Source organism: Mustelus asterias, chromosome 1 (assembly GCF_964213995.1).
Source record: "Mustelus asterias chromosome 1, sMusAst1.hap1.1, whole genome shotgun sequence".
NCBI lineage: Eukaryota > Metazoa > Chordata > Chondrichthyes > Carcharhiniformes > Triakidae > Mustelus > Mustelus asterias.
In genome coordinates this window covers 63,274,718-63,346,806 of record NC_135801.1, presented here as the reverse complement: position 1 = coordinate 63,346,806, position 72,089 = coordinate 63,274,718, and the positions used below count along the sequence as shown (strand labels likewise).

The following is a 72,089-nucleotide window of genomic DNA, read 5'->3' as shown; positions in this document are numbered from 1 at the left end:
GTTGAAGCAACCATAGAAGCATAAACCTCAGCAATTTTTAGCAAGACCAGGATTTCCTGGGGCTGACAAATGTTTTGATAAATGTCCTGCCCAAATGGGAGCTTGGTGCTGGGAAGGCTATTGCATGCGCCAGCAGCTCAAAGCTGTTGGAAAAATTAAATAGACACAATCATAAAGACACAAGTTTCAATATCCAGAATAGTACAGTAATACAATGAAATAGCTACTATTATTGCAAAACTTATTTACACAACACTGTTTTATCTTCACTATAATATGAGGCAGGAAATATAGATCATACCTGATGATTGGTAGATTCCCCATCATATTGATCATGGATATTTCAGAAAATATCCTGATTGAGAAAGAATAGAAGCTTCATACCATATAACACAAAGTGTATTTGTTACAATTTGGGCTTTACCAACAGACTTATACCAACAACAAGGCATGTCCATAGACCTGCCATGAAAATTAATTACCATAAAACAAAGTTAGTTAGCAACCTGCAAGTTCAAAATGACCATTTTCTTATGTTACACTCAGGAAAGATGTATAACATGGCAACTTTAGTTTTGTATTCATTTTGATGTGGCGGTGGGGGGGAATTATGTTGATTGGTTAAATGACAGACATTTATTGTAGGGTATACATTTTTACAGAAATTAAATAACAGGCAATTACCATCACTATACTTAAATTTTACTGATATATGAAACCATTTTCTGTGTCCAAAATGACAATGGACCTTGGAATTCTCAGAATCCGTTTTCAAAGCCCTTTAAGATCGTAAAAGTCCAGATGTCAAGTTTTATCTCACCCCCACAATGTGAAACTGAATGGTTGAAACTAGCCAAGTAGATTTAAAAAATGAGTTAATTGTACAAGATTCAGGCTGTTTCTTAAGATTTTACTAGATACTGCACATTACCAAAAATTGGTAGTGTTTTGCAGTGTGGAGTAATAATAAAACTGCAGCATTTATTGCCCATTCCTAATTCCCCTGAGAGTTTCAAAAGTCAATCCCATAGCTCAAGCCTGAGTCAGACTGGATATTGGTGTAAGATTCCCTTTCCTGAAAGTCAGATAGTGATGAACCAGTTTGATTTTACACAACCACAGCTTCCATGGTTAGCTTATTTATTTATTAGTCATAAGAAGGCTTACATTAACACTGCAATGAAGTTACTGTGAAAATCCCCTAGTCGCCACACTCTGCCGCCAGTTTGTATACACTGAGCATGGCCAATGCACCTAACCAGCACGTCTTTGGACTGTGGGAGGAAACTGGAGCACCCGAAGGAAACTCACGCAGACACAGGGAGAACGTGTAAACTCCACACAAATAGCGACCCAAGCGGGAATTGAACCTGTGTCCCTGGCGCTGTGGGGCAGCAGTGCTAACCACTGTGCCACCGTGCCACCCTTTCTTATGTTAACCCCTAAATTATAGGATTATTGAATTAGATTTGCAATTTACTATGGTGGAATTTAAACTCAAGCTCTGAGATCTCAAATGGTCACCATAATATCTATACTATCTTCTCTATCTTTCTATTGCAATCTGTTCCAGTCTCTGGGCTGAATTTTGTCATCATAGCAGCAGTCATACCCCAGGGTCAAAATGGAGCCAATCCTACACCAATGGCCCAATCAAAGGGCTGAAATCTCAGCAACCTTGACCGCACCACTGCTACCAGAATGGTAGGAGGCCAACTAAATGGGCCAAGGTATATTTTCATCGAGTAAATCCTATGTGTCATGCAGGTAAGAGATTTGTAATTTTATTTAAAGTATATATTTCTTTTTTGCATTGCCTACATAACAGACCAAACACAAAACATAACAAAAAAGCAGAGATATCTATGACTTAATTAAACGCTTTTACATTTTAAAAAAATTATTCCACGTGAGTTAAGCATCAGAACTTAGAGGGTAGCCTGCTCCCAGACTTGCTATTGTCACTCTCTATTCAATAAATGATTCAACGGTGATCTTTCTTTCTTCCTTTTGGGAGAAAATACCAAATATTTTTGGGGTTTAGAACCCAAATAGTGCCTGAAAGAATGAGGTTACTTGGAGGGAAGGCAAACTCTAATGCTTCCTCCCATCCCTCCCCAGATTTGCACCTCAACATTGCAGCTGAACTTTTTCTGATTTTTCAGAAAGTTGTGCCTGACTGTGTCCGATGAGGCAACAATGTAAATTTCATATGATTAAACATCAAAAATCTGTGCACTCAGATTTCCTGCTCCAATGTTGAGTCCAGTTCAAGCCAGTCAGCTTCAAAAGAAATCTGGCACTATAGCAATGCTACAGCTATACAAACCTATTCACAAGGGACAGAGCTTTCATATGAACATGTGTCTGTGTGATTCAACAAATAGTTCCAGGTCAAATCACAGCCACCGGCACATACACAAATCACATTAGAAATATACCGTGAGCCATTCATAAGTGTTCAGATAAAAATTCTAGCCCACTACCTTGACAAAAATATTTTAAGAATCTTCTGGCTCTCCTATAGGCTTTAATTGTTCATGCTTCTTTAATGGAGCTGCTGCCATTAGGGTCTGAATTAATTTTGATCCCTGTGCTCAATGATGTACCTTCAGCCGTGCCCAAGGTTTGCTGTCATCGTTTTAATGAGAGCCCAAAGGAAATCCAGGTGTACAGTGCACCTCCAATGCAATATGCTCACTGTGTCCATGGCAACTGGCGAGGAAAATTAGTTCTAATAGTCTAACTGTGACCTTACCAATGATTTGTATAGGTTTAACAATATACCTTTGTTCTCCATACCCTTATACATAAATCCTAGTAGCCCAAAAAACTTATTTTGTATCTTTATCAAGTTGACCTACTTTTAAAGAAATATTAATTTGATCCCTTGAGATATATGTATATCCTTCAATGGGTCCTGCAAAGTCAATATGTTTCTTCTGCCAAAGTTGTTTTCGACAATCCCACGGGTGAAGTGGTGGTAGAGGTGGAGTATTCCATATTCTAGTGGATCACTAGCATTGCCCCACTTTTTCTTCCATTGAGTCAAGTCCTAGGCAAATAAAAAGGAGCTCTTTCATCCGCACTCTCCTGAGTGACCTTCGTGGTTTGATCCTGGATTCAGCTTCATAAGCATGGAGAGTTGACCACCTTTATCTCCCACAGAAATACTCAATTTTGAGCAGTTAATTCAAGTTCCCTCATATAAGGTGTGAATTCAGAATTCTTCTTTTGTTTGTCCTCTTAAAACCATGTCCATGACCCTACTCATTACTGGGTCATTATTCCTCGTGTGTCTTTGTACCTGAGACGATATTTTTGGGACATTTTCTACCTGGGAGAAGGATAATATGATGATATAGCTGTACTGTGATTTGGTTTTGTCCTGAAGTGGCAGTCACGATAAGGCATCTGCGTTGACATGCTGTTCTGATCTCTCTGATCCTTGATTTCATAATTAAGTGCTGATAATATCAACAACCATCTTTGTCGATGACTTGTGGCTAATGATAAAATTCCTTGGTAAGGACCAAAAATGGTTGTCAACAACCTGTGGTCAGTCAGTAAAGTAAATTGTCTGCTACATCGGGGCAGCACAGTGGCACAGTGGTTAGCACTGCTGACTCACAGCACTAGAAACCCAGGTTCAATTTCAGCCTTGGGTGACTGGGTGCAGTTTGCACGTTCTCCCTGTGTCTGTGTGGGTTTCCTCCATGTACTCCGGTTTCCACCCACAGTCCACAGATGTGCAGGTTAGATGGATTGGCCATGCTCAATTGCCCTTTAGTGTCCCAAGATGTGTAGGTTAGGTGTTGTAGGGATAGGAAGGGGGAAAGGGCCTGGGTAAGATAACCTGTCAGAGAGTCGGTGAAGACTCTGATGGGTTGGATGGCCTCTTCTGCACTGTAGGAATTCTATGGTTAAATGATTAAATTGTTTAATGTCAAAAATTATGCTGAGCCAGGTCTGTTCCTGCTGTAGATCTTCCCTTGGGGTTCTTTGTCTTCTCTGAAGATTTTCCTCCAGAGCACACTCGCAATGATGAGTCACGAGTTGTCGCTGGAGACAAAGATTCATACATATCTCTTTATCCCCAAACTTTCCCAACCTTCCAGAAAGTTCTCTGGCACTCAGCCAACAATATTACCGGAAACCGATCACAATGTGTAATTATGACCAATGGAGTTACTTGTAATCAACGCCATAATGTTCATCCCAAACTACACGTAGGTCACATAGCCTCAACCATATATGGAGATGGCAGGAAACTCCGGTGCCAATAAGTCTCGCCTAACCCAAATAACTACCTTTATTTGGTCAACACAGGAAGTGTCAGGTCACAGCTCGCAGGACAGTGGAGGGTTTTCCCCTGATTCCCATTGACTCCAGTTTTGTTAGGACTCCGGGATACCATACTTGGTCAAATGTTGCCTTGATGTCAAGGGCAGTCACTCTCGCCTCACCTCTGATATTCAGCTCCTTTGTTCATGTTTGAACCAAAGCTGTAATGAGGTCAGGAGCTTAGTGGCCTTGGCAGAACCCAAACAGAGTGTCCATGAGCAGGTTATTGCTGAGTAAGTGCTGTTTGATAGCACTGTCGATGACCCCTTCCATCACATTACTGATGATCGAGAATAGGTTGATGGGGTGGTAATTGGCCGGGTTGGATTTGTCCTGTTTCTTGTATACAGGACAAAGCTGGGCAATTTTTCTGGCAGGGTAGATGCCAGTGTTGTAGCTGTACTGGAACAGCTTGGCTAGGGGCACGGCAAGTTCTGGAGCACAAGTCTTCAATACTATTGCTGGAATATTGTCAGGGCCCTTAGTCTTTGCAGTATCCTGTGGAGTGAATTGAATTAGCTGAAGATTGACATCTGTGATGCTGAAGACCTCTGGAGAAGGCCAAAATAGATCATCCACTCTGCACTTACAGCTGAAGATTATCGTGAATGCTTCAGCCTTGTCTTTTGCACAGATATGCTGGGCTCCTCCATCATTGAGCATGGGGATATTTGTGGATCCTCCTCCTCCAGTGAGCTGTTAAATTGTTCACCACCATTCATGGCTGGATGTGGCAGGACTACAGAGCTTGGACCTGATTTGTTGCTTGTGGGATGGCTTAGCGCTGTCTATTATTTGCTGCTTATCCTGTTTGACACCCAAGTAGTCCTGTTTTGTGGTTTCACCAGTTGACACCTCATTTTTAGGTATGCCTGGTGTTACGAGTTTGGAAGTCTAGGAGTCCATATATCATTTTAGTGGTTTGGTTGCTCTTCAGCGGCACGGTAGCACAGTGGTTAGTACTGTGGCTTCACAGCTCCAGGGACCACCTGGGTTCGATTCCCGGCTTGGGTCACTGTCTGTGTGGAGTTTGCACATTCTCCCCTTGTCTGCGTGGGTTTCCTCCGGGTGCTCCGGTTTCCTCCCACAGTCCAAAGATGTGTGGGTTAGGTTGATTGGCCATGCTAAAATTGCCCCTTAGTGTCCTGAGATGCGTAGGTTAGAGGAATTAGCGGGTAAATGTGTAGGGATATGGGGGTAGGGCCTGGGTGGGATTGTGGTTGGTGCAGACTCGATGGGCCAAATGGCACTGTAGGGTTTCTATGATTCCAGATCTTGTTACGGTGTAATCTTCTGGAGATGTGGTTTTCGCTTTTGGCTGTTCTTGATTCACAGTCATGTTGTCGGTTTGTTTGTTGTTGTTCTGATATTCCATCCCACTATCGTCATTCTTTCATGTTGGTCGTGCACAATTGGTATGTTGTGCATTTCCCTTAGCTGGCTTTTGTTCCTCCTCAATGTCGCTCCGCTGGGTGTTGTGACTTCATAAGTCCTGGGCTCAATGCACATTTTCAATATGTCTGCGAATAACCATGTTCCCATTGTGGGATATGCAACCCTGAATGCTGGTCGTGCATCATCTTCAACCTCTTTTGTTATTTGAGAAGTGCGTACTGCATCTCAGAGAATTTGAATATGTTATGGCTTGGCTATGTTGTTCTCACTTGTCTTCCAAACATGATCTCTGCTGGTGATCATAAGCCCATAGCTAGTGGTGTAGCTCAGAGGTGTAACATACTGACACGAAAATCTGGTTTTGTTCTGTCCTACTCTTCAGAATAATTGATTTGATCATCTGCTCGACAAGGCCATTAGCTCAGGGGTGGTGCAGTGAGAATGTCACATGGTACACACCCAATTTGGCATACATGTCCCTGAAAAGTCTGCCCGAGTACTGTGGCCCATTGTCCAAAATGATTTCATCAGGTGCATTGAACAGACTGAATATTGCATGCAATGTGTCTGCCACGGATGTTCTTGATGTGTCCCTTGCTTGCCTGACAATTGGAAATTTGGAGAAGTAATTGGTGACTAGGATAAAGTTGTCTCCATTTATAGTAAACAGATCAATGGTGTTTTTGGACCAAGTAACTGAAGGAACCTTGTGAGGGTGTAGATGTTCTTTATATTGCTGTGGCTGGTGGCTCTAGCATCCCTTGAATATCAGCACTAATTTCTTAATGTCACCGTTAATTCCTGGTCAATAGACCGTATCATGTGTCAGTCGTATTGTCTGCTCTATGCTCCTATGTCCTTGGTGTAGTTATGACAATATGTCCTGTCAGAGAGCTTCAGGCACAAGTACTTATTTACCTTTGAAAATTATGCTTCTGGAGTTACCGAGTTCATCCCTGCACGGCTAGAAATATCTGAAGTGGACTGGGATCTCTTTTATCATATCAGGTCATCATTCTGTGATAGCTTTCTACAGTGCCTTTAAGTTGCGAGTCATTAACTGTTTCTGATTGAAGATGGTTGCATTTGTGTAGAGAAAAATGCTCAGGTTGATTTTGAGCTCATCTTCCAGTTTGATGTCCGTGCTGTCTACTTGTAGATCCAGTATCCTTGTTCAGATTTGGCAATCTGCTCAGTGTATCTGAGGTGACCATTTTGGTACCAGATTTGTAGCAGACATCAAAGTCGTACCCTTGTACATTTACAAGGAGTCATTGAAGTCAGGTTGGTGCACATGTCAATGGTTTACGCCAGATCATCTCCTTGTGATTGGTTTCTACAGTGAACTGTTTACTGAGCAGAATCTTCTGATCCCAAATACCAGAAGGAGTGTTTCACACTTCATGTTGAGTAATTGGATTGTGCTTTTGGATTTGAATGCAATCGGTTTTCCCTCCTCATCTTTTCTGCGATGCATTGACTTCCAAGATTGTCTTCTTCCATGGATCTTGGTACTGTAGAGTGCAGATATCTGCTGAGTGATTGTTTGAGAAACTCGAACATATACTGGTGGTCCTCCTGCCATGTATGGTACATTTTTCTTCAGCAATTCCCTCAGTGATGATGCTTTGTCGGACAGGTTCAGAATGTATGGTGTCAAGAAGTTGTAAGGACCATGACATCTCTGTAGGTCTTTGTCCTGTAGGGTAGGTATGCGTTTGCCTGAATCAAGATGGATTCCGCAACCTGAATGGATGGAGCCAAAGGAATTGATCCAACTCACATTGACTAGCACTTCCTGTTGAAGGCGAACCTCTCAAGGAGATCTACTGCCATCAGTGAGTGAAAATATTGATGATGCTCTTCTTTAGTTTTTTCCATCACCACAATATCATTGGCAATTTATATGCACAGACACACTTTCTGTGATTCTGTCCATATGCTGCTGGAACAGACTTGATTGACAAATAATCCAAAAGGTAGTCTCTGGAAGCATTATCATCCAAATAGTGTTCTGAAGATGGTGATTTCCTGAGATTCCTTAGCTAAAAGGACTAACCAGTACCCATGTTGTTGGCATCCAGCCTGGAGAAGAATGTGGCTCCTGTGAACCTAGGATTCAATTCCTCCAATGTGGTAATCTCATGTGGGCATCTCTTTAGGGTGAGGTTTGGAAGCCTTAGGTCTAGACATACTCTGATTGCAGTGTCCTTCTATAGAACACATGGAATTGCACTACACCAGTCTGTATGGTGATGCACACGGTGGATGATATGATTGTATTCCATGTCATCCAGCTCACACTTAAGCTTTTCTTGCATATGAATGCTGTACCTACTGGGAGGGGCAATTGATAGAACCATGTCTTCTTGGAGGTGCAATATAACATCACCTTTGAAATCTCTATGGCACTGAACTTGTCCAAGTACTATTGTCATAGTTCCTGGACAAAATCAGTGCGTGTCATCTTGGTTTCATCTGCTGCCATTGGTACCTTGGTGATCGAATGGATAGTCACAATGTTCAGATGTGTACATGGTGGTAGTCCTGCCACTGCTACTGTGCTTGTGTCTACCAGTAAAATATTTGTGGTTCCCATGCCAATATGTTGTAGCTGCATTTCATTGTTAGTGCGCTAATGCAAGGGATTGGTGACCCATTGTATGAAGTAACAAGTGTTGGTTGTATCTTTGATTTCCAAAAGTCCAAGTACCAGTTCTTCAGGATTCAGACTGGTAGGCTATTTGTGCATTACTCCTAGCATTAAAGTAGAGGCCATCCAGCCTTGCCTTACCCCCTTGGAACTCAACATGGCTGAACTCCCTCTGTATTAGTTCCTTTACTATAGTATGCTGTGTCCCTATTGCTGTGTCCCTATTGTACAGACGTTCTGTGCCCTCCCCCGTTCTGTGCCCCCCCCCACTGCTGTACTAGTTTAAACTCCTCCCAAAAGCACTAGCAAACCTACCCACAAAGATGCTGGTCCTATTCTAGTTGAGGAGCAGATCTTCCCCAGAAATAGTCCCAACGATCCAGGAATCTAAAACCATACCTCCTGCACCAAATCTTGAGCCTTGCATTCATCTGCCCTAATTTCTCATTTCTGTACTCGCTAGCACGTTCCACTCGGAATAATCCACAGATTACAATCTTTGAGGTCCTGCTTTTTAATCTTCTGCTGAGCTCCCTAAATGCTTGATGCAAGACCTCATCCTTCATTCTACCTATACCAATGTGTACCACAACCTCTGACTCACCACCCTCCCCCTTTAGGATGCTCTGAAGCCATTTAATTACATCCCTGACCCTGGCCCCAGGAAGGGAATGCACTGTCCTGGAATCTGCAAGACCTCAAGGGACTTCTGCACTACCTGCCTGTTCCTCTTGGACGGCCTGGTAATCATCCTTCTTTCCTCCAGTTCCTTGAGCTGTGGTGTGACCACCTCTCTAAGCATGCTATCCATGTAACTCACAGCCTTGCGGATTTGCCACAGTGTCTCCAGCCATCGCTGGAGCTCCAGTTTCTGCAGTTGGGAGCACTTCCTGCACATGTGGTCATTTAGAATGGCAGTATGACTTCCCACATATGACAGGTTACACATTCCACTCAGCCAACCTCACCTGCCACACCTTAAATCTAAACATACTTTGTCTTATTTGCTAACATCTCCACTTACTTAGTCCGAAAAGATAGTCCTCTTACCTTAACTTAGTCTCCTTGTCTAATTCTACTTCGGCCTACTTAGCCTAGTATTGCTTATCATAGTTACTTATCACTTTATTATGCTAATTCTGACCTTTACTTATCCCTGGTGCTTCTCAATTAATTCCTTAATACTACATTTTTCTAATTTACCGCTATTTAGGTTCAGTCCCTAATGGTAATTCCTTACCAGCCAAGTCCAAGTCACCCAACCTTACTCACCTAGTCAGCTGCTTTCTCTTGCTCCACATCACTTTCTGAATCCCGAAGTCACCTCAGGGGTTCTGCCTCGGGGTTCAGTGAAGCTTCTCCGCGCTGTTCTTTTTGAAGTGTCCCCGCTGCCCTGATCAACTGCTCCCCACCAGGTTTGCTCTCTCTCTCTGTGGCCTGCAGTGCTCTCTGCATCTGACCTTTGCTGTGTTGCTCTTTTTAATGTCCCCATCGCACCGATCAACTGCTCTCCACCAGTTTCGCTCTCTTTCCAGCCGTCGATGCTCAGTTGAGGGAGGGTGCTAGATGTTAATCGGCAGATTTACTTGTCCATGTTTGACCTGACGTCATTTGACTTTATGTGGTCCAGAATCAATTTTGAGGATTCCCAGGTCATTCCCTCATGACTGTATACCATTGCACCACAACCTTTGGTGGATCTGTTCTGCCAGTGGGACAGACTATACTCAGGAATGATGAAGGAGGAGTCTGAGAAGGTGGCTTGCAGGCATGATTCTGTGAGTGTGACTGTCAGGCTGTTGCTTGGTCAGCCTGGGGACAAGTCCCCAAATATTTAAGAGCAAGATTTTGCAGTGTTGACTGGGTTTGATGTGTCTTTGACTGAATCCAATGCCTAGGTTGATGCTGGGGGGGGTCTGTTGGTTTTATTCTTTTTTATACCAGTTTCATATAACTGTGTGTCTTGACAGGTCATTTCAGAGTCAACCATATTTCTGTGCCTGGATTCAAATAAAGACTGGACCAGGTAAGGAGGACAAGTTTTATTTCCTTAAGGACACTAATGAACAAGTTGAGCTTTTACAACAGTAAATTGTTTCATGGTCACCATTACTGATGCCAGTTTTTCTATTCCAGATTTCATTAACTCAAATCCAATTCCCCAGGATGGTGGGATATGAACTCACATCTCCAGATCATTAATCCAATATAACCATTGTACTGGTAGGCTATTAGTCATCATCACACTACTTCACATTATTCTCCAAAGGAATAATAAAGGTATAAAAACAAAGTTCCACAGAAGAAGTAACATGTGGGAGTGGACTTATTATTCAATTGTGGGCAAGCGAAACTTACTCATTTTGGTATGTTTCAATCTTAAGAATAAACGTAACTCCAGTAGCAATCTCGCTCTTAACCTGGGAGCGTAGGAGAAAAGCTTGCAAATTTATTTCATCGCTATCTCAGTTGTGCAGGAGAGGGATTTTCGAAGTAGCACTTGTTCATCACCATTTAGCACATATAGAAAGGAAATGGCACAGATCACAATGTCTACAAGGTTGTGTCTGTTCAAAAACATGGATAAGAGAAAGGAAAGACCCTATGATGAGACTGAAAGGGAGGAAATTAGGCAAAGAATCGGGGAATTTTGCAGAATTAACATCATAAGTTGCATCATCTACTGCTGACTCTTCCTCCTGTGTGTCTGTATTTATCAGTAACTGTGTATCTGTACATGTATCTTCTCTTTCTCTCTGTTTTTGTGTATCACTTTCTCACTCTTTAGCTATATCTCCCTGTTGCTTCTTGGTCTTTGTCATTAATTTATCTCCATCTGTCAGTCTCTTTTGCTGTGTATCTTTCTATCTATGTCTCTCTCTCTCTCTTGGTCTGCCCATTTCTCTCTCTGTCATTATGTTTATCGCACTCTGTTGCTCTCTATATATTTCCTTTCGAAGTATTTCAGGATCATCCTACAATGCAAATATAACCTCTGGCTTCTCTTCTCCAGATGAGATGAGTTTCATCAACCGGATGAAAACAGTCCCGTCCAGCTGGATGAAGGAGAAAAGGCATTGGAGAAGGATGGTGTGGTCAACCATGTTAAAGCTGCAGACAGTTCAAGAAGGATAAGGTGAGATAGTTTACTGTGCTCACAGACATGGACAATGTACTTTTGATGCCATGACAAGACAGAAACCTGATAGCCGGGGTGCAAATATGGAATTGGACCTCTACCTTGCCCTTTGGCCCTGACCTCCAACAGCAAGTATAAGGAACTCACAAACCTCTTTGTCACTAAAATTCAGAACATTGTTCAGTTACCACTACTGCTTCCCTCCTTTTCCCAAGCCCACCAAACCAAATGTTGTGTCTGTCCTAGTAACTCAACTAGTAACTTTCTCCAGTTTCTCTGTCTCACTTCATTCCTCTCTGAACTCATCTTAACCTGTTCCCTTCACCCAATTGCCGCCTTTCCTGGTCCACCTGCTAGAAAACATTGCTAAAAGTTCCAACTACTCAGGTGCTGTCCCCATCCCTTTCATATCTGCCATCATAACTCCTCCCCGTGCAAGAAAAATACCCCTGACTAATCTCTCTTTGCGAACTACTGCCCCATGGCCAATCCCCATTTCCTCTGCAAAGTCCTTGAACATGTTGATGCCTCCCAAACCTGTACCTATCCTTCCAAAAATTCCATATTTTGACCCTGGCTATCAGACTTCTCATCATGGATCAAAAGTATGTTGTCCATGACAGTGAGCACAGTAAACTATCTCACCTTATCCTTCTTGAACTGTCTGCAGCTTTGACATGGTTGACCACACCATCTTCCTCCAATGCCTTTCCTCCTTCATCCAGCTGGATGAGATTGGTTTCATCTGGTTGACCTGGCTCCATCCTTATTTATCAAATCATGGCCAGAGAAACATCTGCACTGACTTATCTTCTTGCTTCTGTACTGTTACCTCTGGAGTCCCCAGGATGTGGCCTTGGCCCCTTCCTATATTTAATCTGCACACTTGACCTTGGCAACATCATGCCAGGTTCCACATGTAGAGTGAAAATACCCAGCTTTAACTTACCACCACCTCCCTCGACCCACAAAAAGAAACTAGCAGAAAACATAAACACAGATACCAGAGGCTTCTGTAAGTATATAAAGAGGAATAGCTAAAGTAAATATTGGCCCTTTAGAGGACGATACTGGTGAGGTAATAATGGGGAACACAGAAATGGCAGAGGCACTAACCCAATATTTTGCCTCTGTCTTCACAACAGAGAATAATGATAATTTTCCAAAAACTGTAGTTAATGCAGAGGAACTTGGTGCATTAACCATCACTAGAGAGAAGGTATTGAATAAACCTTCAATAAAGGCAGATAAATCTCCGAGACCTGATGGCCTGCACCCTAGGGTATTAAAGGAGGTGGCAGCAGAGATAGTGGATGCATTGGTTGTGATATTTCAAAATTCCTTGGATTTTGGTAAGGTCCCAGTGGATTGGAAACAAGCTAATATGGCGTCCCGAGTCAAAAAGGGAGAGAGGCAAAATGTAGGAAACTATAGGCCGGTTAGCTTGACCTCTGTGGTGGGGAAGTTTCTGGAAACAATCATTAAGGAGGTGATGACTGAGCATTTGGAAAGACAAAGCTTAATCCACCAGTGTCAGCATGGTTTTATGAAGGGTAAATCATGCTTGACAAACTTGCTTGAGTTGTTTGAGGTGAACCAGCAAGGTGAATAATGGGGAACCTGTGGATGTGGTATATCTAGACTTCCAGAAGGCATTTGACAAGGTGCTGCAAAACACTGATGCAGAAGGTGAAGTCACAGGGGATTGGGGTAGAATACTAGATTGGATTAAGGATTGGCTGACTGACACAAAGCAGAGGGTCGGGATAAATGGGTCATTCACTGGCTAGCGAAATGTAACTAGCGGGGTGCTACATGGATCAGTCCTCGTATCTCAACTGTTTACAATCTATATAAATGATTTGCAAGCAGGGACAGAGTGTAACATAGCAAAATTTGCGGATGATATTAAAATAGGTGGGAAAAGAAGCAGTGAAAAGGATATAAAGATTTTACAGATGGATATGAATATAGATAGGCGAGGAGAATGGGCCAAGATTTGGCAGATGGAGTTTAATGTGGATAAGCGTGAGGTTATGCATTTTGGCAGAGAAAATAGAAAGGCAAATTATTATCTAAATGGAAAGCAGATTCAAAATGCATTCAGGCAGAGGGATCTTTGTTCATGAATCGCAGAAAGTCGGTATGCAGGTGCAGCATGTAATAAAGACAAATGTGATGTTGGCATTTATTGCAAAAGTAGAGAAGTGTTGCTGCAATTGTATAGGGTGTTGGTGAGACCACATCCAGAGTTTTGTGTCCAGTTTTGGTCTCCTTATTTGAGGAAGGATAGAATCATAGAATCCTACAGTGCAGAAGGAGGCCATTCGACCCATCGAGTCTGCACCAACCACAATCCCACCCAGGCCATATCCCCATAACCCCATGCATTTACCCCAGCTAGTCCCCCTGACACTAAGGGGCAATTTAGCATGGCCAACCCACCTAACCCACACATCTTTGGAATGTGGGAGGAAACCGGAGCACCCGGAGGAAACCCACGCAGACACGGGGAAAACATGCAAACTCCACAAAGACAGTGACCCAAGCCGGGAATTGAACCGGGTCCCTGGCGCTGTGAGGCGCTGTGAGGCAGCAGTGCTAACCACTGTGCCATTATGCCGCCCCATGTAGTAGCATTGGAGGCAGTTCAGAGGAGCTTCACCAGGGGATGAAAGGGTTGACTTATGAGGAGAGATTAAACAGTTTGGGTTTATACTCACTGGAGTTTAGAAGGATGAGAGGGGATCTGATCAAGGTATATAAAATTTTAAAAGGGATTGATAAAGTAAATATAGACCAAATGTTTCCTCTTATAGGGCAATCTGGAACAAGAGGTCACAGGTTGAAAGGCGGTACATTTAAAACCGAGATGAGGAAGAACTACTTCTCGCAGAGGGTGATGAATTTGTGGAACTCGCTGCCCCATAGCACGGTGGAGTTTGAATTGTTGAATGGTTTCAAGAATGAGATAGATATATTTCTAATAAAAAACAGGATAAAGGGATATGGGGAACAGATGGGGAGGTGGATTTGAGACCAGGGAGAGATCAGCCATGGTCTGATTGAATGGCAGAGCAGGCTCAAAGGGCTGAATTTGCCTACTTCTGTTTCTATGACCCTTCCACAATTTCTGATTTGTCAGACTACTTGTTTGATCTACTTTTCTGGATGGGCAGAAATTTCCTCCAACTAAATATTGGAAAGACTAAAGTATCCATCACAGATTCGGATCCCTAGCCACTGACTCCAACCCTCAACCCTGTCACTGTCAAAGACTGAGTTGGACTGTTTGTTACTTTGGCATCCTATTTGATCCTGAGATAAGCTTCCAACCACATATCCATTCCATCAGCAACGTTGTCTACTTCCATTTTCGTAACATCACCTGTCTCTGCCCTGTCTCAGCTCATCTGCTGCAGAAACCTGCACTTATACCCTTATGACACCTTGCACTTGATTATTCTAATGCTTTCAAGAATGGCCTCCTATTTTCCACCTTCCATAAACTTGAGGTCATCCAACACTCTGCTACCCATATCCTAACTTACACCAAGCCCCATTCAACCATCAGCCCTGTGCTGGCTGACCTACATTGGTTTCTGATCCCACAATGTCACAATTTAAAAATGTTCATTCTTGTTTTCAATCCTTCCAAGGCCTTTCCCTTCCTATCTCTAAAGCTTCTTGCAACCCTCTTGAGGTCTCTGCACTCATTCAAATTCTGCCTCGCAGTTTCCTGATCTTATGTGCCCCACTGTAAGCAGCCGTGCCTTTCTGATGTCTAGGACCTTAACTCTGGAAATCCCTTCCTAAATCTCTCCAGCTCCCAACTTCTCTTTTAAAACTCCACTTAAATCATATCTTTTTATCCAAATCTTTGGTCACCCGTCCTAATAGCTTTTTACATAGCTCGACATCAAATTCTGTTTGATACTCATTCATGCAAAAGGTCTGGGAATATTTTTCTATATTTAAAGCATTATACAAATAAAAGTTGTTGTTATCACTCTCTATATAACTTGTTCTTTCTCTATCTTGGGCCCTGGTGTTATCTAGGAAATGGTTTTGGAGAAGTTGAGTCCAATACCCTGTGGGAAACTTGATAATCTCTGAAGCACATTTGTTAGTAGCTTTTTAATGCAGACACTGTTGGAACATACAAGGTGAATAAGCCAACTACTTAAGGTGGTTCTTTCACATTAAACAGATGGGTTGTTAAAAGGTTAGTAAAATCATGGAAATAAGCAGTGGGGATGTTAGCAAAAGATGGTTGCTTAGCCACAGGCAAAAACATGAGATACAGCAGAGCTAACTGTGTATGCTGAATTGAGGTCCAATCATAGCTATGTTGGAGGAGTTTTTTGTAAAGGTAGGATGATGGATGCCACACAAGGACCATTAATCATGAAGGACATCATATGTCTCTAGTGTAAAAATGTGCCTCACTATGTTACTGCAACAGTGCCTGATAACTGCCTGAGAGATCAAAACGAATGATGTAAGAGGTCAAAGATTGAAACCTGCACAAGCAGGGACATTGTGGAGGTGATATCTTTGGAATTGTGCAGTAGTTTTGGGCGAAAGACAGTGATTGATTTAGTAAGGCTCAATGATTTTTGAGTTGTAGTAAGGGTATAAAAAAGGGGAGCTTGTGAATTTGAGAACTACAATCGCATATTTGTCTACACCTATGCATGCTATGTAAGGTTCTATATGATGATGAACAATAGATACTCCATTTGAAAATGATGAACCTTCAACTACTCTTTATAACAGGAAAAGTAAGATCAAGTTCAGTCACTTCATTATTATTTTAGTGGCATGTTTCCCGTTCAATCAACAACAGTGGGTGTGATATTGGCCCGCTATGTAAACTCAAGTAGTTAAAGGTAAAATCTAAAGATGTATACTGAAGGAGCTAACGTTGGAAGCGAGAAGGAAGGGAAACAATAGATGTTCAGTGGCTACATTCTATTTCAATTATGCCTCTCCATCCCCTCTAAATATGTTACATGAAACTGCAAAAAGCCAAAAGGAGATACTGTACCCCAGCAATGGAAGCAAGAAACCTAAGGCAAAGACCGAGAAGGTGTGGCTAGAGATTACCAAGGAGGTCAGCAACAGGAACGGAGTGCCGTAATCCTAGATGCAGTGCAGGAAGGGATTTCATTGCCCAACCAGGTCAGGAAAGGTGTTGGACATGTACCTACCTCCTGTTGTACACATCAGCCCATCCCTAACTCTGTCTTCTCAAGCTACTACAACACATCGCTCCTCATTTCCACTTTTGTTGCAGGTGCGCCCATCTTTGTCTGCATTTTCTCACATTCATAAATATCTACTCACCATTGCCACTTACTCTTATCATTAAGCAATTTTGTGCCTCTCCCTGTTATTCATCCACACCAATGCTCTCCATCTATTGGCTGAATACATGTCATTACAATCATCAATCTGTTCTTTCCCTTGTTGCTGGAGAAACCAAAAAACACAACATGAGACCAGAGCTGACCCACAAGCCATCTAGCAGCTAACGAATGCAGAGTAATTGGTGCTGGAGATCAGAGGAGTATCAATCTGCCTGTCTGTGAGAGATGAGGACTGAGAGAGAATACAGGTGTCCACATCATGCATGAATGGATTAATGCTGCATAGCATTGCAATCTATCTCCATTGATAGAATGGACAATGCACAGAACAACAAACCCATCAATCAGAGGAGTCTATGTCAGCCTTGAGCATGGTGTTGCAGACTCTGGAGGTCACCTTACAAAGGCTGTACAAAGCTAAGCCCTTGTCCTTGCAATACCCCACTGAGTGCAGCAAAGGACTCTCCAGCAGTGAATTGCAACTAGGCTATGAGCAGGATAATGGTTAAAAGGGAAATGGAAGTAGAGACTGCACTCAAAGCACTTTCACTCCCCACTTGCTCCCCAAGGCAGCACCTGAAATGCTGCCTTAAGGCAGCATTGTACACAATGGTCGAGTGTGCCCCTGTGCAAATGCTGGTGGAGCAGTCTTTGGCAGGCCCTCAGGGGCTCAAAGACTTAGAAGCCTTTGGTCATGAGCATCTCAGCCCCTTCCCTCTATCCTTACTCAAACCACAGAGATTGCACTATGTCACAGCATAAGGAAAAGGAAGATTAAACATTTGCAGTTGCACAAGAAAATGCACATGGGTGTCTTACACAATATTATAATTACGTTTCTGTACTTGAAGCACCTAAATATTATTCTTTTGTACCACTTTGCTTTCTTGCTTATTCTTGGTTGCTGATTGGCATGCGGTCTTTTAAGATCACTACAGGGCAGAAGTTAATTGAGGATAAATGAGAATAAATTGACAACAACCAATAGGGAGATATGGAGGGGATGGTTAGTTGTTTGCTGGACGGCTTTACGTTAGAGGCTTGTGAGGGTTGCAGGCCGGGGGGGACTGGATGTTGGTGGTGAAAGACAAATTGATTTTCTGTGTGGTTATGAACTGAAAGCACCTAAGTGAATATTGCAATAATCAGAGATAACCTGGCATCCTAGAACAGTGACTACACTTCAAAAGTAATTCATTGGCATAAAATATTTTGAGACATCTGGTAGTTGTGAATTGTGCTATATAAAGTCTCTCTTTTTATTTTTTTATCCTGGGCAGCAACATGCACTGCTGGTGGTGGGTTATTCTCATTGCATTCCTCCATCTTGTCTTCTTCCTCAGAACCCTCCAAAGGAAATATGCGCCCTGTGGTTTGGTCCTCCTACAGGCCCAACGATGGTGCTACGCAGTGTTGTACGAACCCTGGTTGACGAGCACTGAAGGGCGCCTCCAGATTTGTCCAGGCACCTGCATTACATCTCAAGCATGCCAATGACTTGTTTGAGGCCAAATCTGGTAGTCATGTTTATATTGCTGCTGGATCTCATTCCTTGGGTATCTAAAGATGGCAGCAGCCACTTTTTGATTGGGTATTCCTTGTCTCCTGGCATCCACCCAGTAACTCTGCTTCTAGGGGCAAACACATGAGGGAGGTTGGTCTGCTACAGAACAAAAGTATCATAGCAATTGCCCAGGAATATTGCGCACACCTGCATAATGATCTTGGTGTGGTTACACACCAGTTGCATATTGGAGTGAAATCCTTGCAGTTGATAAATATTTCTGAGTGATCAGTGGGTGCCCTGACAGCCATGTATGTGCCCCTGCACTTACAGGAAGCCAGCCAGAGCTACAAACAGATGTGCCTACTCATTTGACTGGCATCATCACAGGCAAAATTGATTTAATTGGCAGTCCTGATGAACAAGCCATTAGTCACCTGTGTTATGCATTTGTGGCCCGGCAAGTGAGGGATGCTGCAAATGTCTCCAGCAGAGCACTGAAAGGATCCAGAGGCAAAAAAGTTGAGGTAGTGACTTTGACAGCCACTGGAAAGTATGGCCACTCGGGTTGGCTGGCAGAGCAGGTCTTCTTCTTGCAAATGCCCACCACCATCTAATGTGATGTTACAACCAGAGCCCCCTAAGTCACTGTTGTGAAAATGACTGTTTACTGGTAGACCCTGTATATCATGTGAGCTGCCAGCTTTCTGCTGCTTCCTTCGCTCCACAGGTCTTTGTCCAGCAGGTTGCCGTTGGTGCTGTGACTGTTGACCATCTTGGTCCTTATCTGAAATCCAAACTAAAGCATTATAAGTGCCATCCATCCTGATGTGATAGATCATACTTCCCAAAATATAGAAGAAACCTCCAAAGTGTAAAAGAAGCCAATTGCTTCTGCGAATTTCAGCTCAGGAGCCCTGGAAACCCAGGGATCACGTGCTAAATTGAAAAAAACTGACCATATAGCTCTAATAGCACAATTAGCATCAGAGAATTGTAGAATTGTTAGAGCGCAACAGGCGGCCATTCAATCCATTGTGTCTGTACTGGTTTTCTGAATGAACAATCCAGCTATTGCCACACCCCCGCTTTCTCCACGTAACTCTGTACATTCTTCCTTTTCAGATTACAGTCTAATTCCCTTTTGAATGCCACGATTGAACCTGGCTCCATCACGCTCTCTGATAGTGCATTCCAGATCTGAACCACACACTCCATGAAACAGGTTTTTCTCCTGTCACTTTTGCTTCTTTTACCAATTACTTAAAACTGTGCGCTATCATTCTAGATCCTTTCACAAGTGAGAAAAGTTTGTCCCTATCCACTCTGTCCAGGCACTCGTGATTTTGAATACCTCTATCAAATTTCCTCTCAACTTTTGCTTCTCCGAGGAAAACAGTCCAACTTCTCCAATCTATCTTCATAATTGCAGTTCCTCATCCCTGGAATAATACTCATGAATCTTTGCTGCATCTTCTCCAATGCCTTCACATTTTTCCAAAAATACGGCACCCAGGACTGAACACAATACTCCAGCTAAAATCCACCTAGTGACTCATACTGAGATATTAAAGAGTTGGTGTCCACTGTAGAGGGCAAGGTGAACTATTGGGCTTGCAAGAACGGCAGAGAAACAGCTCATGGGAGCAAACTGACAAAACAGGTTAACCACAGGCTCCAGCTTGCTGAGCCCGGCTTGGGTGCGTGTCTAGCTGAGTACATGATAATGTTCTCTTTTGCGCTAACAAATGCCGTATCCTAAAGACATTATGCTTATGTTCTGATGGGCGGGGGTTGTAAGTAGTAAATGCGTATTTTAATAGGATGTTCTTTCTTATGCAGCAATTCCTGTAACTACTTGTTTTTGGTTGAATCGGGTGATGTGTGCTTAAGTCTGGACATTTTTGATTGAATCAGATGATGTGTGTTTAAGTCTTGTTTGAAATCACATCTACCTGATGGGATTGTAAACTGTATAAAAGGGGTCATCCTTGTTGCTTCGTGTGCTTTTTACTAACTGACTTCCAGCACTGAGTGGAGGTTAAGTAGTAAAGGTTAGCCAGTCTACATATGTAGGACAAATAAAGAACTTTGATTCTGACAACAGTTGGTGTTTGCCTTTGTATCAAGGACAGAAGAGTCTCGTGAAAAACGAACTTAACAATACAAGTTCAACATAATCCTCTAGCACTTGTACTCTATGCCCCTATTAGTAAAACCCAAGATACTGTATGCTTTATTAACCATTCTCTCAATCTATCCTGCTACCTTGATTGACTTTTGCACACACCCATGTCCTTTTGATCCTGCATCTCCTTTTTGTTGTTCCCTTATTTTCTATTGTCTCTCCATGCTGTTCTGACCAAAATCACTTCTCTACATTGAACCTCATCTGCCATTTGTCCACCCATTCCACTAACTTATCTATGTCCTTTTGAAATTCATCTGCAAATTTTGAAATTGTGCCCTGTACATCAAGGCGTAGGTCATCAATTTATATCAGGAAGAGCAAGGGTCCCAATACTGACCCTTCGGGAATTGCATTACAAACCTCCCTCCAGCTCAAGAAATATACATTATCCACTACATGTTTCCTGTCACTTCGCCAAATTCTTATCCATGTTGCTATGTTCCTTTCATAGATAGATACCCTACAGTGCAGAAAGGGGTCATTTGGCCCATCGAGTCTGCATCGACCACAATCCCACCCAGGCCCTATCCCCATATCCCTACATATTTACCCACTAATCCCTCTAACCTACACATCTCAGGACAGTAAGGGGCAATTTTAGCATGGCCAATCAACCTAACCCGCACATCTTTGGACTGTGAGAGGAAACTGGAGCAACTGGAGGAAACCCACGCAGACACGAGGAGAATGTGCAAACGCCACACAAGACAGTGACCCAAGCCGGGAATTGAACCCAGGTCCCTGGAGCTGTGAAGCCACAATGCTAACCACTGTGCTACTCACAGGTCTGCTGTGCGGTGGAACTTAATATACACCACATCAACAGCATTGTCCTCATCAACCTCTCTATTACATCTTTAAAAAACTCCAGTAAGTTAGTAAAACAGATTTTCCCTTAACAAATCTGTGCTGCTTTCTTTAATCAACCCCCATTTGTCCATGTGACCAGTAATTTTGTCCTGTATGATTGATTCTAGAGTTAAACTGACTGGCCTGTAGTTGCTAGCCTTTTTTGAACAAGGGTGTAACATTTGCAATTCTCCAGTCTTCTGGCACTACCCCTGAGTCTAAGACTGGAAAATGATGGCCAGTGCTTCTGCAATTTCCACCCACACTTCCCTCAGCATCTTTAGATGCATCTCATCTGGTCCTGGTGTTTTATCAACTTTAAGTATTGATGGCCGAATCAATACCTCCTTCTTATCAAATTTAAATTTGTCTAGTGTATTAATTACTTCCTCTTTCACTGTGGACTAGGTAGCATCTTCTTCCTTGGTAAAGACAGATGCAAAGTATTAATTTAATATCTTAGGTATTCCTTCTGCCTCCATGCATAAATCCCCTTATGGCCTCTAATGGACCCTTCTCTTCCTTTTACCACCCTTTTACTCTTTCTATGCCAATAGAAGACATTTGGATTCCAGTTTGTGTAGCTGCAGTCTCTTTCCATACTCCCTTTTTGCTTCTCTTATTTGCTTTTTCACTTTTCATCTGCACCTTCTACATTCACCCTTATATTATCCACCTGACATCCATCATAAGCACACTTTTTTCTCTTTATCTTAATCTTTATCTCCTTTGTCATCCAGGGAGCTCTGGATTTGTTTGTCCTACCTTTCCCCTTTGAGGGAACATACCTTGACTGAGTCCAAACTACCCCTTCTTTGAGGATAGTGAAGACAATGGTCATAGAAACATAGAAGGTAGGAGCAGGAGGAGGCCATTTGGCCCTTGGAGCCTGCTCCGCCATTCATTTGGATCATGGCTGATCGTCCAACTCAATACTTAATCCTGCTTTCTCCCCATAACCTTTGATCCCATTCGCCCCAAGGTCACTGACATCTGGGCGAGTTGCTGAGAAATCCACAGGATCTGACTTATTTGATTTGATTTATTATTGTCACATGTATTAGTATTCGGTGAAAAGTATTGTCTCTTGCGTGCTATATAGACAAAGCATATTGTTCATAGAGAAGGAAAGAAGACAGTGCAGAATGTAGTGTTACAGTCATAGCTAGGGTGTAAAGAAAGATCAACTTAATGCAAGGTAGGTCCATTCAAAAGTCTGATGGCAGTAGGGAAGAAGCTGTTCTTGAGTTGGTTGGTACGTGACCTCAGACTTTTGTATCTTTTTCCCGAAGGAAGGAGGTGGAAGAGAGAATGTCCGGGGTGCCTGGGGTCCTTAATTATGCTGGCTGCTTTGCCGAGGCAGTGGGAAGTATAGACAGAGTCAATGGATGGGAGGCTGGTTTGTGTGATGGATTGGGCTACATTCATGACCTTTTGTAGTTTCTTGCGGTCTTGGGCAGAGCAGGAGCCATATCAAGCTGTGATACAACCAGAAAGGATACTTTCTATGGTACATCTGTAAAAGTTGGTGAGAGTCGTAGCTGACATGCCAAATTTCCTTGGTCTTCTGAGAAAGTAGAGGCATTGGTGGGCTTTCTTAACTATAGTGTCAGCTTGGGGGAGCCAGGACTGGTTGTCGGTAATCTGGACACTTAAAAACTTTCTACTTCATCCCCGTTGATGTAGGCAGAGGCATGTTCTCCACTATACTTCCTGAGTCAATGACAATCTCCTTCATTTTGTTGACATTGAGGGAGAGATTATTGTTGCCGCACCAGATTCTCTATCTCATTCCTGTACCCTGTCTCGTCATTGCTTGAGATCCGACCCACTATGGTGGTGTCATCAGCAAACTTGAAAATCGAGTTGGAGGGGAATTTTCCACACAGTCATAGGTGTATAGGGAGTATAGTCAGGGACTGAGAACACAGCCTTGTGGGGCACCAATGTTGGGGATGATTGTGGAGGAGGTGTTGGTGCCTGCCTTACTGATTGTGGTCTGTGGGTTAGGTAGTTCAGGATCCAATTGCCGAGGGAGGAGCTGAGGCCCAGGCCACAGAGTTTGGAGATGGGTTTCTTAGGAATAATGATGTTGACGGCTGAGCTGTAGTTAATAAATAGGAGTCTGACATAGGTGTCTTTGTTATCTAGGTGTTCCACGGTTGAGTGCAGGGCCAGGGAGATGGCGTCTGCTGTGGACCTGTTGCGGCGGTAGGCAAACTGTAGTGGATTCAGGCAGTCTGGGAAGCTGGAATTGATTCGTGCCATGACCAACCTTTTGAAGCACTTCATAATGATGGATTCAGAGCCACCGAACGATAGTCATTAAGGCACGCTGCTTGGCTTCTCTTTGGTACTGGGATGATGGTCGTCTTGAAGCATATAGGGACCTCAGATTGTTGTAAGGAAAGCTTGAAGATTTCTGCGAATACCCCCACTCGCTGATCCATGCAGGATCTGAGTGCTCGTCCGGGTACCCCATCTGTCACTTTCCGTGGGTTGAGCTTCAAGAAAGCTGCTCTGAAGTCTGCAATGGTGACCTCAGATATAGGTTCATCCAGGGCTTCCAGGGTGGAGGGCATGCCCTCGCTGACCTCTTGCTCAAAACGGGCGTACAGTGTATTGAGCTCATCAGGGAGGGGTGTATTGCTGCTGGTGATTTTACCTGCCTTCATCTTGTAGCCTGTTATGTCTTGCAGACCTTGCCATAGTCGGCGGGGGTCTGTGTGGCTAGCCTGGGACTCTAGCTTGGCCTAGTGCTGTCTTTTGGCATCTTTGATGGATCTGCCTAGATCGTATCTGGCTTTTTTGGATATGTCAGGGACACCTGACTTGAATGCCTCAGACCTAGACCTCAACAAACAGTGGATATCCCTGTTTATGGTTTCTGGTTGGGAAACACGCAGATTTGCTTCTTTGGCACACAGTTTTCCACACACTTACTAATGAAGTCAGTTACTGTAGTGGCATACTCATTCAGGCTGGTCACAGAGTTTTTAAATACTGACCCAGTCCACTGTCTTAGTTGCATCTGCCATTTAATGTGCAGCATGGTGCAGTGTATTTGACCATAGTTTGCCTATTAATTCACATTTACCTCATGTTGATTCTAAATGTTACAATATAAGATAGATATTTTGATTTATTGTTGTCACGTATTGGCGTACAGTGAAAAGTATTGTTTCTTGCGCTATATAGTCAGAAATATACTGTTTATAGAGTACATAGGGGAGAAGGAAAGGAGAGGGCGCAGAATATAGTGTTGCAGTTACAGATAAGGAGAAGAGAAAGATCAGTTTAATGTATAATAAGGTACATTTAAAAGTCTGACGGCAGCAGGGAAGACACTATTCTTGAGTCGGTTGGTACGTATTCTCAGACTTTTGTCTCTTTTCCCCAACGGAAGAACAATCCCCATCCACCACCACTCTCCTCCGTCTGGCTGAACTGATTCTCTCAGTCAACAATTTCTCCTTTAACTCGTCTCACTTCCTCCAAATTAAAGGTGTGGCTATTGGGCACCAGCATGGGTCCCAGTTATGCCTGTCTCTTTATGAGTTACGTGCAGCATTCCCTGTTCCAGTCCTATTCTGGCCCCCTCCTACAACTCGTTTATCAGTACATCATCGACTATTTCGATGCCACATTATGCTCTCCTCGAGAACTAGAAAACGGTGTCAATTTTGCTTCCAATTTCCACCCCTCTATCACCTTCACATGGTCCATCTCTGATAGTTCGCTTCCCTTTCTTGACCTCCCTGTCTTAATTTCTGGTGATAAACTGTCCACTAGTATCCCATAGCTCCCTTGACTACAGCTCTTCATACCCCACATCCTGTAAGGATTCCATCCCATTCTTTCAGTTCTTTTGCCTCCGCTGCATCTGTTCTGATGATGCCACTTGCCAAAATAGCGCTGCCGATATGTCTTCCTTCTTCCTAATTGTGGTTTTCCACCCACTGTGGTTGACAGAGCACTTAACCACATCCAACCCATCTCCTGGGCCACTGCTCTTATCCCCTCTCCTCCCTTCCAGAATGAGGATTAGGGTCCCCCTTGTCCTCAGTTTTCATCTCACCAGTCTCCGCATTCAAAGGATCATCCTCCGTATTTCCGTCAACTCCAGCATGATGCCACTACTCAACACATCTTCCCCTCACCCCCTCTGTCAGCATTCCACAGGAACTGCTCTCTCCGGCACACTCTGGTCACTCCTCCATCACACCCAACACCTCACCCCCTGCCCACAGCACCTTCCTATGCAATCATAGAAGGCGCAACACCTGCCCCTTTACCTCACCGTCCCAAGTCTTATACACTCCTTTCAGGTGAAGCAGCACTTCACATGCACCTCCTTCAATCTGATCTATTGCATTCACTGCTCCCAATGCGGTCTACTCTACATCAGAGAGACCAAACGCAGACTGGGTGATTGCTTTGCTGAACACCTCTGGTCTGTCCGCAAGCAGGACCCAAACCTTCCTGTTGCTTGCCACTCCAACACACCACCTTGCTCTCCTGTCCACATGTCCGTCCTTGGCCTTTTGCAATATTCTAGCTGACCCCAATGCAAACTGAAGGAACACCACCTTATTTTCCGATTGGGCTCTTTACAGCCTTCTGGACTGAACATTGAGTTCAACAACTTCAGATCATGAACTCTCTCCTGCACCTTCACCCTATTTCCATTTATTTATTTCATCTCGTTTTTCCATTTTATCATCCTTCTTTCTCACTTCCATTTTCCACTTCTCCATTCCAGCTCCCCTTCTTGCCCACTCTCCCTTCAGGGCTACTGCCATAATCCCCAGGCAGTCCCTTAACCACCTGTACCTCTGTTCTGCCATTCACACATTCTGATCACTTAATGGACACTTTTGGCACCTTCTCAGCCTTCTGTAAACTCATTTACATTCCCTTTGTCCCATTCCACACCCTCCCTCCCCCTCCTCATAGTGTAAATCTCTGCTGATTCTCTTTGCTCTGATGAAGTGTCATCCAGACTTGAAACGTTAGCTCTATTCTCTCACCACAGATGCTTTCAGGCCTGCTGCGATTTTCCAACATTTTCTGTTTTTGTTTCAGATTCCAGCATCCCGTGGTATTTTTGCTTTTACCTACTTGTAGAGTGATTTATTTTTCTGATCTTGGATAGTAATTTATTTACCTCTCTACTCATTCTCCCCTCACTCTCTGTCCTCTCTCTATATTCTGTCCCTATATCACACTCTGTATTCCTCTCTCTGTTTCTCTTCTCTATATTACTCCTTCTCTGTAACACCCCCATAGTCCTGGTCCCATTTCTCTCTTGGTATCCCCTTTCTGTATCTCTCCCTCTTCAGCTTCTCTCTCTATTCTCCCAAGGAGTACATTTCTCTTGTGTTGTCCCTCCTCCTCAGCGCAATGAGAGCGCGTGCGCGGGCGGTTTGCAGTTGAGCTCGAGGGGAGGGGCGGAAGGGATTTAAAGGCGGAACCTACAGCTGCGACCATTGAGAGACCGGGAGGAGATTGCGCAACGGACCAGGGGGAGACACCAAGCTGCTGCACCAGCTGATGGCAGTTGATGTATAATTCTTTGGTGTTTACATAGTTTCTCACGCCTGCCATTAAGGATGAGCTCAGATGCGAGGCAGCGGCAGGAGGTGAGTCAGTAGCGGGGGAAGCTCAGTGTTAAATGTTGGGCCCCGCGCCTTTCAGCGTCCTGGAGGCAGAGCTGTCAATCAATGCCCACGAGCGAGCTGAGCTCCCCCATCCTGGATATGGCCGTGAATGCAGCACAGTTTGCACATGTCGCTTCTGATGTTTCTGCCTTATTATGAAGAAAGTATATATTTTTTAATAAAAATCATAATGTGCCCTCGGGACTGCGACTGGTGCACCCTTTGTGTATATTGGGTAACTTTTAGGGAGTGTTCTGTCGTTTGAAGTTGGCGGCTTAAGCTTCTCGGCCTTTTGACTAAGATCAAGCGAAGGTGGGGTGCAATGCCTTATCTTGTCAGCTTGTTTATCTCCTGTGGAGACCTTGAATTGGATTCAATTTGTTTTTTGAAGCAAGCAAAAAGATGGATTTGGGTTTGCCTGGTCCACTCAACATTGGCTTTGTAACTTTAAGAATGGAACAAAGTTTTTACTGTAAAGCTGAAATTTAGAATTACAGCATTGTTAGGATGCAGGAGGAGGCCATTTGGCCCAATTGTGTTCTGTAGCAGTATTCGGAGTGAGCAACAACTTTGCCAATTGCTTGCCTTCTTCCTGTAACCCAGTACATTCTTTTTGGAAGTCAAAGCAGAAATGGCTTTTTAAAAATAGGATTCTGTTCTCCAAAATTTCAAACAGCTTCATCATTGATGTGTAGCTGAAACCACGTCATATTCTCAAAATGGAACTCTATCTACAGCCAAAATTTCCCAAGTACCATTTGAAATGTGACTGATCTAGTTTAATGCTCAGCAGTCTACGAGGTGAGAAGCTTGTAAAATTTGCCCCTTTTTTTAGCCATGGTGTATCTATGTCACAGGAACTTGTCAAACAAAATTTGATACCAAGCCCCACACAAATAGTTGAGCAAGGAGAAGAGGATCTTGGACACTTAAGGTGAGAATTTTGAAACTGTGGGCTGCTAATGGTAGATAATTAAAGTTGAGAATGAGCAGTGGTAGTTCAGAAACATGAGGGTTGTAGGTTAGAGATGATTAGAAAGATTTCTGGCAGGAGATGAAGTTTTGATCTGTCCAGTATATAGTTGGAGGAAATTTATTTTCATCCAGAGCTGCTTACTGGATGAACAGTGTGATAAATTGGAGACAGTGGAGGGTTCAAGAGAGAGGTCATTTAGTTAGAGCTGGGTGTTCTCAGCCCAGGTGATAAATAAGAAGTGCCAACTATTGCTCCACTATTTGTGTGGGGCTTGGTATCAAATTTTGTTTGACAAGTTCCTGTGACATAGATACACCATGGCTAAAAAAAAGGGGCAAATTTTACAAGCTTCTCACCTCGTAGACTGCTGAGCATTAAACTAGATCAGTCACATTTCAAATGGTACTTGGGAAATTTTGGCTGTAGATAAAATTCCATTTTGAGAATATGATGTGGTTTAGATCCTTGGAGAGCTCCAGGGTTAATGGTGCAGGAGTAAGAACATAACCAGAGAAATGTGACCAGACAAGGACAAGCTGAATGACCGTGAGACATCAGGGAATGGTGTCAAATGCTGCAAACCTTCTGAGAAGGATGAGGAGGGACATTTTACAACTAATGCAGTAGCCTAGGATGTCACTTAAGGTGATAAGAGTAGGCCATTTAGCTATGCGAGTCTGCTCTTGTCAGTCAGAGCCTGGCTGATCAGATGTGCCTTTTAACTCCTCCATCCTTAACCCCCCCTTTCCTGCTGTTGCCCATAATCTTTGACTTTTTGATCAAAAATCTTAAATATATTCAATGGTCAAGCCTGCAATGCTCACTGAGAGAATTCCAAACATGAATGATCTTCTGAGAGAACAAATACTTCATCTGTCTTAAATAGAAGACTTTGAAACTGTGCTCCCAAGTTCTTGATTCCCCACAAGGACAAACATTCTTGCAGTATGTATCTGCAAAGCCCCGTTAACCTTGTGTGTCAATAAAAGTATCCCCCCCCCCCCCCCAAAAGAATTAGCCCAATGAACCTTTACTGAACTGCTTCTAGTTCAAGCAAGGTGACCAAAGCAACGCATAGTAATTTTACTGCGGTCTCCCCATTGCCCTGTAGAGTTGGAGCAAGACTTCCCTACTTCTGTACTGCATCCACCTTACAATAAAGGCCAACATTCAGGCTGCCTTTATTTGCTGTATCTACATGCTGACTTTTTGCGATTCATGTACAAGGACGCCTTGATCTCTAACTGCAAAATATGTAGTTTTTCTCCATTTAAATAGTCTTCTACTCTTCTGTTGGTCCTGGTAGGAGAAAATTTCATTTTCCCAAATTGTGCTTCATCTGCCAAATGTTTGTCCATTTAACCTATCGATATCTATTTACAGACTCTGTATACTTCTCTCAGCTTCCTTTCCTACCTGCCTTCCTCAGGAAATATGGTTACAATACAGCTGCCCCTTCATCCAAGTCATTATTATAGACCATAAATAGTTGAGGCTCAAAAACTGAACCCCGCGACACTCATAGTTACAGTTTGCTAATCTGAAAATGACCCATTTATCTTAGAAACCCTACAGTGCAGAAGGAGGCCATTCGGCCCATCGAGTCTGCACCGACCACAATCCCACCCACGCCCTATCCCCACATATATTTTTACCTGCTAATCCCTCTAACCGACGCATCTCAGGACTCTAAGGGGCAATTTTTAACCTGGCCAATCAACCTAACCCGCACATCTTTGGACTGTGGGAGAAAACCGGAGCACCCGGAGGAAACCCACGCAGACACGAGGAGAATGTGCAAACTCCACACAGACAGCGACCCGAGCCGGGAATCGAACCCAGGACCCTGGAGCTGTGAAGCAGCAGTGCTAACCACTGTGCTACCGTGCCGCCCTTCTTGGCTGTGTTTCTATTAGTCAGTCCTCTATCCATGCTAATATATCACTCCTGACACAATATGCTTATCTTGTACAGTAACCTTTTCTGTGACACCTTATCAAATTTTTTGAAATCCAAATATGCTCCATCTATTGTTACTCCTTTATCCATCCTGTTAGTTACATTTCTGCTTTGACGTCCAAAAGGAATGTACTGGATTACAGGAAGAAGGCAGGCAATTACATCCTCAAAGAACTTTAATAAATTTGTCAAACACAAGTTGTCTTTCACAAAACCATGTTGACTTTATTAAGATGTTCTAAATATTCTGCTACTGTCTCTTTAATAGATTCTAATACTTTCCCAATGACAGACCTTGGGCTAACTGGCCTGCATTTTCTTGCTTTCTCTTTCCTTTCTTGAACAGAGATGTCGCATTGTGCTTTACCAGTCTGCTGGAACCTTTCCAGAATACAGGGAATTTTCTTTTACGATTACAAGCAATACATCCATTATTTTGCAGCAACTTCTGGCATCTAAGGATGCAGGCCACCAGGTCCAGAAAACTTGTCAGCTTTCATTTGTTTTTGTTATTATCTGTTCTCTAATGATAGTAATTGTTTTAAGTTTTCCTCTCTTTTTTTATTTTTAACTATTCTTGGGATTTTTATTATGTCTTCTGATGTGAAGATGGATACAAAATACTTGTTCAAAGCCTATGCCATTTCTCATTTCCCATTATTAATTCCCCAGTCTCCCAGCCTAAGGAAACAATGCTCACTTTACCTTTCTATTTTTTTTTTATATACTTGTAGAAATTTTTACTGCCTTTTTAAAAAAAATTTTAAAAATCGTACTCCAGTTTCTCCTTTTGCTTTTAGTCATCCTTTGCTGGTTTCTGAAACTTCAATCTTCTGCCCTACCACTAATCTTTGCAACATCAGATGTTTTATCTTTCAATTTGGCACTGTCCTTAACTTTTTGCTGGGATAAAGCACTCCATTGACTCCCACCACCACAGTGGCTGCAGTATATACAAGGTGCACTGCAGCAATTCAAAGGCTCCTTCTACAGCACCTTCCCAACCTGTGACCTCCCCCACCTAGAAGGGGAAGGGCAGCAGGTGCATGGGAACACCAACGTCTGCAAGTTCCCCACCAAGGCACATACCATCCTGACTTGGAAATATATCGTCATTCCTTCACCATTGCTGGGTCAAAATCCTGGAACTCCCTGCCTGATACCACTGTGGGTGGACCTACCTTATATTAAGTTGATCTTTCTCTACACCCTAGCTATGACTGTAACACGACTCTGCACCCTCTCCTTTCACCCCCTCCTTTCCTTCCCTATGTACTCTATGAACAGAGTGTTTTGTCTGTACAGAGCACAAGAGGCATTATTTTCCACTGTATACCAATGCATGTGATAACATATCAAATCCTACAACACATGGACTGTAGTGGTTCATGAAGGCAGCTTGCCATCCTTTGAGGGCTTTTAAGAGATGGGCAACTAATGCTGGCCTCACCAGTGACATCTATATTCCGTGAAATATATTTTTCTTTAAAGTTCAATGTTATTGGCGAGGAGCCCTAAAGTTTCCCTCAGAACTGCAGGAAGAGCTGATGGCTCAGGAAGAACTGCTCCAAAGCTGTGCAAGTTAGCTGGATTAGCTGTGGTAAATACATGAGGTTATGGCGATAGGGAGGGGACAGTGGTGGGCCTGGGTAAGATGCTCTTTCAGAGAGTCGGTGATAGTCAATGGGCTGAATGACCCCCTGCATTGGAGGAGTTCGATGGTAAAGTAGGAATTTGCATCCTGCAGCAGCTGCGTGCCTGGTCCTAAATATGCTGTCTGTTGATGTTCTGTGTTTCCTTATGACTCCTCTCTTTAAAAAGCAAGATTGATTTGGGCTGATGCTTGTGTTGGGAGAACCCTATTCAGTGAAAAAGAAACAGTCACTAAAGAGTAAAGCTCCAGTTATAAGAGGAAGTTGCAGTGAGGCCTCTCTTTTATTGCTGATTGTTTCTCACCCACTTTCTCAATTGTCTGCTCATGTCAGTTGAAATGGTGCAGGTTAAATAGCTTGTATCAGTGTCTAGTTGTATGTAGCATTCTCCTACCAAAACAATATAAACAGTGTATTTCTGTATTGGAGTCCATGCCATCTTTCCAGTGATGAAAGGAACAGCAGAGAGAATGCAAATAGTTGGAGAAGCCAGTGAATCGGTGAACAGACATGCAACTAATCAGATTTGCTCTTCCCATTTTAATTTTCTGTTTTTAATACCTTTTTTTAATAAACTTTCTTCCAACTATCTTTTTGAAAGACTGGTTTTAATTGGATGGTTTCCAATTGATTTTTTTTTTTCCCTAAAGACTGCCCTCATTACACTCAAATCTACTCTGCCAAAGTCTTAACACCAGTACATTCAGGCCAAGACCAGCAATCGTATCAAATTTAATCAGGTGCTCAATGTTCCAGTTAAGGATCCGTTCTTGAGGACATAGTAAAAGGTATGCCCAACCTAACAGAAAAGGTTGGCAACGCTCAGGCAATCAGTCAGCAGTTGTAGAATGAATAGACAAATTAATATTTGCACATATGCTTTTGTCATAACTATAAAAATACAGTTTTTTAAAGTGGAAATTGGATACACAACTTGGAAGGACATGTGAAATGTTTAAATGGGATAAAACAAGATAGTTAAAATGACTGAAATTATTATCAATGGATGGTGGAAGGAAACATAGTGGCTGAATAGCTAATGTGGTGGCCAGGCAAGGAAACTATGAAATGAAAACAGTGTAAACTAACAAAATGGAAGCAAATTCTGTAAGCTGAAGAAAATAAAAAAACAGAGCTTCAGGTTACCCTACAGCTTTTGAACAGAGGATTCCCAACCTTGAATTTTAATTTAAAATAAACAAAAATGCTCGCAAAACTCAAGTCAGGCAGCATCTGAAAGATCATCTTTTAAATTCCATTGATCTTGATTAGAAATGTAATAGATTTTATTACTGTAGCACAACTACTTTTCCTGTACAGTTTCCTTGCATTTAATGTTTCTCACTTCCTGATGTCTGAAATTTAAAAATACTAGTCAGAAATTGGAGTTAAATGGAACAGAAACAATACTAAATCAGTCTATAATCATTCAATGTTCATTTCAAACACAGCCTGACTTGTTCAAAGATATGATGATCATCACTGTTGAAGCAAGTTGTACTGAGGTTCAGCGATTGCTGGTGAGAACCTTCGTCACGTACCAGAGAGGGATTGTAATGTAGCTTGATGAGAATGGCCAGCTTTGAGTTGCAGTGAGGTCATCTAACTGTCTAAACAGCCAATCACTTCAAAGAATTTTCACCCCAAGCAAATCAGTAAATAAAAAGCACTGATCCATTTTAAAATATTTCTTGCAGTGAAATAAAAATTGGGACACGTGGGGTTAAGATAGATACCACTAAGAGGATTAAGTGTTGTCGGCAAACTGTTATTTTAAAAAATGATGTAAAAGATCTAGTAATTATTCAAGTGGGGAAATGTAACATCATTGCACTTTGAGGGCCAGATCGGTTGGTGGTTCAACAGTAATTACCATTAAGATCATAGTTTAAAAATCCAGGTACACCTCACTGAACAAGGTTTAACTTTTAATTGAGCTCCTAACAATACAGGAAAGGCCAGATCAATTAATTTTGCTGATTGCTGGCTCTGGGGGTGGTTGGGCAAGAGGTGGTAACTTCAGGATCTTTGTATTAATCTGTACTCATGCTAAACTTTGAAGTTGCAGTCAGATTCGGAGAGGTAATGAAAGTGAATGCTGACAATTCACTGTCATAAACCCTGAAACTCCAGGATAAAGTTTCTATCTTAGCGGCTAATAATTACATTAACATGATTAAGCTACCCACACATGTAGTACAAATACTTTTCATCAATGTTTTTACCCCAAGGTCTCAATTTCCCAAAAATGCCTGGTTGTTGATTTGATGATTTTCCTTGATGTGCCACTACTGTCAGCTGAGGGAATGAGCAACCTAGAGTTGCAATCCCCTGGATGCAGTCATTTTCTGGGATGCAGTAATGAAACTGAGGTCTCTTTGCGAATGTCACATGAAAAGAAGGCAGCACAGTGGTTAGCACTGCTGCCCCACAGCAAGAAGTTTAACAACACCAGGTTTAACAACACCAAGAAGATCGCGCATATCGACACAGACATCAAGTTTCTACATAACCTGGTGTTGTTAAACTTCTTACTGTGTTTACCCCAGTCCAACGCCGGCATCTCCACATCATGACTACCATAGGCCCCACAGCGCCAGGGACCCAGGTTTGATTCCTGGCTTGGGTCACTGTCTGTGTGGAGTTTGCACGTTCTCCCCGTGTCTGTGTGGGTTTCCTCCAGGTGCTCTGGTTTCTTCCCACAGTCCAAAAATGTGCAGGTTAGGTTGATTGGTCACGCTAAACTGACCCTTGGTATCCTGGAATGTGTAGGTTAGAGGGATTAGCACTGTAAATATGTGGGGATAGGGGCTGGGTAGGACTGTGGGCAGTGCAGACTCGATGGGCACTGTAGGGATTCTATGATGGAATTCTATTTGATACTATCTGTTTTTGCAAGCAACACTAACTTAGGAAGTAAATATTTGATTTAAGCACATGTTCATTAATTTAATTTTTAAAAAACACTTTAGAATGCTTTGTTTGCAGAATTTGGCTGAACTATAATTATATCAGTATGTTTAAATATTTTGAAAACAAACTGGGAAGCTAATTTACTATACAACATTTGTTATTGATTTACGGTTTTAATTGTACTCCATATATGATGTGCCTTGATTTGTAAAGGTCATGTGAGCATTTTGTTCTCCCTCAGCAGCCTGTACACAAAGCATTCATTATGAAATTTATTTTGCTGATCTGTTCCTTGACAACTGTACATTTCAAATTTAGTGATAAGCTGTTTTCACATGAATCAAATTTGTAATGGCGTATGTATCTATCATCGCAGTGTTAATATGTTGCTAAGCTACTCGTGTCTGTTTCTTAACACTGTTAAAGAAGATAACTCATTGCCTGATGCAGTGTAAATGGTATATAATATATATGACATGCAGCTGGAGTCTTTTCTTCATGAAAATGTTTGTGCTCTGTTTGAGGGGTTAATGTGGGATGACAGGATGTGAAGCTTTCACCGTTAAATGTTACCATTGTGCAGTTAAGCTACAGAGTGTGTTTATTACAAAGCATTCAAGCCAAACTGATAGCTGTGTGTAAGCAAACATCTTGCAGATGCTGTTGGACAAAGGATGTAGTCAGGTGTCTCCAGCATTTTTATGCATCATTTGTTTTTTATTCCCCTCAGAACTCATCCATTGATGTAACCCAAAGTGTGGAAGAGGATCCTCTAATAGACTATCCCCTTCTTTATGCTGATGCTCTAGTTGGTGATGTGAGAGCTCCTTTCAAAGGTGTGCCAACTGTATGTTGGGGAATTCTGTTAACATTTCTGCATGTGAGTGTTAGATTTCCTACATAAGAAAATCTCTGGATGGAGATTATTTGATTTGTGTTGTATTATGGTTGATTTTCTTAGTGTGTATGACTACTCAAAGCTCTGTTAATCTTCAATACCTACTTTAGACACTCTGGAAACCTATTATCTGGAAATCCAATTGAAGTTTGTACATATTTCCTCGTAGACCATGTAACAATTGACATTTCATGATTCTCAGTTTTTTATACTAGATACTATTTATGGGACAAATATAACTTTTTTTTAAAAAGCAAGAATATTGTCTTGAGTGTAAATATTGTTGACTGATTAAGATGTATTTTAGGTAATGATTGTGATCTTCAGTGGTAAACCTTTAAGGCAAAACTCCAAACACTAGTTTAACTAATTTCCCCTGCCCAATGCAAAATACTCTGGACACTTAATTTCCAATTTGTATTTTTTAAATATAGTGTTACAAAACTTTTGATGTGTCCATAGATGATTATGGTATTTTTATGGGGTGAAAATTATTGTTTCTAAGATATTTTCTTTGCAATTTCCTGAAATCTAATGAGTTATAATGTAAAATTCAGATTATTATATCCTTGAAACATAGGAAATAGGAGCACTCGCCGGGCATTTGAACCTGCTCTGCTGTTCAGGTAGGCCATGGCTGATCATCTACTTATGCAGTTTTCCCACTATGCCCATTTCCCTTTGATATCATAGCCAGAAATCTATTGATTTCTGTCTTGAACATGCTCAATGACTGAGCTTCCACAGCCCTCTGGGGTATAGAATTCCAAAGATTCACCCACACTCAAGTGCAGAAATTCATTTTCTTGTCAGTCTTAAATGACCTGCCCCTTATTCTGAGACTTTGTCCCCTGGTTCTAGACTCACCGTAAGAAGTCTCGACACCAGGTTAAAATTCAACAGGTTTATTTGGTAGCACAAGCCACAAGCTTTCGGAGTGTCGGCTCCTTCAGGTGAGTGAGGAGTTGTGTTCACAAACTGGGCGTATATAGACACAAACTCAATTTACAAGATAATGGTTGGAATGCAAATCTTTACAGGTAATCAAGTCTTAAAGGTACAGACAATGTGAATGGAGAGGGGGTTAAGGAGGTGTGTATTGTCTCCAGCCAGGACAGTTAGTGAGATTTTGCAAGCCCAGGCAAGTTGTGGGGGTTACAGATAGTGTGACATGAACCCAAGATCCCGGTTGAGGCCATCCTCATGTGCGGAACTTGGCTATCAGTTTCTGCTCAGTGATTCTGCATTGTCGGCCAGAGGAAATATCTTATCCATGTCTACTCTGTCACACCCTGTAAGAATTTTGTAAGTTTCAATGAAATCACTTGCCTTTTCTCGTAAGACAATCGTGCCAGGAATTAGTCTGGTGAACTTCTGTTACACTCCCTCTATAGCAAATACCTCCTTCCTTGGGAAGGCCTGTAAGATCTACAAGTTGAGACCACTTGGATTTCTGTGATATTTCCCATCAAAAACCTTTTTTAATGTAATATCCATTAACAGGGAACTTGATGTTTTAGTTTTGTTTAACTCTATGTGGAAATCATTGATTTCAATAAATTTCCTACACAATACTGCAGATGTGGTCTCGCCAAGGCTCCTGTGTCAAATTTGACTTGCATATAGAATCATAGAAACCCTACAGTGCAGAAGGAGGCCATTCGGCCCATCGAGTCTGCACCGACCACAATCCCACCCAGGCCCTCCCCCTACATATTTACCCACTAATCTACGCATCCCAGGATTCTAAGGGGCAATTTTTAACCTGGCCAATCAACCTAACCTGCACATCTTTGGATGTGGGAGGAAACCGGAGCACCCGGAGGAAACCCACGCAGACACGAGGAGAATGTGCAAACTCCACACAGACAGTGACCCGAGCCGGGAATCGAACCCGGGACCCTGGAGCTGTGAAGCAGCAGTGCTAACCACTGTGCTACCGTAGGGAAATGCCAAACTGAAATTGTTAAATCATTTTGTAAACTGTTTTAATTTTGACTAATCATCAATGATAGTTGCTAAAACAGTGGCGAACCATCAGAGGAATGAGTCTGCAGTAATCGCTTGTCTGCAATTTGATACATTTTGTACCCCATGAAGCCAGTTTGAAACTTTAATGCACTGCAAGTTCTCAGACACTAAACAAAACCAAGCCATGAATGCAGAAGAAAGGTCACAGATGAAAGCATTCATTTAAAAAAAAACACTTGGGCGCCCCTGAATAATAAATAACTGACTTGTTTAGATCTACAAGTGGAGACCAAGGCCACTTGGATTTCTGTGTTTCCCATCAGAAGCCTTTTTAATGTAATATCCATTAACAGGGGAACTTGATGTTTTAGTTTTGTGTTTAACGCAATGTGAAATCATTGATTTCAATAAATTTGCTTTGCTACTGAGTTTCTTGTTTAAATTTTTATTGAAGTAAGTGTATCTTCTTTGTTCTAGGTTGTTTTTGTAGTTCTGGCATTCCTTTTGGTCTTTTTCTGTGTTACGCCAGCTGACCTTTGTAGAAATGTCCTTGGGTCCTTCAAAGCTTTGACTATTATAACTATTACAAAAGTTGTTCTTTGGGCTCTACATGCTGTCTTTGAAAAGTACTTGCAAGCTCAGCATTCCAAAGCCAGGAATAGAGGCTATCTAACTTTGTACCGCTCCACAAGACATCTGAAACGCCTACCACTGCTTATTCATTCTGCAGGTAAGCAAGATTTACTATAATTGGGGAAATGAGGGTTTGACATGTACTACTAATAGTGTGGTGGTAAAGACCTGTGAATTAAGAGCAGGTTTAGGCCACTTGGTCCATTTGAGCAGAGGTCAATAAGGTCATAGAAGTTTACAGCATGGAAACAGGCCCTTCGGCCCAACTTCTCCATGCCACTTTTTTTTTTGAACCACTAGGCTAACCCCAACTGCCCATGTTTGGCCCATATCCCTCTATACTGATCTTCCCCACGTAACTGCTTTTTAAAAGACAAAATTGTACCTGTCTCTACTACTACCTCTGGCAGCTCATTCTAGACCGTCACCACCCTCTGGAAAAAAATTGTATCTATGCCCTCTCGTATTAGACTCCCCTACCTTTGGGAAAAGATGTTGACTATCGACCTTATCTATGCTCCTTTTTATTTTATAGACCTCCATAAGACTGCCCCTAAACCTTCTACGCTCCAGGGGAAAAAGTCCCAGTCTATACAGCCTCCTTTTAACTCAAACCTAGTAGCATCCTAGTAAATATTTTCTGTGCTCTTTCTAGTTAATATCCTTTTCTATAATGGGGTGACCAGAACTGTATGCAATATTCCAAGTGTGGCCTTACCAATGTCTTGTATAACTTCAAGACATCCCAACTCCTGTATTCAATGTTCTGACCAATGAAACCAAGCATGCCAAATGCCACCTTCACCACTCTGTCCACCTGTGACTCCACTTTTAAGGAGCTATGAACATGTATCCCTAGATCTCTTTGCTCTGTAACTCTCCCCAATACCCTACCATTGACTGAGTAAGCCCTGACCTGGTTCGATCTACCAAAATGCATCACTTTGTATTTATCTAACTTAAACTTCATCAGCTCACTGACCCAATTGATCAAGATCCCATTGTAATCCTAGATAACTACTTCACTGTCCACTATGCTACCAATCTTAGTATCGTCTGCAAATTTACTAACCATGCCTCCTAAATTCTTATCCAAATCATTAATATAAATGACAAATAACAGTGGACCCAGCACTGGTCACAGGCCTCCAGTTTGAAAAACAACCCTCTGTCATCAAGCCAATTTTGTACCCAATTGGCTACCTCACCCTGGATCCTGTGAGATTTAACCTGATACAACAACTTACCATGTGGTACGTTGTCAAAGGCCTTGCTAAAGTCTATGTAGTTCCCAGGCTTTTCTCTGCAGCCCTCTTTAAACAAAGGCACAGCATTTTCCATCCTCCAATTTTCAGGCACCCACCCATGGATGTCTGATTCAAGTATCTCTGCTAGGGGACGTGCAATTTCCTCCCTAGCCTCCCACAGCATCCTGGGATACACTTCATCAGGTCCCAAGGATTTATCTGCCTTGATGCATTTTAAGACTTCCAGCACCACTTCCTGTGATATGTATACTCAAGACATCACTATTTATTTCTCCCAAGTTCCCTAACATCCATGCCTTTCTCAACAGTAAATACTGATGAGAAATATTCATTTAGGATCTCCCCATCTCTTGTGAATCTGCACATTGACCTTATTGATCGTTAAGAGGCCTGATTCATGGCTGAAATGGTTATAAATTCCTGCCTTGCTCTGATGACCTTTCATCCAGGCACCAACTGATGCATGCCTAAGTTTTGCAGATCAGAAAGTCATAAGTTTTCTTCTAGGCTGGAAATCCTGCAATGTTGAGAGGTAATAAGTGGTAGCACGCCTCCAAATGCAAATTAAAATTTTCTGGAGGAGATAGCAAAATTCCTTTGGTTACAGCAGACTGACCTGGAAAGGATTTTACTACTAGTGACCTTTTTTTGGGTGTGTTGACTTTGGTGTGCAGCAACAATTATTTTAATTTGACAGTATAAATCGACAAGTCCTCCAGAAGAAAGCAAAATTGTTCCTTGTTTTTGTTTCAAAACTATGAAGTAATGTACAGGACTGAATTTAGCATATGTGGGAAAATTGTTTTGGAAACTTCTTCAGGGAATGTTGGAAAAGCTTCTTACAAGGTATTTAGGGATGATCATAGATGGGCAGTAACAAAAGAGTACAAATTATAAGTGGTTTATATATTGCATTCTATCACCAGCTGTTTTTTTTAAAAAGCAAAATCCATATGTTCTTTTGAAAGGAAGTTGAATCGTTTCTTGAAGAAAAAAATTTGAGGGTCTGCTAAGCAAGTAGGTAGTATAAATGAAGAAAAGTACAAGCATCGGCTTGGGTTGAAGAACCTGTTTTTGTGCTGTAATATTCTGTGTACAACTCAGTTTAGGAATAACATTGGAAGTATGGTATTTGCATTCCATGGATACAAGGGAGGTCAGACTAGATTCAAAATGAGCTGGCATTGTTGATGCTCTCAAATGTTGATATTGGCAAAAAATTGAAATTAATCACTTGGGAACATTTACAGAAATTATCTAGTAACTGGCAGCCAGGATGGTTTTAGAGATTTTGTCTGAAAGTACCATCTGTTGTGCCATCTCTAGTGGTGGCAGTTATCAATCAATTGAAAGCAGTTTCTTGAATGGATGTTAATTATTGTAGCTGGAAGCTAACTTAGAAGTTGCTGCTTTTTTGGCCTCCATAACTGAGTGTTCAGAAGCATTAATTTAGGTGATTGGTGAGTCTTAAGATTTTATCTGTCTAAATAGAACCAGTTTAAATTGGTACTGGAAGGTATCATAAATTTGTAGCTTGACTAGTTAAATAGTTTAATATACTTAACATAACAGTTGATATTTCTAATATTGAAACTTAATTATTTAAATAAAAATGCAGGGGCAGGTGATGTATTGCATGTGTGAGCTGTGGATACCAGTGTGATTCAAGCTACATCTGCAGTAAGCGTCTATAGCTCGCAATTTTGGCTCCAAGTTAATGACTTGGAGACCGAGCAGTGGACATTGCAATATGTTGCGATGGAGTAAGTTACCTTCGCTCCAAGAGGCAGTTACACCCCTTGGGTTAGTACTTCAGAATTGGCCTATGGTCTGGGACAAGAGATAATGATTGCAAGTGAGGCAGATAGGGAGTCCCATATGGTAGCAATGGAGGAGCCTGCAGTTTGTCCAATAGATTTAAGATTCAAGCTGCACATGTGAATGAGATCAAGGATTTCCGAATGAATGAGTGAGCTGACCACATAGTATGGTGCAGGGGACACTTTCGAGCAGGAGGGGAAATGTAACCCTTGCCTACCTAGGGACATGGCAGTTTTTAAAAGTCATCCTCAATCCCAAGGGATTGCCTGAGAAGAGTTGTAGGGGATAGTACAGTTTGGGGAATAGTTACTGTTCTCTGCAGCTGAGAGCTTGAGCTCCAAAGGCAGTGTTGCTTGTCTGGTACCATGGTTATGAATATCTTCAGTGGGAGTAGAAGGATGCTATTGTTGTTGTGCTCATGTGCACAACAATGACATAGGTACGACCAGGGAAGAGGTGCTGCTTAGAGAGTAAGAGCCGCTGAGGCTAAATTAAAAAGCAATACCATTGGGGCAGGTGTCACCTGAACCAAGCTGGGACCAGTGTTCTGGTGAGTCATAAATTAGGATTGTAGAGAAAGCTTTAAATAGTGGGGGAGAGGGTTCATGAGAGAAGATTTGGAAATTTTTATATGTGAAATAATAATTGGAGGATGACAGGAAGGTACAATGTATAAATGTGGATTTACCAGCAAATATGGTCTGAGTAGCAGGAGGAAGGTTTGGGTGAAGGGAGATTTAGATATCCAAAGATTAAAAGTAAAGGCAATAAATGTCTTTGTAAAGACAAGCTAAATGGGACAGTAATGGACTATTACCACTAAACATTCTGTCCCTCGAGGTCCATGCAGGGAGGAGTAATAAAATTGAACTCACTTTATCTGTGTGCATGGTGCATCCACCATAAGATCATGGCACTAGTGACATAGATACAGCTAAATAATTTAGATCTAAATACTGTTTTTTAAATGGTTACAAGGTGACCAAGGTTGATATTCTGGGGTACGCCACATTTTGAAATGACGGGCAATATGGAAAAAGAGCAGGTTAGCTTGGGTGATGTTGGATGTTGATGAGAGGCTTAGACCGTATGGATGATTATGAACAGCAATGGTCAGAAAATACTGGTAAATGTAATTAATGGACCCCCTAACAATTATGTCACTGGGCAAAACATTAAACAAGAAATTATTGGAGCTTGCATCCAAAGGCATTGTCATGGTTGTGAAGGACCTTTTGATCTAAATAGAAACTGGACTAAGCAAAATTGGCAGATGAGTTTGTGGAATGCTTTTTGTGACAGTTTCCTGGAACAACATGTTGTGGAACCAACTAGGAATAACACTATTTTAGATCTAGGATTGTGCAATGAGGCAGAGTTAATAATGTCATAAGAACAGATCCACGGGGAAGAACACAAGAATTTGGAGTAGGCCATTTGGCCCCTCAAGCCTGCTCCATCATTCTATAAAATCATCGATTTGATCTTTGGCTCCAACTCTGCTTTCCGGTCGTCCCTCCTAACCCCTCACTCCCTCGTCAATCAAAAACTTATCTAACTTGGGCCTTGAATATATTCAATGGCCCAGACTCTACTGCTCTCAGGAAGAGAATTCCATAGAGAAAGTGTCTTCTCATCTCAGTCTTAAATGGGAGACCCCTAATTTTTAAACTGACTCTAGTCTCCCCATAAGGGGAAATATCCTCTCGGCATCTACCTGGTCAAGTCCCCTCAGGATTTGTAAAATGTTTCAATAAAATTGCCTCTAAACTCCTCCAAAGGTTACAGAATCTACCTTTCTTCAAAAAATAATCCCTTTGTCCCAGGAATCAGTTGAATGAACCTTTTGAGTGAAATAGTGATTTTAATGCAATTTTGTTTTTATTCATTCATGGGACATGGGTGTCACTGACTGGCCAGCATTTATTGCCCTTGAAGGGCAGTTGAGAGTCAACCACATTGCTATGGCTCTGGAGTCACATGTAGGCCAGACCAGTTAAGGATAGCAGATTTCGTTCCCTAAAGGACATTGGTGAACCAGATGGGTTTTTCTGCCATGGGTTCACAATCACTTTGCCCAGCCATTCATTATTTAGGCAACATTTCTAAGATTATGGGCCACATTTGCCAAGCACCATTATTGTTGTCCACATAACCAAAATAAACTGGCAGTTGTCATGGTATAAAAAATTTCTGTCCACAAATACTTTCCAATTACACTTTCTTAATGAACATTGTTTCGTTTGTCTTTTCGGTGTACACCTATGTAATCAAATAATAAACATTTATTTGGAAGTTGAATAAAACCTTTTAAAAGGGACGGCACGGTAGCACAGTGGTTAGCACTGCTGCTTCACAGCTCCAGGGACCTGGGTTCGATTCCTGGCATGGATCACTCTGTGTGGAGTTTGCACATTCTCTTCATGTCTGCGTGGGTTTCCTCCGGGTGCTCAGGTTTCCTCCCACAGTCCAAAAATGCTAAAATTGTCCCTTGGTGTCCTGAGATGCGTAGGTTAGAGGGATTAGTGGGTAAATGCGTAGGGGGGTGGGATTGTGGTCGGTGCAGACTCGATGGGCCAGATGGCCTCTTTCTGCACTGTAGGGGTTCTATGAAAAACTGACTTAACTGTGCAATATTCAGATAATGGTGTACCTGTGTTCTATTTGGTCGCTAGTATGAATTTGTCTCCACCTAGTGGTTTTGGAGTGAAGCAGGGTTGGCTGAATATACAACATTTTTATTATGACATTGCAGCACAAGAGGCTTTTTTTTGGTCTATTATGTAGTTTTTAATAAAAGCTACTTACCTGGGGGGAGCGTCCTCATTGTTCAACCGGAGCAAGGAGGAGAGGAGTGATTGGTGTTTAAAGTAAAAGGTAAGGGAATCACTGTATTTTTTTTCCGCAGGGTTTCTTTTAGAGTGTAAGGGAAAAACTGAAGTAGGTCAGGTGCGGGGTGACCTGGGAAAGGATTTTATTCAATAAGTGCGCAGAAAGTTTAAAAGCAGGCGGGCAGCGTTGTAGCAGGGAGCAGAGAGAGCTGAAGGGCTTTGGCTCAATGGGCTTCGGTGTAAACAGGCAGAGGCAGGGTAGGTTCTGTTCTTTGTTCTTCCAGTAATTTAAAGAAAGGGGTAACTGAGTGGGAGGCCAGTTTGTTGCTGTCAGTGTCGGATGTGGGAGTTCATGGAGTCGCCTAGCCTCCTGGAAGTCCATATCTGTGCCAGGTGCATCGAACTGCAGATCCTGAGACCGCGTTAGTGAACTGGAGCTTCGCCTTGATGACCTTGGTCTAGTCAGGGAAAATGAGAGGTTAATAGAGAGAAGTTACAGGCAAGTCGTCACACCAGGGCCATGGGAGGAAGACATGTGGGTCACCGTTAGGAAGGGTAACGGTCACGTACCAGAGAGTACCCTGGTGGTTGTCCCCCTTAACAGTAAGGGATGGGTGACAGACAGGAGAGAGGAGGAGAGAGAGCAGTCAGTGATGGGATCCCCTGTGGTTGTCCCCCTCCAGAATAAGTATACCATTTTGGATACTGTGGGAGGGGATGACCCTTCAGGGGTAAGCCACGGTGACTGGGTCACTGGCACAGAGTCGGGTTCTGTGGCTCAGAAGGGAAAGAGGGGGACGATGAGAACGATAGTAGTGGGGGATGCAACAGTTAGAGGCACAGACAGGCGGTTCTGTGGGTGTGAACAAGACTCCAGGATGGTAGTCTGCCTCCCTGGTGCTGGGGTCCTGGATGTCTGAGTGGGTAGGAAGCATCCTAAAAGGGGCGGGTAACCAGACAGACATCATTGCCCACATTGGTGCAAATGACATAGGCAGAAAGAGCAGGGAGGTCCTGCGAGAGCAATTCAGGGAGTTGGGTAGTAGGCTAAAAAGCAGGGCCTCTAGGGTAGCGATCTCTGGACTACTCCCAGTGCCACGTGCTAGTGAAGCTAGGAACAGGGAGATTGTACAGCTGAACGCGTGGCTAAAGGACTGGTGCGGGAGGGAGGGTGGAGCTCTGAAACAGGAAAGGTGCAATTTCTATGCTGGGGGTATACTACAGGCTGCCCACGGGAAGTGGAGGAACGGATATGTCAGGAGATTCTCTATGTGCAGAAAAAGAAAAAGAATAGTGGGAGACTTCAATTTCCCTAGTATAGACTGGAAATTGCTTGGGGCTGGGGGCCTGGACAGGGAAGAATTTATAAAATGCGTACAGGAAGATTCTTTGGAACAATATGTTGACAGTCCAACTAGAGAGGGGGCTATACTGGACCTAGTACTGGGGAATGAGCCCGGTCAGGTCATCAAAGTTGCAGTAGGGGAACATGTGGCAAATAGTGACCACAATTCTGTAAACTTTAGGATAGTAACGGAAAAAGATGAGTGTTGTCCTATGGGTAAGGTGCTGAATTGGGGGAAGGCTAACTACAGCCGGATTAGGCAGGATTTGGTGGGTGGTGATTGGGAGAGGCTGTTTGAGGGTAAATCCACATCTGGCATTTGGGAGTCTTTTAAGGAGTGGTTGATAGGACTGCAGGACAGGCATGTGTCTAAAAAGAGGAAGGATAGGAAAGGTAGGATTCGGGAGCCGTGGATAACCAGTGAAATTGTGGGTCTAATCAAAAAGAAAAAAGAGGCATACATGAGGTCCAGGCAGCTAAAAACAGATGGAGCACTGGAGGAATACAGAGAAAGTAGAAAAGAACTCAAACAGGGAGTTAGAAGGGCAAAAAGGGGTCACGAAATGTCCTTGGCAGACAGGATTAAGGAGAATCCTAAGGCATTTTATACATACGTTAGGAACAAGAGGGTTGTTGGGGAAAGAATTGGACCTCCTCGGGGACAAAGGAGGGGAATTATGCTTAGAACCAAAGGAAGTAGGTGAGATCCTAAACGAATACTTTGCATCAGTATTCGCAAAGGAGAGGGACATGTTGAGTGGTAGTGTCTCAGATGTGTTGACCCATTAGAAAAAATCTCAATTACAAGGGAGGAAGTGTTAGATTTTTTTTTTAGGAAACATTAAGACAGACAGATCCCCAGGGCCAGATGGCATCTATCCTAGACTCCTCAGGGAGGCAAGAGATGAAATTGCTGGGCCTCTAACAGAAATCTTTGTCTCTTCACTGGATGCAGGTCAGGTCCCAGAGGATTGGAGGATAGCAAATGTCCTGTTATTTAAGAAGGGTAGCAAGGATAACCCGGGTAATTATAGGCCGGTGAGCTTGACGTCCGTGGTAGGGAAGTTGTTGAAGATTCTTCGATAGGATATATGCGCATTTAGAACTGAATAATCTCATTAGCGATAGACAGCATGGTTTTGTATGAGGGAGGTAATGCCTCTCAAACTTGGTTGAGATTTTTGAGGTGGTGACAAAAACGATTGACATGGGAAGGGCCGTGGATGTCGTCTATATGGATTTTAGTAAAGTGTTTGGCAAGGTCCCTCATGGCAGGCTGGTGCAAAAGGTTAAATCTCTCGGGATAAAAGGTAAGCTAGCTAGATGGGTGGAGAACTGGCTTAGCCATAGACAGAGGGTAACAGTGGAGGGGTCTTTTCCAGTTGGAGGTCTGTGACTAGTGGAGTTCAGTAAGAAGTCTCACAACACCAGGTTAAAGTCCAACAGGTTTATTTGGTAGCAAATACCATAAGCTACCAAATAAACTTGTTGGACTTTAACCTGGTGTTGTGAGACTTCTTACTGTGCTTACCCCAGTCCAACGCCGGCATCTCCACATCATGACTAGTGGAGTTCCACAGGGCTCTGTACTGGGACCTCTGCTGTTTGTGATATATATAAATGATTTGGAGGAAGATGTAGCTGGTGTGATCAGTAAGTTTGCGGACGACACAAAGATTGCTGGAGTTGCGGATAGTGATGAACATTGTCCGAGAATGCAGCAAGATATAGATGGGCTGGAACATTGGGTGGAGAAATGGCAGATGGAATTTAATCCAGATAAATGCGAAGTGATGCATTTTGGTTGGTCTAATGCAAGGAGGCGCTATACAATAAATGGCAGAACCATCAGGAGTATAGACACAGAGGGACCCGGGTGTACAAGTCCACAGATCCTTAAAGGTGGCAGCAGGCAGGTGGAGAGGGTGGTGAAGAAGGCATATGACATGCTTGCCTTTATTGGACAGGGCATAGAATATAAAAGTTGGCATATGATGTTGCGGCTGTATAGAACATTGGTTCGGCCACATTTGGAATACTGCGTCCAGTTCTGGTCGCCACACTACCAGAAGGATGTGGAGGCTTTGGAGAGAATACAGAAAAGGTTTACCAGGATGTTGCCTGGTATGGAGGGTCTTGGCTGTGAGGAGAGATTGGGTAAACTGGGGATGTTCTCCCTGGAAAGACAGGATGAGGAGCAACCTAATAGGTGTATAAAATTATGAAGGGTATAGATAGGGTGAACAGTGGCAAGCTTTTTCCCAGGTCAGAGGTGACAAACACAAGGGGTCACGGGTTCAAAGTGAGGGGGGCAAGGTTCAACACAGATGTCAGGGGGATGTATTTTACACAGGGTGGTGGGGGCCTGGAATGCACTCCCAAGCAAGGTGATTTGAGGTGGACACGCTGGGATCGTTTAAGACTTATCTAGATAGTCATGTGAGCAGTCTGGGAATAGAGGGATACAAACGAATGGTCTAGTTGGGCACATGAGCAGCGCAGGCTTGGAGGGCCGAAGGGCCTTTTCCTGTGCTGTTTTGTACTTTGTATTGTCTGTGCCAATACTAATTCCTTAACTAACACTAACTGTGCTAATCTCATTTCTCTTCCCACCCCCTATATCTTTTATTTCTATTCCTAATTCTCAAGTCTAGCCATTTCCATTTTAATATTGTCCATTTCAATAGTTGCTAATATTCTATGCCCTAAAAACTCAGTTGACCCCCTTCTGCCTATATTTCCTGAGTTTACACTCCATTTTACTGATTCTTGAGTCCTCATTCACCAACCTGTAGAAAACCATTTTTAAAGAATATTAAACATTTTGATCTATTACAGCAAAATTTTCATTTCCTTGAGTAGAACCACCCATTCCTGCTTTAATTGCTAGTGAACCTTTTTTTTATGGCTCTAATAACATTCGAGTAGTATGGTTCCTGCACTCCAGTTGTGACATAACTAATACATTTATACCAGGTTTGAACACCAAATATAGAAAGCCATTTTCCCCTCAATTACACTTTTTTCTATGTGCATTCTTGCTGCCTTGAAACATCTGATGTATCTTCATCCCTCCAACTTTTATGAACCTTAGTTTGATTGGCATGGATCGTGAGGCATGGCCTTCCTGCCTCTGGCATCTTGGCCTGGGAAAGGTCACTGGAAATGGACAGAAACTTCATGAGCTTTGTGTAACTAACAACCTTCTTTCAGGAGCAGGCCACATTTGTGTCCTGAAGACATCCAAGATCCAGGTACCAGCTGGATCTGATCACTAGACTTTACTCTGTCTAGTATTCTCAACAGGCAGTTGCCACAACGCTGACTGTGATGTACACTACTCCCTGGTGTGCACCAGGATTGGGATGCAAATCTTGGCTTTTTCATCCAAAGCAGAAATGTCATCCTCGTGTCAATGTCAATCAGATTCACAGCCCTTCATTTTTTCTCAGTGTTCCACCTCAGGCTTCTCGGAATTCAACTGGTATGTTCCCACATGTCTGCCCCTCTCCATTCTTCCTCCTCATTTGATATCAGTAAACTCACATCTGATCAAATTGCTTGCATAAATTGAAAAATACCATGAACATTTTATTCTTGGAGGACAATAGCAACAGAATTGTTTGTCTCCAGTTTTTCCAGCTCTAATTTGCAGATAGAATTAGAAGCTGAAACCCGGCTTTTGTTTGTCCTTCGCCATACCTCCTGCACTTGGGAGTCATTCTGACTAATCAACTAACTCAGCACCTTTTGGTCTTTGACCTATTAGGCCAGCATTTATTGCCTATCCCTAGTTGCCTTTGGAGGGCGATTGAGAGTCAACCACATTGTTGTGGCTCTGGAGTCACATGTAGGCCAGACCGGGTAAGGATGTTAGATTTCCTTCCCTAAAGGACATTAGTGAACCAGATGGGTTTTTGTGCTATGAGTTCTTTTACCCATTAGGCCATGAACTAGACCCGACTATTTCTAATCCTGTAATGCAAGAAGTGCATGAAACCTTTTTTTTTCATTTCTCCTTTTTCTAGAACCATCAACATTTAGGCTTTGCATTTTGTTTAATCTTGCAATTTTGTCTATTTTTTAATAGTGTTGATAGTACATTGTAGTCAGGCCTGTACCTGTTCTGTTCTGAGATGAACTGAACTGGTGTGGAGTACTATTTTGAGCCACAAGTCTGTGCATTGACTTCTAAAATGTTGTTAGGAATTTAGATCTGCCATAGATACCTCCGGAGCATCTTACACTTTTTATTGGAGATGATGCACATTGTCCTCGAGCAATTTGAATGATGGTGTAACAGGGGAAAGAAAATCCCTTTATGATGTGGACTTGATCTTTCTGTCATTCAAAGTGTCTTACAAACTCTCAAGGCAGGATTAAACTAGACTAGAAGAAAATTGGTTCGAGTGATTAAACTGTTTTAATCCATAACATGATGACTTAATAGAGCAATGGATAGGATGGGATTTGCTGAATTCATTTGTTACAATTTGTTGGGTAAGGATTTAGAAATATAATTTGTAAAGCTGATTTCGGATTCTAACATTTGCAAATATGTAACACTATCCCATTTTGGCAAATCCTCCTCCTTCCACTTTTCTTCTCAACAATTTTACTCCATTCTTTTCTAGTGTCACTTTTTTCTACTCCCCACCCTTTTTTCTGTTTAAGTACTTGTGCACATTTCAGGTTTTCAGTTCTGATGAATAATTGCAATCAATATTAAAAGAATAATAATTTTTGACTTAACAAAAATGCCAGTTCCAAAATGCATTTGCTGCTTGAAAGGATTAATCTATTAATCTGTGCTGTTTCATTTCAAATGCAGATTGACCACTTGTGTATTTTTTCCAGATCCTTTAGGTTCTATGCTAATCCTCTAATCTGTACAGAGTTAGATTTTTTTACACCGCCGTGAGGAGGATCCGATATTAATTTAGACACCCTTTTGAGGGAGGTTGTGGGAGCATAGCTCTCCAGTAACCTAGGCTAGCAAGTAGACCCGTGTCAATGGTGGGTGAAGACTGAATTATACTTGCTGTAAATGTCTCCCAAATACCAGAGTGACACTTGCTGTCCAGACTGATGCATGAAGAATGATCATTGTAATGTGCGACTAAAGAGCTGTTTATTTTCTTGGCATGAGTTAATGCGTCCATGTGGGATTGAAGGGGAAGTAGAGAGGGAATACAAACACCTTTGTTTTTGTTTCTTCCCCCTCCCCTGCCAATTCTCAGGATGGAGATTTATTCTGACTAGATATGGTAATTTATTCAGACTTTGTATAATGTCTTCATGTGTAAAGCTTTGAACTTTGAACTTTCAAGAAATGTTGCTAAAATGCAGTTTCATCTACTTAATTCTTTCATAGAATCTTGAAAATAATCAACCAGTCTTCTTGCCTTTTAAGGAAATGCAGTTCTCCTGCTAGTTTCTGTACTGATGCAGCATGAGCGGGAAACTCTGGTGATGTATCTCATTCTTGGAGTCCTGACAGTGGAGCTTTTCTTTTCTTCAACGTGTCTCGTCATTTACACAGGTGAGGGGAGAGAAAAGCAGCCAGCATTTCCTGCTGTGTACTTAGTGGAGCTACAATAGGTATTACAATAGATTTCATGCATCTGTATTTGCACTTTAACAATTTCCACCACCCTAAACTTGATTTACGTTTTTTTGTTAATTAAAAAGCAAGTGAGGGGGACATTTGCTTTAGGGAGCTGCACATTTAACAAAATAAAAGGGTGGTTTAATTTTGCCTAAACATATATTGCACAGAAAAAGACCTCTTTCTTCTATGCATCCTCCCCATCCCCAAGTTTTAAATTGAAGAGATAATTTAGTCTTGACTGTTGTTGCCACATGAAAGGCAAAACCATCTTCGGATCACTGGAAACTAATTGAATACTCAAAAAGCAATTAGTCAGAACTTTACATCTTAGTTCTTGTTCCAAATTTGAGTTATGTATTTTAGAACTCCACTTAATTGCACTGAGCAAGGTGGCCAGAGTATCAAATTAAAATTACATGTATCTACAGGCATTCAGTAGGGAGCTGACATAGCAGTGTGAACACTAGCAACTGGCCTTCTGCTCTTCCCCCCCCCCCCCACCACCACCACCATGTGAATGTCAGACCTGGAATGACAGCTCCTCCTCTCGTTCTTTCCCTTGCTAGTGGTTACTCATGGTGCTGGACCATTATATGATGGCTTGAATTCCAAGTTAAGACTCCCAGTCTGTACTTTATCACAAGATGGTTGTTTTCACCCATTAGGGTGTTCCATGTACCCAGTTTAATTGCAACTTTTTGTGCATGTCACAGTAGTTTGCATTTTTCACACATGACTCTGAAAACTGACAGAAAAGGAGAAAATTATTTTATGGTTCTCCACATCCTGCAACTAAAGATTATCAACGTTCTGGAAAATTAGAATGCTTTCATCTATTTGCAGGTGTGTTTACCTTCGTTACCCTGATGCAATTTTATAACTTTTCCCCTCAAATATAAGCCTGACGTCTATTCTTCAGTCTTCTCTTGTGAATCTTATTTCACAATATGCTGTTTGTTTCTTAGCCCATGTTTTCAGGAATTTATTCTAAAGCAATTCTAATAGCTAACTTAGTGCTCAGTTTAGACGTCCAGTCATGAATTAAAGAAAATGGTTAATTCTGGTGTTAGAATTGGTTTTAAAATGAGCAGCAGCTTGTCTACAAATTTAGTAATAAGCAGGAACTAATGTGGTTTTAGTGGCTTTAGGTTTTTCATACTGATCTCTTTTGGGAGATGGAACCTAATGCAACAGAGTAACACTGTTAATTCATTTATTGGGTATAGTGTGAGGGAGGTCTTGATTCTAATTTATCTTGAAGTTGTCTTTATTGTAAATCCACAAGATGCCAACTGATATTTAACTTAAAATTCCCCAGATGGTCTTCCTACCACTCTTCTGCCTACACTGACCTGTCTGCTATTCTACAGGGAATCATAGAACCCGTACAATACAGAAGGAGGCCATTAGGCCCATCAAGTCTGCACCAACTCTGATGGAGCATCTTACCCAGGTCCAGCCCCTGCCCTTTCCATGTAACCCCACACACTTACCCCACTTATTCCCCCTAACCTACAGAACTTTGTATGGGCCCAATTAAGCCCCTTGAGTCTTGAGGTTTGTGGGAGGAGATCAAGAGCAGAGGAAGTATTTTGCTTTTATATGGAACCACTAGATTTAAATTCAGAATTTTTACAAAAATGCACCTTTTGTGGCCCAAGGCAATCCATCCAATCTAAATTATCTATTTTGAGCCTAACAGCATTTTTCAATTGTCATGTATTTTTAAAAGCATGTTAGGCTACTCATCTGCACTCCAAGAATGCTGCACGTATTAGTTTGCATAATAATGTGCCCAAAATAAAGTAGTAGCTTTTGTATTAAATTCAGCATCTATATGGTATTAAAGCCAGTAAAGAAAATATTGTGACTTGTCTTGCCGACTAGCTGTTAGAACCATATAATTAAAATCTCTGATCCAGAAAGAGATTAATATATACTGGGATTCTATAGCTGTATGGTGATTATTTGTATCTGAAGTGTGATGTTTTAGAAGTCTGAACAGACCACCAAGGAGTAATCATGGTGGTCTCAATTACTTTACAATTTGCTCTTTTGAAGCTTGTGGTTCACTGCAAGGATCTCTTTTTATAATGTGGTTTTGTTTATTGACCATACAATTGTTCTCTGAAGCAGGTGGTCTCTAGTTGCACAGTACTGCTTTTAACAGAGAAATTGCCCTCCATGTTGTTCAATGCACTGGTAGGAAGAGCAACTCGCCAGCAGTACATTTTAGCTAGTCCTTCTCAGTAAGCAACCTGTTTATTTCAGATTTTGTTGCGTCTGGAATTATTGCGTTGTTATCAGTGTCCATGTCCCTGGGCTAGGTGTGTTCTTACCCCTCTCCTCCTCCCAACTTTCAGGGCTACACTATTACAAGGATACTTGGGAAATAAGAAAGATGTATTGCAGATTCTTTCAAGTATGAGGAATCAAAAATGAAAACAGAAAATTGATGATGCTTTTGTTAGACCAGAGGAGATCAAGAGGTGGTTTGACTGAGGTATTTAAAACAGTAGATAGAAATAAACTCTCTCTCTCGAGGTTGGTGGTCTAGATTAAGGAAGTGGAGACAAATTAAATGGAAGAGAATCAAAACAGGACAGGTATTTTTGTTACCACCAAGGATTTGGGAGGCTGTGGAATGAACTACCAGAATTAGTTGAATTGGGGACCATAGCTCCAACTGTAACGTGACTGACCCAGCTCAGACTGGGCTGTTTTGGGGCAGATGCCTGAATTGCACAACAAGTAGTTAGGTGATAGAAAAAGAATATTGAAGCAGGTCTGGCATTTGGGATTTTTTCTGCTTGTGCAAGATGAACATAAGTCTAGACTGGTTGGGACAAATTCTACATGTAAATGTCAAGAGTGCAAAATTCACCCTGAATTATTTTTCCACACTTGGAGTGTCCTAAATACACTAGACAATAAGTGGCCCCAAGAGTGAGGTACAAGAGACTTCCTCAAGTAAATAACTAGCACAGATGGTGTTTAAATTAGATAAAATGGGTAGGTATAGCAGTAATTTGTCTAACTCTTCCTGTGCCCAAATTATCTATCAGGCTCAAAAAACCTAAAAGCTATATAATTTTTTGTCATATTTTCCCATTTAGTATAAATACTTTTGTTTCCCTTCATACCTCGGTTGAGTGCCTCTGTTGTAACATGCTCATGGAGTTGGTTTTGTTTGTGGGTTCAAATATAAGAAAATCAGGAGTAGGCCATCTGGCCCTTCAAGCCCGCTCCTTCATTTAATAAGATCATGGCTGATCTTTTCATGGACTCCATTCCACTTACCTACCCACTCTCAACCCTTAATTCCTTTACTATTCAAAAATCTATTTGTCTTCGCCTGAAAAACATTCAACAAGGTAGCCTGAACTGCTTCATTGGGCAGGGAATTCCACAGATTCACAACCCTTTGGGTGAAGTTTGTCCTCAACTCCCCCTCAAAATAAGGGGGAGCAGATTTAGGAATATACCCCCATATCCTAGTTTCACCTGCCAGTGGAAACAACCTCCCTGCTTCTTATCTTGTCTATTCCCTTCATAATTTTGTACATTTCTATAAGATCCCCCCTCATTCTTCTAAATTCCAATGAGGATTATCCCAGTCTACTGTTTCTCCTCTAATCAACCTTCTCCATTCCAGAATCAACCTAGTGAATCTCCTCCGCACCCCCTCCAGTGCCAGGATATTCTTTCTTAAATAAGGAAACCAAAACTGTACGCAGAATTCCAGATGTGGCCTCACCAGAACCTTATACTGCTGCAACATAACCTCCCTGTTTTTAAACTCCATCTCTCTAGCAATGAAGGACAAAATCCTATTTGCTGCCTTTAATTACCTGCAAACCAACTTTTTGCGATTCATGCACAAGGACACCCAGGTCCCTCTGCATAGCAGCATGCTGCAATTTTTTTAACCATTTTAAATAATAGTCCATTTTACTGTTGCTCCTACCAAAATGGATGACCTCACATTTACCAATATTGTACTCCAACTGCCAGACCTTTGCCCACTCAAAGAACAGCACAGGAAACAGGCCCTTTGGCCCTCCAAGCCTGTGCCGCTCCTTGGTCCAACTAGACCAATCGTTTGTATCCCTCCATTCCCAGGCTGCTCATGTGACTATCCAGGTAAGTCTTAAACGATGTCAGCGTGCCTGCCTCCACCACCCTACTTGGCAGCGCATTCCAGGCCCCCACCACCCTCTGTGTAAAAAAAAAAAAACATCCCTCGGATATCTGAGTTATACTTCACCCCTCTCAGCTTGAGCCCGTGACCCCTCGTGATCGTCACCTCCGACCTGGGAAAAAACTTCCCACTGTTCACCCTATCTATACCCTTCATAATCTTGTATACCTCTATTAGATCTCCCCTCATTCTCCGTCTTTCCAAGGAGAACAACCCCAGTCTACCCAATCTCTCCTCATAGCTAAGACCCTCCATACCAGGCAACATCCTGGTAAACCTTCTCTGCACTCTCTCCAATGCCTCCACGTCCTTCTGGTAGTGCGGCGACCAGAACTGGACGCAGTACTCCAAATGTGGCCTAACCAGCGTTCTATACAGCTGCATCATCAGACTCCAGCTTTTATACTCTATACCCCGTCCTATAAAGGCAAGCTATCTATAGCCTTTTGCAGACTCAGTGTCCTCTGTACACTTTACTCTACCACTCATTTTAGTATTATCTGCGAACTTTGGCACACTAAACTTGGTCCCCAATTCCAAATCATCTATGTAAATTGTAAACAATTGCGGTCCCAAAACTGATCCCTGAGACACACCACTGGTCACTGATTGCTGACCAGAAAAACACCCATTTACCCCCACTCTTTGTTTTCTGCTAGTTAACGAATCCTCTATCCATGCTAATACATTACCCATAACGTCATGCACCTTTATCTTATGCAGCAACCTTTTATATGGCACCTTGTCGAATGCCTTCTGGAAATCCAGATACACCACATCCTTGTCCACTGCGCTCGTAATGTCCTCAAAGAATTGCAGTAAATTAATTAAATATGACCTGCCTTTCATGAACCCATGGTACGTCTTCCCAATGGGACATATTACATTTAAATTGGTGAATTTGTACATCCATCTTGCAGCTATATGCTGGGACAATAAGCTCTTCCTCTTGGATGTCAGGACATGGTTTCATCTGATTGTATTTTGTATATAGCCACCATTACTCGTACTTATTTGGGATTAGTAGATTTATTTCTGTGCTTCAAACGTTTCCAGTGGCAACCATCCTTGATCAGGAGCAACTGAATCCCGTCGTACATGGAATTGGGTCAAGTTTGAGTTGAGAAATGGCAGGCTTCTGTGGGAGATCCAGTTGCCCTAACCGATGGACACAAGATGAAATAGAATAAAACACGTGCATCAGTTTCAGGAAAGGTTGTTAAGTGAAATAGATGGGAAGCAAAGAAGAAAGCTGGCCCAGTTTCAGTGAACACGGATCCTTTTAGTGGCTAAAAGTGTGGCATAGCTTACTTGTCACAAATGGCTGCAATATCTAGGCATATTGAGTCATGGTAGTTCCATCATTCTTGAAGCCATTTAATTTCTGTTAATTTTTAAAGAGGCCTTTTAACTCTGAAGTTGTTGCATTTGGTCTTAAGCATCAGTTCTGTTCAACCTCTGACTTGCATATTTTACTTCACAGCAAAGATTATAAAGTTCAATCAGATGAAACCATGTCCTGACATCCAAGAGGAAGAGAGAAGGCACAGATATCCTAATCACACGAATGTTCTGTCTGAGACTGGATTCCGGTAAATAACTTGTCATTTTTAGCATCCTGTAATTTTTGCTACCTTTACCACATGGCAAGTAATGTGTTTTCTCCTGGCTGACTAATTGCTATCTTGATTATTATGGTTGTTGCTGCAGCTCACCTTCCACCTGTTGTATTGAACATAGTTGGGATTTTTTTGACTTTATAGGCAATGTCCTAAATTTCCTAATTAAGAGTCTTTTTCGTGTGACTTTCTCACTCTACAGGGCATTTGTTTTTAATTTGAATATTGTCTTTTTACTATATAAAAATTCCACACTCAATTTCAACCGCAAGGCAGGAACACATTTGCCGCATGGTTGGCTTTGCACATCATTGTCCACAGCACTTCTTGCTCGATTTCCTGTGTGTAGAGTCTTGGGATGCTTTTGTTATGTGATGGCTCCATAGTTTTTAAAGAAAACAAGTGAATCTGGTTTAGGAAAGAATTTCCATTGGAAATCTATTTGTGATGGTAAAATTGGTATATGTGACTCTGAGTGATACTTATTTTTGCCAGTTTCTTCACTGCATGGGATATACTTTGGATGAAGCTCATCTTCTAGTATCTCAAACACTTCATCATTCATTTAATGTTTGAATTTTTATCAGGTCTTCCATCATTTGTGTTAGCAGTAGTATACTGAAGTAAGAACTTGATCTCTCTCTTGTTCACCTGTTAATGAGGAATAGCTGAGGCCAATTTTAGTGTCTCTATAACTAACTACAGTGATAAACTTAAAATAGGAACAGGAGGCCATTTGGCCCTTCAAGCCTGCAATCTGTTAACTTCTTACGAAATGAAAATTGAACTAGAGGTCTTTATGGCTCAGCTGCCATTAGATAAGGATGTCTGATAATGCAGTGTTGCTTTCCCACCTTTAAGTCAGAAGCTGCATGTTTAATTCCTACCCTGGGATTTTATGGTCAAGGAAAGCACGTTCCCACAACATGGCCAACCAATCAACCTGCAAACATCCAGCAACCTAGTGGTAGGTGGTAAGAGAAATTCCTAGTAAGCCATGAAAGATGTTGGAACCTTTACCATCAACATCCATAGTTCTAACCCACAACATGACGCATCAACTTTGAGTTCCTGAGTGAACTGTAACAAACCACTACCATCAGATAATCTTGCTGAATTCTGGAAATGTAACATTTTATTCCTTTAACTTGGCTGCTTTAAAAAAAAATAGAATTATTCAGAATTAATTTTTCAATTTTCTGGTCAGATCCCACCTGGAGTACTGTGCCCAGTTCTGGTCGCCTCATTACAGAAAGGATGTGGAAGCCATAGAAAGGGTGCAGAGGAGATTTACAAGGATGTTTCCTGGATTAGGTGGTATGCCTTATGAGGATAGGTTGAGAGAGCTAGGTCTTTTCTCCTTGGAGAGGCAAAGGATGAGAGGTGACCTGATAGAGGTGTATAAGATGTTGAGGGGTATTGATAGAGTGGATTCTCGGAGGCTTTTACCCAGGGCTGAAATGGTTGCCACAAGAGGTCACAGGTTTAGGGTGCTGGGGAGTAGGTACAGAGGAGATGTTCGGGGTAAGTTTTTCACTCGGAGGGTGGTGGGTGCGTGGAATCGGCTGCCGGTAGTGGTGGTTGAGGCGGATTCGATAGGGTCTTTTAAGAGACTTTTGGATAAGTTCATGAAAGTTAGTAAGATAGAGTTTTAGGTAAGCCTTGTAGGTAGGGACATGTTCGGTGCAACTTGTGGGCCGAAGGGCCTGTTTGTGCTGTAGCTTTTCTATGTTCTAATTAGTTTTGTTTGCATTGATGGATATTACATGAAATTGAGTTACTGTAAAGTTAATGGGAGAACTAACTCGTGTGACATGTTGTGGGTTCAAACCCCTTTCTTTAGACTTGAATGCTTAGTCAGACTGATTCTTCATGGGTACAAAGGAAGTACTGCACAGTTGGAGGTGCCACCTTTCAGATATTAAGTTAAGGCCCTGTCTGCCCTGACATGGATTATAAGAGATCCCATGTCACTCATTCAAAGAATGACAAGATAATTCTCTTGGTGTCCTGGCCAATATTTAACCCTCCAAGATTTGTGAAACCAATTATGTGGTGGTTTATCTCATAGGTGTTCATGGCACTTTGATGTGCTCAAATTGACTCTTTTTTGCTATGTTCAAGCTGTGACTACCCTTCAAAAATACTTTATTGGCTGCAAAATGTTTTGAAATGTTCTGTTATAAAATGCACAATATTAGTGCAACTTTTAGTGCATCACACAACAGACTTGTAAAGCTGTCTTTTTCTTTTCCCTGAAGGGATGGATCAAACTTGGAAAACCTTGTAGAAAAACAAGCAGACCTCATTGATTACTTAAAAATGCACAATGTGAATTTGAGTAAAAGACTGCTGACTTTAATCTCTCAGCAAGCCAGAGATTGAGGTCCAAAAAGGAGAGATGCTAAAGATCGTGATAAACCAAAGAATAAAGAACAACACCGCTTGTGCTGTAGATGAGTAATGTCAGAAATGGTATAACCGTTCGAAAGAAACATGAATGTGGAATGTAACCTGGTTTAAAATAATAGATGATTGAAGATTATCTTAAGAATTAAATTTTTGTATTACCTATGAAAATGCATTGGGAGAGAATATTTGCTACAAACACTAACTGACTTGTTTTACCACTTTGACAAACTATTATTCAAATGAATCATGTAGCAAAATTACTTTGGATGACCAGTGCCAAAAGACTTTCAATTAGGAATTGTAATCTAGGGCAACTGTATCTGCTGTGTAAGTGAAGAGTTCTTTTTTTCTTTTGTAATCTTGACGTTTACTACTTTGGCATTTAATGTAAATATTCAGGATGACATTTTTAAAAGGAAATCTTGTTTAAGCTATGAAGATGTGTAAAATGTCCTTTTTTAAGTTGCTTTTTGGTACTATGCTAAATATCCCAAGTTTAATATAGACCTACTTGCTAGTCACTTCAATGCGGAAATGCATAGGTCCCCTTTTTCTGGGCAGCCAGGAGTGTACAGGAAGTGGCTACCCAGATTTGAATTATATGACTTGTACAAGCTGCATTAAAAATGTATGTTAATAGTAATTGTACAATAAATTTTTCATAACCCATGGTTTTTTGATCTAATCACTTCTCTTTTTAACACTAACTGTTTAGTAAAAATATTTAATTGTTCAACCAGCCTCTACATGGGGGCAAAAAAAGGATTAATTTTCATCCTATCCACTTAATTTTTTTGAAATTTTGTATACATCCATATTGAAGTAGCCTGATTCTGCAATGTCCATGATTTCCTTCCTGCATCCTCTTGCGGGAAAGTATTTGAAGAGGAAGCAGAAAGATAAACAACAAAATTTGGAGGTTGAGTACACAAACTAGAACCTGAGGTACTGAAAGATGAGCTGAGAAAGATAGATGGACAAGATCAGATATCAATGGAAGCATTTAAAGGCAGGTGGTGAAACAATAGTAGGTGCAATTCAAGAGATTATTGAGATGGACAAGTGTATGGCTGAGCAAGTGGACTATCAGAAATAGGGTGTTGGAGAGGTTACACTTAGAGTATTGTGTGCAGTTTTGGTGTCCTTGCCTGGGGAAGGATGTCCTTGCTGTAGAGGTAGTGCAACAAATGTCCTTGCTGTAGAGGTAGTGCAACAAATGTTTCCTGGGATGGCAGATCTGTCATATAAGGAGAGATTAAATCGGTTAGGATTATATTCACTGGAGTTTAGAAAAGAGAAGGGATCTCATAGAAACTTAAGTTTCTAACATGATTGGACAGGTGTAGGAGTCCAGAAATAGGGTCATAGTTAGATGAAGGGTAAACCTTTTTAGGACTGAAGTGAGGAGAGATTTCTTCCCAGAGTGGTGAATCTGTGGAATTCACTATCAGAAAACAGTTGGGCCAAAAGTGTGATTTTTTTTTTTTTTAAAAAGAAATTAGAAATAGCCATGGGGGAAGGTGGGATCAGGATAGTGCATTTGATAAGCCATGATCAAAATGAATGGTGGAACAGGCTCAAAGGGCCAAATGACCACCACCTGTTTATATTTTCTATGTGTGGCCATTTCATCGAAAATGTCCAAGATTGGAGTGGCATAGTGGTTAGCACTGCTGTGTCACAGCACTGGGGGCCTGGGTTCAATTCCAGATGACTGTTTGTGTGGAGTTTGCACATTATTCCCATGTCTGTGTGGGTTTCCCCACATACACACGCACACTTGCATTAGGGGATTAGAAGGGTAAATACATGGAGTTATGGGGATAGAGCCTGGGTGGGATTGTTGGTGCAGACTCGATGGAGATTCTATGAACTAGCAGACACTGGACTGTGCAAAATGTATGCTAAGTCTCTTCAGCATCTGGCAGAATCATCCTGTGTGTGAATAGAGAAATGCCAGAAAAACAGTTTGGCTTAATTCCTGGAAAGGGTACAGTTGACACTATGCTTGTGCTTAATCTCACTGAGAAATATGAAAAAGGAAGACGACCAGCTTTGACTCAGACTTACAATGCCAAAGCTTTTGACACTGTCCAGCGTGATGTTCCATGGATGTGCCTAAACTAATACAAGAGCAATGCTGAAATGCTTCAGGAGTCCTCCGCGTTGGTAATAGGCATAGAAACTAATTCTGGTTTGAGAAGGGAATCGGGCAGGATTGTCTTCGGTCTCCCATGCTGTTCAATGCTGTAGGAGAGAAAATAATGAGAATGATGCATGATGCCAGAGATATTGCTGCACCACAATGTAGCATATGGAATCTTGTGTATACAAATGACAATGCTTGTAGCCAGTAAGAGTGACAGGCCTAGTCAAAAGACATTTGGGCTGAACATAAATGAGACATTGTCTCAAATGCCATTAGAAACGTCGGGATTGGAAGCACCATGATGATTTCAAGAACCTTGGTTTGATAAACATTTGCATGCTAGAATGAAATCTAAGTTAGATTCGATTTATAGCAAGAGACATGACCAGTGACTTAATTAGCATCTGGAAGTCCAAAAGCACAGCATTTGCGGGGGGAGGAGGAAATAAAATTCTAATGCAGTTACTAGTGTAGAGTGTTGTACTACATGGATGTTCCATAGCTTCTGCGGAAAGAGGATGAAAGGAGGATAACAGGTTTTGATATGGCAGAGGATGCTAAGAACTAGCAGGATGGACAGAGACAAATTAATGGATTAGATAAAGAACAAGTTCAGAAAGTAGAAGGGCTGTGAAGTATACTTGAGGAAGAAACGTAGCCCATTATGGACATCAGAAACAAAGACCTAACAGCCTTGTTGCAGAAGCAATTGAATGAGAAAATGAGGGTAAAAAACAGAAAAGAAAGAAGAAAAATCAGATGGGTGGATAGCATTGAGACATGAACTGAGGAAGGCTTGAAAGCCAGAAAAGTAATACTGCCAACAGCCCAGCTAAGGCTATGTTGAAAACTTAACAAACCCTCAGTCTATCATATTTATACCTTGTCCATCTGGAAATAGCCTTCTAAAAATTTACACTAACTTATCAAGTGGAAGTTGCCAGTCTGAGAATTAACATGTTTTGAAATTATAATAATGTAATGTCTGCCTGATGTCACCAATACCTTTTTCCTATAAGAAAGTATCAATCAAGGAAACCCTAGTATATCCCTCCCTTGTGTCTTTGAACTGGTGAAAGGTTAAACTAAGTCAGGAATACACTGGAGGAAAGCATGTTTTAATTCTAAGGAATTGCTCTAAATATAACAAAAGACAAAACATTCCTCATTACTCCGATTGAGAAACTGGGAAGCAGTTTTTCTACACCATTCTGGAGACTTCAATGAGAACCTCTAGATTTACCTTATTGAAAATTGATAAATACTTGAGGGGGATAAAATTGTTGGAGTTGAGGAAAATGTAGGGAATGGGACTAATTGGATAGTAGAGTCTAAACAAGCAGAGTGGAGTGACCTGTCTTCTTTGCTGTATGATTTGAACCAATTGCTCTTAATTATGAGGGTTGATTTTTAATCCTACCTGCCTACTAGAAGTCAGATGGGTGGATAGTTTTAAAAATGGTCATTTGCCTACCTGTGTTCATATCTTGATATTTAGTACTGGGGAATTCTGCAAATGGATGATGCTCCCATTTAATATAGATGGGCCTGTTGCATTTTTTAAAAACCTCCAGTTGTATTAAGTGGAAATTTAGTGAGAAAGTTGCAGGGGTCTGTATGATCTGCTCACAGAAGAAGCTTTCCAAGATAAAGTGGAGGGGGAAAAGAATCCTTTTATCTGAGTTGGAAGAAGCACAAGTGGTTGCCTTTACCCTGAAGGCTGACTTCGCCTCCCTGTGACTTACGTGCCTGTCACTGAGCTTTCCCCTATGCCAGCTGGCAACAAAGAAAATTGCAGCACAGGAACAGGCCCTTCAGCCCTCCAAGCCTACACTTACCATGCTGTCCGACTGAACTGAAACCCCCTACGCTTCCGGGGACCAAAAGAACAAAGAAAGGAAACAAGCTTCAGGGGCTGATTGGCCTCTTTCTGTTCCTATGTCCACCACGTTGAATTTCATAGAATCATAGAAACCCTACAGTGCAGAAGGAGGCCATTTAGCCCATCAAGTCTGCACTGACAACTATCCCCATAACCTCTCATAATTGCCCTGCTAATCCCTCTAACCTACACATCCCGCGACACTAAGGGGCAATTTAGCATAGCCAATCAACCGAACCAGCCCATCTTTGGACTCTTGGATGAACCGGAGCACCCCCACACAGGGAGAAGGTGCAAACTCCACACGCACTGATCCAAGCTGAGAATCGAACCCAGGTCCTTGGAACTGTGAGGCAGCACTGCTAACCACTGTGCCACTATGCTGCCCCTTTGCCACCAATGTTTGCCTGATTTTCATTTTCCCACCTGCCAGAAGCTACCACCTTCTACTAGTTTTGGGTGGGCATGTGGATGATGCTTAATGCTTACAATATCCCAGGACTCTCAACTGAGGCCATTGAATGTGGTTTGCTTTTTTTTCAAATCATAAGACCACAAGAACTAGGAGCAGGAGTAGGCCATCTGGCCCCTCGAGCCTGCTCCGCCATTCAATAAGATCATGGCTGATCTTTTCATGGACTCGGCTCCACTTACCTGCCCGCTCACCATAACCCTTAATTCCTTTACTGTTCAAAAATTTATCCTTGCCTTAAAAACATTGAATGAGGTAGCCTCAACTGCTTCACTGGGCAGGGAATTCCACAGATTCACAACCCTTTGTATGAAAAAGTTCACTCAGTCCTAAATCTGCTTCCCCTTATTTTGAGGTCATGCCCCCTAGTTCTAGTTTCACCTGCCAGTGGAAACCACTTCCCTGCTTCTATCCTATCTATTCCCTTCATAATCTTATAAGATCTCCCCATATTCTTCTGAATTTCAATGAGTACAACTCCAGTCTACTCAGTCTCTCCTCATAATCCAACCCTCTCAACCCCAGAATCAACCTAGTGAATCTCCTTTGCACCCTCTCCAGTGCCAGTATATCCTTTCTCAAGGAGACCAAAACTGTACACGTTACTCCAGGTGTGGCCTCACTAGCACCTTATACAGCTGCAATGTAACCTCGCTGTTTTTAAACTCCATCCCTCTAGCAATGAAGGACAAAATTCCATTTGCCTTCTTAATTACCTGCAAACCAACTCCTTGTAATTCTGATGTACTGATATATCTAATGGGAAAAGGTACACACCGACAGGAAAAGCATGGTATGCTGGTGTTTATTTTTGCTTCAAACTATTGATCAGGTAACTGCTAATGTTTTTCCCAAGATTGAATCATAGAATCCCTACAGTGCAGAAGGAGGCCATTCGGCCGATTGAGTCTGCACTGTACACAATCCCACCAGACCATATTCCCATAACCCCTCATATTTACCCTGCTAATCCCCCTGACACCAAGGTTAATTTAGCATAGCCAATCAACCTAACCACACATCTTTGGATTGTGGGAGGAAACCCACGCAAGCACGGGGGAAATATGCAAACTCCACACAGACAGTAACCCGAGGCCTGAATTGAACCTGGGTTCCTGGCGCTGTGAGGCAGCAGTGATAACCATTTAAAAATACTTGAGCTGAACATCTGATCCAGCACCAAGGTCTACCAATGTTTACCTTCTATTTCATTTTCCTTTCCATTCCCACTTTGATGCCACTGAAAGTGATTTTTTCACCAATCCTTTACTTCCCAACCTTTTTGAGCTGGGAGAATACCAGGCTAAAAGAGGGAAAATCAAATATTTGTCCTTGTGGAAAATAAAATTATCCACTGACCTTTGCTGAAATGTATGTAAGTGTGATTATGAGTGAGAATACGCCTTGTCTGTGATACCTTCATAAAACTAAACCGTTATTTAGCACAATAAGAATAATCAGGTAGGTGTGGAACTAGAGAATACTGCCACCTGTGAAACCTGGGCTGCGATTTTCCCATTGCGACCCGCAACTTTTCTGTCGGGTTGAGGTGGGAGACACGCGTCTCCGGCCTTGAACAGGGTTTGTGCAGAGCTGGCAAACAGTCACCAGTCAGACCACGCTGGAAACCGGCAGGAAGGCAGGTAAGTCATTTTAATCTGTTTTTAATCTGTTTTAAATATGCATGTTAGGTAATTATCGGGTCCCGATCGAATCCCCCACCCCGCCAGGAGTACTTCATTCAGCGGGGTTCAGACTAGCTCCTCCCATGTTTGGGGAACTAGCAGGAGACCCCACCAGAATGAAGGAGGGGCAATTGGGGCCCCCCAGGGGGTCGGGTAGTGGGGGGTGGGGCATGGGCAGCCTGGCAGTGCCAGCCTGTGCCCCGCAGCACTGCCCAAGAGCAAAAGTGCTCATGCCCAGGGGGCATCGGGCAGTGCCAAGGGGGCGGGGCCTATTGTAGGTGGGGCCTAGTGGCGATCGGTGGGGGTGGGGCGTCCTGCTGCCACTCTGCAGGCAGGATCGATCTGGGATGGAGGGAGAGCAGCAATTGGGGAAAACTGGGCGGGGGGGTGGTCTGCCGGGGGGGACCTGCCTCCGGGGACGGAGTGGGTCTGACCCCGGGGGGGGGGGGGATCGCCACTGCTGCGGGGTGGGGCCTGGACATCGGGGCGCTCTGGGGTCAGGTCTGGCCCGGGAATTGTTGTGGGGGCCGCAATCAGGCCGTGGAGGGGCTAGAGGGGCAGCACTGCAGGAGTCCCGGGCTGGCCAGCGATTGAGCTGGCCACCAAACGGGGAGTCTGACAGATCAGGGCCACTGCACATGCACAGAGTTCCAGAACAGGTCGTAAAGAGTGCCTTTGGTACATTGGCCTCTATAAATCGGAGTATCGAGTATAAAAGTTGGAGTGTTATGGTAAGGTTATATAAGGCATTGGTGAGGCCGAATTTGGAGTATTGTGTACAGTTTTGGTCACCTAGTTACAGGAAGAATGTAAATAAGATTGAAAGAGTGCAGAGAAGGTTCACAAGGATGTTGCCGGGACTTGAGAAGCTGAGTTACAAAGAGAGATTGAATACGTTGGGACTTTATTCCCTGGAGCGTAGAAGATTGAGGGTAGATTTGATAGAGTGTATAAGATTTTGATGGGTACAGATAGAGTGAATGCAAGCAGGCTTTTTCCGCTGAGGCTAGGGGAGAAAAAAACCAGAGGGCATGGGTTAAGGGTGAAAGGAGAAAAGTTTAAAGGGAATATTAGGGGGGGCTCCTTCACGCAGAGAGTGGTGGGAGTGTGGAATGAGCTGCCGGATAAAGTGGTAAATGCGGGGTCACTTTTAACATTTAAGAAAAACTTGGATGGGTTCATGGATGAGAGGGGTGTGGAGGGATATGGTCCAAGTGCAGGTCAGTGGGACTAGGCATAAAATGGTTCGGCACAGACAAGAAGGGCCAAAAGGCCTGTTTCTGAGCTGTAATTTTCTATGGTTCTAACTGTCAGACTCTAGCACAAATAGGTCCCGCCCTCCCAGATTTTTAATGAGATTCCCGACTGGGACCTCTGCAGTGCACAGAGTGTGGAGATTCAGGTGAGAAGCTGAACTAACAAAACAGTCGGATTTAGAACCGTTTTCCTGCCAATTCAGCACTTTTGAGAGAATCACGGCCCTGGAATCCATGCATGCAGAAGAGAAGGGGAGATCTCTCCGTCTTAGTCTCTTAGTGCCACGTTATACATTGCATTTGCTTATTGAGTAATTTCCGTCGCAGAGGCCAGTCACTAATTATAGTTAGAAACTTGTCTCCTCTTTCGTTCCTTCTCACTTTCCATAATTAATTCAGTGGGGTATTTTGTATACTGCATTTAATGGAATTCTACATAATTTCAAGTGCATAATTCTTTGTGCATCTAATGTATAATTGAACTTGAAGCCATTTTTTAAAAAGAAAACCTTGACATTTAGAAAATGTCAATAACCTGAAACAGGAATTTTCCTCTGCTCCATTGCTAAATGTGTTCCTGATTTCATTACAAATAGTGACCAGAGGGAATGTCCCATACTTGATGGTGCACACATTACTAAGAAAGCCTCTTGGTAGCTTGGGACATTTCATAAGCAATTAAAATTTATTATGTATCTTGATTTCAGCATTAATCTATGGAAATGATGTCAGGGTTGTGGCCTTGGCAACAATTTTTTAAAAATCATTAAGTGAGCAAAAATATTAAATCATCCAGATTTCAGCATTTGCAATTACTCATTTTCATACTCAGATATATATCTATCTTTAAAATAAAAACCAAGGTTGAATAGAGCAGGACATAGGAGGAATGGGATCTCTGCAGCAGTAAGGAATACCACAAAACAATATGTTCCTATACAAGTCCTTAGATGCTCATTCTGAATTCCCTTATTCGAGACAGTATTAGCCCATCTCTATTTTCAACATTGTGTATAAAATGTATATTCAGTATTGGTGGGGGAAATGCACTGGTTGTAAAATATACTTCAATAAAAGGCAATTTTGGAATACTTTTCATTTCCATTTCAAGACCTTGTAGAGATTAAGCTGCTGTAATTCTACCAACACAATTCAGTTTTTAACAGTATGAGGACTGAGATTGTGTAATCTGAAGAATGCCAATTAATGTAGTGTTGAATTTTTGGCAAAAGGTTAGATGATAAGTGGAGGAGAGAAGTGAGATGGAGATGGAATGGAATAAGAGATGGCAAAATTCTTAACCTCTTAGATATCTGTTTGAGCACACATATCCCATATCAGAAGTGTGCTCTGACTTAGCATTATAAATTCCTTCGTAGTCATAGATGCCTCCTTCAAAGTCTTTGGCATGGCCCCATTTTCATACATCTTACAGTTCTGACCTTTACAAAGAAAGTCTTACATCGATGTCATGTCTTTCACAATCCCAGGACTACCCAAAGTGCTTTATGAAGTTGTAGAAGGCAGTATATAAATAAAGTCCTTTCTAATAGCCATATACATCCAATGTCCAGTAGCAGCATATCTGGATGTGGTGCTTGCCTTCTAATTAAAATTGTTTAAGAGATGATGAATTCCTTATATTTGAGGATTAAACAATAAGTCCCAGTAACCTTCCTTATGATATTCTCCTCATACCCGTTCCCCCCCCACTCCCTCTTCCCCCCACCCTGCCCGATCACATTTTTAAAAGTATTTCAATACTGGTGGGATATAGGCAATAAAATGAGTTTTATTTCAGAGTAACATGCTGCAGTTTCGTTTAACTAGAATATGGTTTGCTATATCATATACTTTTGCTAAACCATGTACTTTCAGGGTTAATGATGCAATTGGCTGGTTGAATTATAGTGACATGTGAATTTTAGTCACATTTCTAAGGAATAATAATATTTTATCTGGAAAGTATTGTTTTCACAAGTCCTGCAAAACACTTCTTGAAGTCAGCCTTCCATGGATTCTGCATTTCCACTTGAATAAAGGCACCACCTTCATGTTCCAAGTCTTCAGTGATCGTGTGCTCACCAATTAAATATACATGATCTTTTCAATCTGAGATCATTGAAATAATCAGTCATTTGCTCTTTTTTTCCCCCACCCTCAAAATGTTGAGAAGTTGTTGCTGTCGCAGATGTTCTAGTTCCTCTCTCCACTTTCATTTGTGTTTCACAAAACCTATATTTTTAGGAGGAAGACAAAATTAGGACATTTTTTAGAATGCCTTATTCTGTGAATTGCTATATGCCTTTACTTAGGCTCACCAATATCTCTCAATGCCAATAAACAATAAGAGGCACTAAAATACATTACCCCCTCAGTTACAATAGTACAGCTTATCTTTAACATTTAAATAGACATTGGGTTATACATTTTTATATTCCCCCTTCCTTGAAATTAGTTTCTTGTTAAGATATGGTTTCACAGGTACCAAATGTCCTTCACTATTTTACCCATATTGCAATCATTTCTGTCTGAGCCAATGCAATCTGACTAATCTGAAGCCAACTTCAGTGCCTATATTGTTCCCTTACTTCAGTGAACTCAACAGAGTCAGGGTCAAATTGTGGAATTTAAAAAAACATCAAGCCCAAAATCAGGTGCAATGCCTTTTTCATGTCAGCTTGCATCTTATATGTCCCTTTTGTGGGGACCATTGATTGGATTCAATTTGAATTGGTTTTGTAAGGGTTTGCACTGTCCACTCTGCGCATTGGCTTTGTAACTTTAAAATGGAGTAACATTTTAAAAAGCTTTCTAAGCTATATAGGTTTACAAGATTCAACACCAGAAAGTGATCTGGTGGCACAGAGGCATAACTCACTGAAACCATCAACATAGCAATTTTTTTTAAAGCAAGCAAAATCTTTGGCTAGCTAGCGTGAGCACTATAGCATAAGTACCAAGAAAGGATAAAAAGCCTGTAAGTACAGAGCAGAGTAGTACCAGCCCATCTCCAAGTCCATTTACCCACATTTGAATCACATACCTTGCTATCCTTAAAACAAATCTGTCAATTGCAATCTTGAAAATCACAATATACCCAACATACTGACATTTGGAAAGCGTACAACAGAAGTAACTGAGTTACCAGAAGTAACCTTTAGGTGTCCAGATCACCAACAACCTGCCCTGGTCCTCCCATGCCAACACTATAGTTAAGAAAGGTCACCAACACCTCTACAGAAGATTAAGGAAATTTGGCATGTCCGCTACAACTCTCACCAACTTCTACAGATGCACCATAGAAAGCATTCATTCTGGTTATATCACAGCTTGGTATGGCTCCTGCTCAGTCCAAGGCCGCAATAAACTACAATGGGTCGTGAATGAAGCCCAATCCATCACGCAAACCAGCCTCCCAGCCATTGATTCTGTCTACACTTCCCACTGCCTCGGAAAAGCAGCCAGCGTAATTAAGGATCCCATGCACCCCGGACATGCTCTCTTTCACCTTCCTCCATCAGGAAAAAAAACAAAAGTCTGAGCTCACACACCAACCAACTCAAGAACAGCTTCTTTCCTGCTGCTGTCAGACTTTTGAATGGACCTACCTCGCACTAAGTTGATCTTTCTCTACATCCTAGTTATGACTATAACATTACATTCTGCACTCTCTCCTTCTCCATGAACAGTATGCATTGTCTGTATAGCGTGCAAGAAACAATACTTTTCACTGTAAACTAATAAATGTGAAATAATAAACAAACCAAATCAAAACCAAATCATTGCAGAAACTGGAAGCATTCCACTGGAGACAAGATGACATGGGGGATGATTTTACTATGCTATTTAAGTTATCCAAACTCTAAGAATACTTCTGAAAATCACACACTCTACAACAAAGGGACACAAGTTCAGACAAGGGAGGGTGAACATTAGTTACTTCACACAGCATGGATAAAAATAAGGAACAGAATTTTTGGGAGGACAAAGCAGACAGTGTCAGCAAATTCAAGAAAGCGTTGATTTGATATTTGTCAAAGAAAGAAAGAATTATGAGAAAGAGTAATGTCGAGTTAGTTTGCACATTGTGAGAGTCTCTTTCTGTCCTCACAATTTCTATGTTCCTTTATATGTCTCTGATACCTCTTAAACCTGCCAAGCCCTTGGGGAAGGGCAGTGGTGTCATTCAGGGTGAGTTTAAAAGTCCTGGAATGGAGGAAATTCTTTGTAGATGGTTATTGCTAAGAAAGTACTCCTCAGAGCTATTTTCCTGCTTCATGGGTAATTAGCTTATCAAGAAAGAACTTAATTTAAATAGTGCCTTTCATGACCCTAGGATTTCCCACAACACTTTACTGCCAGTAAAGTACTTTTGAAGTGTAGTTACTGATGTACGCTAGGAAACATTGCATACAGTAAAGTCCGACAAATAACAATGGGATAAATTACTAGATAATCTGTTTTTAGTGATGTTGATTGAGGGATAAATATTTGAAGTCAGGGCACAAGGGAAGACTCCTATGCTGCTCTTTGAAATACTGCCACAGGGTATTTTATATCCACCTAAGACAGACGGAGCCTTGGTTTAATTGCTCGTCCAAAAGATGTCACCACCTATAGTGCAACATTCCTTGAGTACTGAATACTGAAATCTGAATCTGTGCTCTTTTCTGAGTGGGATGTAAGCCTTCTGACTCAGACTTGAGTGCTTGCACTGAGCCAAACCAACACTTTTTAAATTCAATTGTGAACATTAAAAAAAATGATGTTTATTGTCTATCTGAAATTATTTAAGTTCCCTTCTCTTGCTACATTCCACATGTTGCTTCCTTAACACTGTGAACTGACTTTGGGCAATTTGATAAACTGAATGAACTAATTTGTGTACCATAGTTAACTGCAGTTCCTTTGAGTGACTGCATGAAACGTAAATTCTAATTTCAATCCATTTGATGTTTTACAATAAAGATCTATTTATTGAGGTTTGTTTGCTGTGTGTGTTGAAATAGCAAAACAATTCTGGAGGATTAGTTGTTTTGGTGCAATGTAATTAAGTAGTTGTGATCATACCAGGTAACCGGACTGGCTGATAAGGTTTAAACTACCTCGTGAATGGATATATCACTAATAGTGAATGTGAAGGTGCTTCTATTTTACAGGAGTGCAACCAACCAGTCGACCCTCCATTTTCTGCACTCCTATATATAAACACTTGGATCCACTAGGATGGACCTCACTGACTGCATGCCACTCTATGGAGGCCTTCTGCACACCTAGGTGACTAGGTCTCACTGTCCATTGGTATGCTCGAAGCTTTCAACAATGGTGTGCATTGTGGCATATTAGTTGCCCCAACCCATGATTGTCAAGCTTGAATTTGACTCATAACTTTAGTCTGGATCCTCGTATTCATGTTGAAGGGCAT

At 42.0% G+C, this 72,089-nt stretch overlaps 1 protein-coding gene across 2 annotated transcripts; it reads left to right on the top strand.

Annotated features, from left to right (window-relative positions):
* Positions 1-26,864: 26,864 nt before the first annotated feature.
* tmem192 (transmembrane protein 192) lies at positions 26,865-59,889 on the top strand. 2 transcript variants are annotated; one of them, XM_078213358.1, is made up of 6 exons: positions 26,865-27,089; positions 35,338-35,487; positions 37,954-38,206; positions 50,788-50,916; positions 56,670-56,778; positions 59,067-59,889. In XM_078213358.1, the coding sequence occupies exons 1-6, from the start codon at positions 27,060-27,062 to the stop codon at positions 59,188-59,190; spliced, it is 795 nt and encodes a 264-aa protein (XP_078069484.1). In that variant the 5' UTR covers positions 26,865-27,059; the 3' UTR covers positions 59,191-59,889. The 2 variants fall into 2 exon arrangements, with proteins under 2 accessions (XP_078069484.1, XP_078069493.1); XM_078213367.1 differs by having other exon boundaries at positions 26,965-27,271.
* The last annotated feature ends 12,200 nt before the right edge of the window (positions 59,890-72,089 follow it).

Coding starts and splice junctions, on each gene's coding strand:
- tmem192 (XM_078213358.1), top strand. CDS start 27,060: ATGAGCTCAGATGCGAGGCAGCGGCAGGAG. Junction 50,917..56,669: donor GTGTCTCGTCATTTACACAG/GTGAGGGGAGAG, acceptor TTTACTTCACAG/CAAAGATTATAAAGTTCAAT. Junction 56,779..59,066: donor CTGTCTGAGACTGGATTCCG/GTAAATAACTTG, acceptor TTTTCCCTGAAG/GGATGGATCAAACTTGGAAA.